At 37.5% G+C, this 72,089-nt stretch overlaps 2 protein-coding genes across 4 annotated transcripts in view; one reads left to right on the forward strand and one right to left on the reverse strand.

Moving 5' to 3' along the window:
* Positions 1–11,658: 11,658 nt before the first annotated feature.
* Positions 11,659–41,257, reverse strand: MTX3 (metaxin 3). Of its 3 annotated transcripts, XM_058169397.1 has the most exons (9): positions 41,104–41,256; positions 38,846–38,915; positions 37,840–37,916; positions 32,385–32,477; positions 25,501–25,683; positions 23,162–23,238; positions 20,939–21,096; positions 20,609–20,697; positions 11,659–13,846 (listed from the first exon to the last, which is right to left on the reverse strand). In XM_058169397.1, the coding sequence occupies exons 1-9, from the start codon at positions 41,182–41,184 to the stop codon at positions 13,733–13,735; spliced, it is 942 nt and encodes a 313-aa protein (XP_058025380.1). In that variant the 5' UTR covers positions 41,185–41,256; the 3' UTR covers positions 11,659–13,732. The 3 variants fall into 3 exon arrangements, with proteins under 3 accessions (XP_058025380.1, XP_058025382.1, XP_058025381.1); XM_058169399.1 differs by lacking the exon at positions 20,609–20,697 and having other exon boundaries at positions 41,104–41,257; XM_058169398.1 differs by lacking the exons at positions 37,840–37,916; positions 38,846–38,915 and having other exon boundaries at positions 41,104–41,208.
* Positions 41,258–50,495: 9,238 nt separating this feature from the next.
* The window catches only part of THBS4 (thrombospondin 4), a 41,000-nt gene continuing 19,406 nt past the window's right edge, over positions 50,496–72,089 (forward strand). Inside the window, exons 1-9 of the mRNA XM_058169386.1 lie at positions 50,496–50,671; positions 52,801–53,004; positions 64,328–64,575; positions 65,910–66,015; positions 67,854–67,936; positions 68,970–69,021; positions 69,400–69,572; positions 70,454–70,591; positions 71,818–71,895. Of these exons, the coding sequence (XP_058025369.1) occupies positions 50,581–50,671; positions 52,801–53,004; positions 64,328–64,575; positions 65,910–66,015; positions 67,854–67,936; positions 68,970–69,021; positions 69,400–69,572; positions 70,454–70,591; positions 71,818–71,895 (1,173 nt within the window). The 5' untranslated portion in view covers positions 50,496–50,580. The remainder of the gene's footprint in view (positions 50,672–52,800; positions 53,005–64,327; positions 64,576–65,909; positions 66,016–67,853; positions 67,937–68,969; positions 69,022–69,399; positions 69,573–70,453; positions 70,592–71,817; positions 71,896–72,089) is intronic.

Raw genomic sequence — 72,089 nt, forward strand, 5'->3', positions numbered from 1 at the left:
TCCTGACTGGTTCAAGGTTGACTCAGCCTTCATTCCTCTGAGGTTGATAAAATGAGGACCCAGATTATTGGGTGCAATATGCTGGCTCTGTAAACCTCTTAGAGAAGACTGCAAAGCACTATAAAGTGGTATATAAGTATTATTGCTATTGCTATAGCTACTCCTATATTTTATCAAGAAAACCACATGTATATGCTATCGATATAATTTACTTGGACTTCAGTAAAGCATTTGATAAAGTAGACCATAACCTACTACTGGATAAAGTAGAAAAATGTGGGTTAGACAGCGTCACCACCAGATGGATTCGTAACTGGCTGACCAACCACACTCAATGTGTAGTCCTCAATGGAACTATCCATATGGAGGGAAGTATGCAGTGGAGTACCCCAAGGCTCTGTTTTAGGCCCAGTACTCTTCAACATCTTCATCAATGACTTGGATGAGGGGATAGATGGGGAACTCATCAAATTTGCAGATGACACCAAGCTGGCAGGAATAGCCAACACTCCAGAATATAGGCTCAAGATACAGAAGGATCTTGACAGACTTGAACATTGGGTGCTATCTAACAAAATGAAATTCAACAGTGAAAAAAGTAAGGTTCTACATTTAGGCAAAAAAACAACAACAAAATGCACAGGTACCGTATATATGGTACCTTGCTCAATAGTAGTAACTGTGAGAGGGATCTTGGAGTTCTAGTGGACAACCATTTAGATATGAGCCAGCAGTGTGCAGCAGCTGCCAAAAAAGCCAACACAGTTCTGGGCTGCATAAACAGAGGGATAGAATCAAGATCACGTGAAGTGTTAATACTACTTTATAATGCCTTGGTAAGACCATACTTGGAATACTGCATTCAGTTTTGGTCGCCACGATGTAAAAAAGATATCGAGACTCTAGAAAAAGTGCAGAGAAGAGCAACAAAGATGATTAGGGGACTGGAGACTAAAACATATGAAGAACGGTTGCAGGAACTGGGTATGTCTAGTTTAATGAAAAGAAGGATTAGGGGAGACATGATAGTAGTTTTCCAATATCTCAGGGGTTGCCACAAAGAAGAGGGAATCAAACTATTCTCCGAAGCACCTGAGGGTAGAACAAGAAGCAATGGGTGGAAACTTATCAAGGAGAGAAGCAACTTAGAACTAAAAAGAAATTTCTTGACAATTAGAACAATCAATAAGTGGAACAACTTGCCTCCAGAAGTTGTGAATGCTCCAACACTGGAAATTTTTAAGAAAATGTTGGATAGCCATTTGTCTGAAATGTTGTAGGGTTTCCTGCCTGGGCAGGGGGTTGGACTAGAAGACCTCCAACGTCCCTTCCAACTCTGTTATTATGTTATGTTATGTTATATATACAAAATAAAGTTACTGATAATTGAAGTGTGGATTTCTGCATCTTAGAATCAACTGTCAAAGCAAAGGAACTAGCAATCAAGAAATATGCCACAAAGCGGCACTTGGTAGGGTAGCAATGAAAGCTTTGGAAAAGAAATAAAATGTGATATGTCTATATTTACTAGGATCCGTATTGTGCATATTTTAATTGATTTTCCTGCACAATGAAGAATAAAATTATACTAAACGATATCTGTGATTCAGGGGTGGGTTCTGCTTACCTTTACTACCGGTTCACAATGGGAGTGCGCATGCATGCGCAGATTGTCAAATATGACATCAAGGCAGGTGGGCAGAGCCTCCCGCCACTTTTACTACCAGTCCTCAAGAACCGGACCGAACTGGGAGCAACTCACCACTGCTGTGATTCCTTCCAACTCCACAAGTCTATAAATCTGTGAATTTGCTACTACTGGTATCAGAATGGTTTGTAACAGGAAACTACATTCAGTCTAAAAGCTCCAGTATGAAACATCCATATCCAAGCTTCAGTTCAGTTAATTCCTCTAGTAAAGCATTGAGTGCCTTTATAGATAAACGGGCAAAAATCTAGTTGCACAGTTACTATACTATGCATATGTGACACACAAATACTTACACATAGACAACAACGACACCTGACTCTATATTCAACCTACAAACTCCTTTTTGGGAATCATCTGATCTGGTGACCTCATAGATTAAACATCCAACATTTGGATTTCTCTGCTTTTTTACTCTCCCATTTCTTTTAGCGTTTTACCAGATGACGTGTTTTTAAAGAACTCATAATCTTGTACATCCTTTTATGTTCCTTCTGCTGGTCTAATGAAACAGTTATGCATTATTATTGCGGTTATTTGCAGTTATGCCGTTATTTTTTATTTCATGGATCAATACACCTTCTAACTGCTTGCAGTTATCTGTCTGTCTAATCTTCATTTTTAAGTCTAGAAATCTAGGAGGAGCTAGCCTTACTGAGATAAATGTTCCTGTTTTTAATGAATCAATTCTTGGAAACTGAGGAAACACGTATCATTACCATGTTTTCTTCTTAGCCTATATCTTACTCAATCAAAATGTTGGCCATAAACACATACAAGTATACACACACACACACACACACACACACACACACACACAATTATCTGGTTAAGATAGACTAACAATCCTTGTGAAACTGGCTATTTTGTAGTATGCTCCCAATTTTAAGCAACATTAAAGCTTCCTATCCAAAAACTAACCCAAAGTGCAGCTAGTTTTACTTCTTGACAGGACATTAAGGCAAATGGAGTATGTGAGTGTGTGTGTTGGGTATAAATATGAAAAGAAAACATGGAAAAATGACATATTTTTATTTTGTGGCAGTTATCTGAAAGTTATTTTGTAAAATGGGTGGCCTTTATAGCTGGCAGGGACTTTACTTACACTGTTCTAGATATAACTAGAGGTGGAACGGTTGCTTTCGTGGTGTGGAGACAATAACTGGGTCCTTAACACAAATAAGACCAAGGAGCTTATAGTAGACTATAGAAGGAATAGATCAGACATCCAGCCGTTGCTTATCAATGGAGACCAAGTGGAGCAAGTGGCCAGTTTTAAGTTTCTGGGTGTTATCATAAAAGAGGACCTGACCTGGGCCGCTCACATTGCAGTACTGGTCAAAAGGGCCCAGCAGAGATTATACTATCTGAGACTTCTCAGGAAACAACAACTAAATGAAAAACTGCTGGTGGCCTTCTACCGCTGCACCATAGAGAGTATTTTAACTTACTGCATCTGTGTATGGTTAGCAAATTGCACAGTGGCAAATAGGACAGCACTCCAGAAGGCCAACGTCATTGCCCAGATCATTGGTTGCCCTCTCCCCTCTATGGAAAAGCTTTATAGCTCCTGTTGCCTTAAGAAAGTTCAAAGTTAGTCAAATTATTATAAAAACCTTCTGTCTTAAAATCTTTATTGTATCTAGTATGTATTTGCAAGTAAGAAAACCGTTTAACAGGTACTGATGAAAACGTAATTAAAAAATTATATGGATATTTATTAGAGGTTAAATTGGAAGAAGAACAAGTTAAAGAAACAATGATTGATTGGGAGAAAAATTTTGGACATGGGATTGACTTAAAAAATGGCAAAAACTGTGGTTGAAAAACTATAAAATGACAATGTTAACAGCATATAAAGAGAATTTGTATAAGATGTTTTACAGGTGGCATCTACCCCCAACGAGAATAGCCAGAATGTTCAAGAATAAATCCGAAAAATGTTGGAAATGTCATCAGATATTGGGCTGATATTACTATATGTGGTGGATGTGCGTAGAAGCTAAAAGATACTGGACTAAAACCCATACATGGTTGGAAAAAATGATAAAAAAGCATATAGATTTTAAACCAGAGGTTTTCTTATTGGGGATTATACTTGAAACATATAATAGAGAATTGAGATATTTGATTGTGAATGTAGTAACAGCAGCTAGAATTGTGTTTGCTAAAAATTGGAAAAATGAGAAAATACCAACACAGGATGAAGTTATTAAGAAAATAATGGAATGTGCTGAAATGAGCAAATTGACATTTTAAATTAGAGAACAGGAAGATAAACAATATTATAAGATATGGGACTTATTTTATCAATGGTTAGACAAAAATATGGTAATGAAGTTTGGTAGAGGTTTTTATAATACAAGAATTGTAGAAATATACAAAATATAACATAAAGATATATTATTATGGGATTGATTCAGGATGATGAAATGAATGATGCAATATAAGTTAACCTAAATTTTAGAACATTTTGTATGAAGTGAGGGAAGAAACAGCCATCGTTAAGTAAATGATCAATGAGGATAAAAATATTTGGATATATACTAGATTGATAAAATGTGAAATTAGGTAAACAACAAACTGAATATGGTGAAAATGCAGAAAAGATTTGTAACCAACCGACACACTGTTTGTATTTGTAATTGAAGATGGTGTTATGTTTTTATGTATGCTTGTTTAAAAATTCAAAAAAATTCAAAAAAAGAAACAGAAAGTTCAAAACATTCTTAAAGATCCATCTCATCCGGGGCACTCTTCTTTGGAACTATTACCATCTGGCAGACAGTACAGGATAATAAAAACAAGGACAAATAGGCTGAAAAAAAGCTTCTATTCCAGGGCAATAACCATACGGAATTCTATGGTATAGTGTAATATCGGGTTTTCAATTTCAGTTATACAGAAAGTAAAGGATATACGCTTGTGTTTTTATTTTTATAGTTATCATGTACACTGAAGACGGAATTTAGTTTTGTTGTACCATGTGCAATGACAATAAACTAAACTAAACTAAACTACAATTTTTTTGAAATCATACATCTCATATAAATTGTCCAATGCTTTATGAAATCCAATGGTCAGAATGGAATGGGATGCGGCTCCCAAAAGATCAAGCTGGTATCTTTAAAATGTATTGGACTCCTAACTGTCATCCTTACCAGTTACTATGGTTCTTATTACAATTAGATAATGGGGATTATCATCAAAATCATCTGGAATGATCCAGATGGGTGGGAGCTATCAAGCCTAGCTAAATCATCTCCTCTTTACTCCCATGTCCAACACTCCCCTTCTGCCAAAAGCTATCCTATTCCATATGCTGAATAGTACTAATTATGTACAGAATTCCTAGGATTTCCGGCGAGCTATTTCACACTCTTTTCCATGAGGCAGTTAATTTCTGTATCACAAAATACATACGTTAGTGAGTCTGGACAAGACATCGTTATGTTGGCAATTTTTTTTCTTGCAATAGTCAGGGCTGTCTCTGCTGAGGCGGCAGTGGTCTAACTTCTGCGCCTTTTTCTGCTATAGTAATGGAAGTGCAAACTGGGCTGTCTTGCCATTAAAAAAAAGAAGAGAAAATAAGGATTATGTCTTTTGCACACGATCACTGGCTTCATCCCATAAGCAGCATTTTTTCCATCTCTGCAGTGCTCCACAATTTAATCAGTGAAAATACCTACTCCTTTGTCTTCCCTCACTGCATTTTTGTGGGGAGGAAAAACATTGTGTGGGGGCATGGCAAAGTCGAAGTGGTGAAAACACAATGAAGGAATGCTGGCATGGCAATTTCAATACAGGAAACAACCTTTCAGGAACCAAAAGTGGACAAGACAGGAGTTCTTGCCAATTGAGAAACATCTGCCTGCACTTTCAGAGGCAATGCAGCACATTTATCTTTCTTGTGTTTTCTCTGGAGCAGCAACTGAATTAATTAACTTAACAATATATGAAGACCACAAAGAGAACAAAGTTATATGGTATTTTTTGAACAAATCTAAGGAACATATTTTTGAGGATCATAAGGCAGATATCTAGATATAGCCACTGTTGTAGCTGTTTCTCTTCTAATGTAAAGACTGCAACAGCCACTATGTAGGACAAACAAGCGGAAGACTAGCAGAGTGCATCCATGAACACCAACTAACAGTCAAAAGACATGATAAAAACTTAATTGCATAACACATGGATAGACTTAACCATAGTTTTAACTGGGAAACTGATCATCCTAAAAGGTAAAGGTTTCCCTCGCACATATGTGCTAGTCGTTGCTGACTCTAGAGGGCAGTGCTCATCTCCGTTTCAAAGCCGAAGAGCCAGTGCTGTCTGAAGTCGTCTCCGTGGTCATGTGGCCAGCATGACTCAACACCAAAGGCGCACAGAACGCTGTTACCTTCCCACCAAAGGTGGTCCCTATTTTTTCTACTTGCATTTTTACGTGCTTTCGAAACTCCTAGGTTGGCAGAAGCTGGGACATGTAACAGGAGCTCACCCCGTTACACGGCAGCACTAGGGATTCTAACCGCTGAGCTGCCGACCTTTCGATCGACAAGCTCAATGTCCTAGCCCCTGAGCCACCGTGTCCTAGATTTATCCTAGATAAAGTCAAATTCAAAAAACACTAGATACCCAGAATTTCTAAAAATCTGGCACTTTGACAAATTGGCCATCAATAGGTAGATGTAAACAGCATCTACATACCATTCAAAAGAGACACCAATGACCAAAAAAAGGAATTAAAAAGCCAAAACAACTAGATGGACAGAGATTAACACCAAGATTAACAGCAGATCAACAATCAAGAAATAAACAATACCCCAATCAAGGAACCACCAAACAAGCTAACAGTAAACAGGCTAATCAAAGAACCACCAAGATCATCCCTAACAACACTGACAGGGCAAGACATTAGAATATAAAATCAGAGCAAACTCCACTCCCAACAGCACTGATGATATTATGGCATTTGGGTAATGAAATGTCTGCAAGAAAATAACCAAGCTCAGAGAGCACTATGTTTCTGTTCTGTTCTAATTATTTATTACTGTCTGTAGCTAGAGTTGCTTTAATACTGAGGCAAATAACATGCAGATTCAATAAATAAATGGTAATTTCAAACATATAGACCTTACAATGCGAAAAAGCTTTCCATAGGTTCTTTACTACATTGAAGTGTTGATAGTTTATCTTTATCTCCATTGTTTTTCTTCTGTGACCCAATATCTCCAAATATATTGTATTTTTCAGTGTATAAGATGCACCTTTTTACCCCCAAAAAGAGGAGGAAAATCTGGGTACGTCTTATACATCGAATGTAGCCCCACCCACCCACCAGTCCCCACCATTTGGACATTTTCAATCTCTGCGTGTCACATTTTCGGGCAGTTCCAGGCGGAGGAGATCTGGGTTGGGGCACAGCCTGAGGAACAAGCTTCTTCGGGGCAGTCCGGGGGCGGGAGAATCTGCCCGGTGGCTTCGGCGAACAAGGCGGGCCCCACAGTTCGCAGCTGCTTCTCCCTCTGGCCGCCCAGTGGGCGGCTCAGGTCAGACAATGGCCCCAATGACTTCACTCCCCAGCAATGTGAAGAGCCGCCGCCACCGCCTAAGCCCTCTCAGAACCTGGGAGCCCCTAAAGCAAAATATCCCTCCTTTCCAGCACCGCTGCTCGTTGGCCCGATGCAATTCGCAGAGCTGCATTTCAGGCGGCGGCCGGTTTCCCTCCAATGTGCTTTGGTGAACCAGCGAGGAAAGCATTTTCGGGTGGCAGCACCAGCCGCAGTTTTTGGATTCAGGGAGGAAAGCGCTTTGCATAGCGTAGCAGGGAATGGGGGTGAGGGGTTGATCGATCATTTGAAGGGGAGGGGGAAGCTGCACCAAGATAAAATCTCCACCGTCAAGGAGGTCTTGGAGGACGTGGCTGATTACTTCTACACCACAAGAGAAGTGGGGGAGGACCCAGGCTGACAGGTGTGGGGGGGTCGCCTTCCTGGAGGCCGCCGGCTTTGGCTCTTTCCTCAGTGAAAGCCCTCTGCAAGGACAGCATGGTGGAGAGGTGCCGGGTGCTGTGGCTGAAGAGCCAGCTTAGCGAGTACTACAAAGCCATCTGCAACCTCCTCAAAACAGCTTGATGGTGGAGATCTTATCTAGGGCTGCCTGGGGAGGCGGGCAGAGGGCCAAAGCATCAGCCTCCCCAGCTCCTCCGCCTCTCCTCCTCCAACACCGACGTGTGCAGTTAAGAGCGTGCATCTTCCCCCTCCCCTTCAAATGACCTGAAAATGCTTTCCTCCCTGGTTCCCTGAAGCACTTTTCTTTGCATAGCATAGCAGGGAATGGGGCCGGGATTAGGGTTGCAAAGGAAAGTGCTTTGGGTGCAGCTTCCCCCTCCCCTACAAACGACTGATCAATCCCCCCACCGCCACCCCATTCCCTGCTACGCTATGCAAAGTGCTTTCCTCCCCAAAAAGTGTGGCTCGTCCTGCCACCTGAAAATGGTTTCCTCGCTGGTTCACCAAAGCACATTGGAGGGAAACCGGCCGCCACCTGAAACACGGCTCTGTGAATTGCATTGGGCCAACGGGGCAGCGGTGCTGGAAAGGAAGGATATTTTGCTTTAGGGGCTCCCAGGTACGGAGACGCTTAGGCGGTGGCAGCGGCTTTTCACATTGCTGGGGAGTGAAGTCATTGTCTGCCCTGAGCTGCCTGCTGGGCGGCCAGAGGAGGAAGCAGCTGCGAACCGTGGGGCCCGCCTTGTTCGCCGAAGCCGCCGGGCAGATTCCCCCACCCCCAGACCGTACCGAAGAGGCTCGTTCCTCAGGCTGTGCCCCGACCCTCCCCGCACAGCATGCGAGAGGTCTCTTCGGGGAAAGCGAGTAGTCCCTGTGGATCACAGGAGCACCCGATAAGTTTTCTGGAAAAGAACTTCTTAGTAATTGACGCCTTCTTTCCCAGCCGAATCTCTGAGGCACCTCTTGCTTGCAGGAGGACGAGGAGGGCAGCGTAAAGCAGCGCCACCCTATGCTGGTAGGCAGAGGTAGAATTCTTTTTTTCCTCCCCAAAATTAAGGTGCGTTTTATACTCCGGTGCGTCTTATACACCGAAAAATACGGTAGTTGCCAAAATTTTGGTAAGTTCATTTCATGTTTTTTTGAGGTGAGAAACAGAAAAAACGTAATAGAAAGGACAAAAGTTCTAGATATACCTACTCTAAACCCTAGGTGATGTTCTGTACTGTCTTTTTAAAGCAAGTAATCACGACACAAATCCCCAAACTCAGAAAAAAAGGAATCTAATTTCTGCTTCATGTGTGACATGACACATACATTTTGATCCCTGCCTCACCCATTAAGATTTTACTACTCCAGAAAGAGCTGACGACTCATACCTCCAAACTAGTGGTGTATCTTTGCTGTAAGGAACAAGGGATAAAGTGTATTTCTTCCCAAATAATTATCATTCACTACTTGACTTCTGCATTCACTTGGAAATTTATATTAAAGTATCCATAGCATAGTCACATCCAAATTACTTGTTAAGGGACTTGTCTGATTTTTTTAAAAAACAAAATTATGATTTTTTGATTTGAAAACTGTAGAGAAACTTGCTTCCTGGAGCAAAAACAGTATTCAACTTCATCAATTATGGAAAATAAAATACTTATAAGCATATTTGCATAAATATTTAACAGGCACTCAAATCCTTGCTGTCTTCATAACAGGACAACCTATCCCTTTGCTCCTCTAAATAAGTTGCTTTGGAATTGTCACTAGAAGCAACACTTATACCTTTCCTTCTGCACTATAGTCCGGGCGTAGCTTTCTTCCTTGAAATTATTCTATGACCCAAAGATACCATTTCGGATTCTATACAACAGATCTGATCGTTTCTGGTCTTTATTTATTGAATATCATACAACAATGCTTGATTATTTTGCATCTCACAAAACAAAAGAAGAGCAAGAGCCAGCAAATAATAACTGATCAAAATTTTAGTATCCAAAATACTGTTTTATGCAATAATTTGATATTAGTCATTTTGGGAACTAATGCTTGTCAAGTCGCCCATTCTCTAAGCTCAGCAAACATGTGTTGTGTAACAAGAGGCCCAGATACAGTTTTCAGTACTGTATGTACAGTATCAGCTGACTAGCTAATGTTTCCTGCCATCCATGTTTCCACTTGAATGAAGCCAGGACATAAATACTTTATTTTCTCCAGCTGTTGTAGCGCAAGACAACTTGGACTGGAAAAATGGAAGAGGAATAGCATAACATTAATAGGTAGGTAACCATAGCAATATAAAACATGTCTGGCATCAAAAATATGATTTATAGGAAAACTGTAGATTCTGATAACCGTTTTGTGTTGTTTTTTACAAATAGTGTAATAATAATAATAAAAAGCTCTGATTTCTAGAGTTTGCCAAAGGGCATGACAATTTTTTTTTAACATGGAAATTCAATTTAGTACAAAAATAGTAAACATTGCCCAAAAGACCCTTTTTTTGTATGCCTCAGGGATTTTTTTTTCAAGAGAGCAGTTTTTCCTGTGGCAAGAGAGCAGTTGTAAAAACTGCAATTTATTTTCACAAATGTTCAGCATTTAAACCAAAAACCTGACCATAAAGCTGATTGTAGCTTCTGTTAGGATAGAATTCTAACTCTATAAGAATTAAGTACCGCCAAAACGCACGGAATTTATTTTTAAGCAGATGTACAGGCTTATCCTGTTAATGATATCATTAATCTTTGACTTCCCCAAAACTGCTTTCTAGACTCATCACTCAGTAGCAAATAAGATATGGAAGAATTATAATACAAAGTGAAAATTGCTTACAGAGCCATACTGAATGTTAGGGTTATCAGTCATGATTTTACAATCTGATTCCAAAATACATCCTATAGAATTATCTTTAAGAATGAAGAACAGATAAAAGGCAAGCTACAGTAAATACATTGGTTCACATATCCTATTAAATTATAGTTGGTATAATCATTTTATAAGCCACAATTCTACTTTTTCCATATAAACTACAATAACTAGGTTCATATATCATCTAAGCTATGTTATTTGAGCTTGATCGAGTGTACTATCTGAATTGAACAATTCTATTTAAAAGACCAGAGAGAAAGCTCGATAAACTACATTGTCAAAATGTAGTTATAGTTAGTCATCATCACCACCACCACTACCATCATACTTCTAGACCATATTAATCTCTGAAGAAAATGTACCAGTTTATTTGATTCCATGGCTTGCTTGCTTTATTATGACAATAGAGTAACAACAAAAAAGTTATAATACAAAACATCCAACATAAAAAAATTCATGGCAGAAATAAAAAATAATTGAACTTTTCTCAGATCCAACTTCTAAAATGAATTGGTACAGCACATTTGGCTACTTTTCTAGAAATTTAGAATATTGATAATTTAATAAAAAATGCACAGCGACCTGTTGAGATCAACTAGTAGCATTCACTTGCTCTTTTTTCCTAGATGAACAGTTCCCACAGCCTTGAAGGTGGCCTCTATTTTGTAAACCTGAATCTGTGTGAATATAGCAAGGGTACATAACTTGAGACCCCAGGGCCACATGCAACCTCCAAATGTTATATAAAGAAAACATTATTAAATTCCTTCTGATGAGCAATCATAGGAAATCTATTATTTTTAGCAAAAGAAGCAAAATCAAATTTAGTAGAGTGACAGACATGTCAAAGGGCTTAAAGTTAGAAACTGTACATTTCTATTTCTTTAGGTGGATTTTGAAATTTTCCATGGTAAACTTGATTGCTTTTGTCAAATTGTATTATGAACACTGGGTGAGGGGGGAGAGAAGCCCTACCTTGTTTGAAAACGCTTGTCAAGAAAAAAAGTTAACACTTCCTTTCACAGGTATTTTTTGCATAGGCATCTGCAGACTCAGACAACAAATGAAACACCTACAGAAGTAACATGAAATTTTAATTTTATTGTTAGACATCCCAAAATATTGTTATAAATACAAGATACATGAAGAGATTGCTACATTCTTTATTTTACAAAGTAATATTCTGTAAGTATATTTATATACAAAATTTACAAACTTATTCAGACAACCATGTCTCTACATTCACAGAATACTCTAAGTAATTTAGAGAAAAATTGATTTGTTTGATTTGGCAAAATAAAGTCAAACAAAAAGAAAGCTGTTTGTTTACATATGAAAAATATGGAATTAAGATACCCACAAAAATCAGTTGATTAAAGGAAGATGCCATTTTGATTAAGTCCTTTTCTAAAAAAATATTATGTTGATTTAATTCAGAATTAAATTTTGAGTCAATGAAAGCCATTGCCTAGCTCACATCCCAAATTTATGCAACCTTCCATATTTTATTTCATCAGCGTTTTACAGATTTCCATGGTAGTGTACCCTGTTATTTTGTGGCACTAGCTAGGTAACAAACAGAAGCCCAGGGAGCTACTTCAAGCAGGTACAAAAAGGCTCAGAGTTCCTCTCTGTAAAATGTGCCTTCAAAACTCCATACTATTTAAATATCTCAAGACTTAAATATTTCAATATCCCCTTTCTTCTTATACAACTTACTTTATTCCTTCCTTTTGCAAGCCAATCCCTAACCATCTGACTTTTAAACAACCCACCCCTCCTATTAGCAACTGTCCAGTTTTGATTTGGACTATTAGTGTTGTTATATCAATTGTGGCAAAATTACTGCTAAGCAGAAATGTTTCTCAGTACCATTATGGACAGATATTACAAAATGAGCTCGGCTTAGAGGCTTTCAGGAAATGCCAATCTCTATCCCTATAATGAATGCCAATACGCTGCTATGGCATTATATTTTTGTCTGCTGCTGTTTTTATTATATTGTCATGTGTGCCTTAGACCTTTAGAGCCTATAAAATAAATAAATAAACTGTAACAAGAAAATGTCAAGGACAGACCACTACATAGGACAGTTCTGAGTAGAGTGTTATCTCCCATTCTTGGTTCAAGTACTTGGGGAAACCCATGCTCATCAGGAACTCCGTCTGCAAAGATCAACATACTGCACATGCTCAGTATCCTGTAAATTCATTAACTGAAACATTCTAACCCAGAGAAAAGGCTAGGTCATTCAGTTGGTGTTGATGTATTGCATTAAGGCAAAAATCAATTGCATCTCTAGCACAAAACAGGTTAAATAGAAGTAATACCAATTGCTATGGTTGAAATCAGAAATCAAGTCTGAAAGACATTCTCTTCACTTCATCTTGTTTTTCCCTATTCCAGAGAACCTGAAATGGCTGGAGAAACATGAAAAATGTATCAATAAGTAAGAGAGAACAAAGTAAGAAAAAAAAGGACTCATAAAAATGGCTACAATGTGTATGCAATATGTTTTCAGGCAGTTAATCAGGCTTGTCCAGGCCTGTTCTTTGTAAAACTAGATTTCAATAAACATTTAAATATGAAACAAGATGTCAATGGCAGCAAGACCAGTTTTTTAAAAAAAATCTATATTCTTTTAAAAATAGCATACATTGCATATATTCATCATTGCTTGCAAAAAATGTTCCAAAATGGCAAATACCATTCACTATTCACTGTTCTGTGTTAACAGGCTGATACTTTAATTTCAGTATTTGAGCTATTGTAGAAAACTACAAAAATGCTAAAAGTGGGGTATTCTGATATACAACAAGTTGAGGTTCAACATGATTGTAGTCAAAACTGAAAACTTAGTGAATTCCAAAAAAGTGAAATCCTAGCTTTTGGTCAAAAGACATATTGACCTAAAAAGGCAAGCATTATGCAGTATTAAAGGTGACATTAAACAGCATATTTTACAATTACCTAGTGATCTTTCGGTGTAGTATTTTTAACATGACCATAGAATAAATCGGTTAAATGAATGGACCTGCACCCATGTCAAGTTATCCTTTGCCATAGATTCATAAAGACATAGATTTAGTGCAAAAATTGATTATAGATGAACAGTTTGTCAGAACACATGTATAAATATGAAATTAAAAAACTATAAGGGCGACAATCGATTCAGTGAATTATTTCCTTCCTCGGCTGTAGAAAGTTTGACAGTTGTCAGCTTACGAGGAGGATGCTGAGGGCTCTTGCGAAGATTATCATCCATCTGCAAAAGCAAGATAAAGGCCAGTTTGGATATTTGAATAAAATTACTCTTAACACTGTTTACATTGTAACATCCAATCATTTATTTTATAAGTTAATTATATACAAAATTGTGCAATTTTCTTGACTTCAAAAACAACCTAACTAATGAATTCAATGAATTACCTTATTAATGCCATGCATAGTTTTTTTAATACTTCAACCGCTTAACTTTGACTAGTAAATATATTATTTCTTGTTTATCCATTAAAAGAAATGGAGATGTGGTCCTTTAAAGATTATCTATGTATGAAATGCACTTTAAAGTATTTCCTATCCAATTTTCTGTAATTCATCACTCTTTTTCACCATGTTCTGATTTTGTGGGCCTGATTCATTCAGCTGAACTGACTAAACATTGTTGTATGCTTTATTTTATGTCATGAATGACAACACGTTTTCCAACTTATCTGCACAAATTTATTTTCTCCTCTCACAGGGAGTTAAGTGTAAAACCATGCAGCTTCCCATCAGATAAGAAACCAGTTTAGAAGTAAGTGGAAAAATGAGAGATACTATTCTTGACCATTCAGAGTTAATACTACTTTTTATTTAAGATCAAACAATGGAGAATGAAAAGTACTACTAATAAAGTTAAAATATCTGCCAATAACAAAATAGGAAATGAGCTTGTTAAATATTTATTTAACAAGAAAATTAGAGTCAGACAGCAATTTTGAGCATTGCCCAATAGTTTAAAAAGTTTTTTTCCTCCACTGATTCTGACAAACCACTGAATATCTACTGTTATATAAAGCACACAGTTCTGGCTTCTGCCAAACAGGAAGCTACAAATCTTCTGTCTAAAGTTATGCCTAAAAAGAAATTGTGTCTGCAAAGAGAAACAAATACTCAAAAGTTGATTGCTCTAATCTAGTTGCCAACTTCCTCCTGCCCAAACCAAACTATAGATGATTAACAGGTGGAGGGGTACTAACATCAAATGGCTAGATAATTTAATTTATCTTAATCTTAATTTACCAAAGTAATAGTACTTTTTGCTCTCTGTTGCTCAATATCTATCTCAGTTTGTTCTATCTATTGATTGGAATAAATAACCAGAATGAAACCAAGACTGAGCAAGCATCTCTAGTGTCTCCCTCTATTAACACTTTAATTTACATTATGATCTGACAACTTGTTAGGAAATAACTGCTTCTAATCATTTTGACTGATAGTAATTGTATTTATGGAACCACTCTTTTATCTCATGGAATATTAATGAGTGATTTACTTATCATTCTTTTATTATTTACTTAAATAGTTGAGAACACATAGTTAGCTGTTATATTTGAATTATACTTTTCTATTGAATCCCAGGGGTAGTTTAGGGCTGTTAATTTCAAGCGGATGTTATTAAGACACAGTTTCGTGTTCACAATGCTGCTGAAGCTTAAACACTTCATCAAATGCTCATTAATTTATATATCCATTCAGTGGTCAAACATTTGTGGAGATATATTGCTAATTTTCTAGCATTAAATTATATAGAATTATATGGGATGATCTAAATGCCCAAAAAGAAATTTAATCCTGATCACTGTGTACATTTTTCTTATGCACCTAGAACACTCGGTTGAGTTCTTTCCAGGTACTGCATTTTCTTCTTGATCTTTTCCTTTATTGGTACTGCATTTATTTATTTATTTATTTAATCACATTTTTATACCGCCCTATCTCCCGAGGGACTCAGGGCGGTTTACAGCCTGATAAAAACCACAAATATAAATACAAGATAAAACACCAATTAAAAAACTTATTAAATAAGACCGAATATTAAAATTACAATAAAAATAATAAAACCCCATTAAAACCAAATTTAAAATTTAAAATTCTAGTCCAGTCCGGCACAAATAAATAGATGTGTCTTAAGCTCGCGGCGAAAGGTTCGAAGGTCAGGAAGTTGGCGGAGTCCTGGGGGAAGTTCGTTCCAGAGGGTGGGAGCCCCCACAGAAAAGGCCTTTCCCCTGGGTGTCGCCAGTCGGCACTGCCGTGCTGACGGTACCCTAAGGAGTCCCTCCCTGTGAGAGCGCATGGGTCGGTGGGAGGCAATCGGTGGCAGCAGATGGTCCCGTAGGTAACCCGGCCCTATGCCATAGAGCGCTTTGAAGATAGTTACCAAAACCTTGAAGCGCACCCGAAATGCCACAGGTAGCCAGTGCAGTCTGCGCAGGAGAGGTGTCACATGGGAGCCACGAGGGGCTCCCTCTATCACCCGCGCAGCCACATTCTGGACTAACTGGAGCCTCCAGGTGCTCTTCAGGGGGAGCCCCATGTAGAGAGCATTGCAGTAATCCAGACGAGATGTCACGAAGGCATGAGTGACCGTGCATAGGGCATCCCGGTCTAGGAAGGGGCGCAACTGGCGAACCAGGCGAACCTGGTAAAAAGCTCTCCTGGAAACGGCCGTCAAATGGTCTTCGAAAGACAGCCGTCCATCCAGGAGAATGCCCAAGTTGCGCACCCTTTCCATTGGGGCCAATGACTCGCCCCCAACAGTCAGCCGCAGCTGCAGCTGACTGTACCGGGGTGCCGGCATCCACAGCCACTCTGTCTTGGAGGGATTGAACTTGAGTCTGTTTCTCCCCATCCAGACCCGTACGGCCTCCAGACACCGGGACAGCACTTCGATAGCTTCGTTGGGGTGGTCCGGTGTGGAGAAGTACAGCTGAGTATCATCAGCGTACAGTTAGTACCTCACACCGAAACCACTGATGATCTCACCCAGCGGCTTCATATAGATGTTGAACAGGAGGGGCGAGCGAATCGACCCCTGTGGCACCCCACAAGTGAGGCGCCTCGGGGCCGACCTCTGCCCTCCCGTCAACACCGTCTGCGACCGATCAGAGAGATAGGAGGAGAACCACCGATAAACGGTGCCTCCCACTCCCAATCCCTCCAACTGGTGCAGCAAGATACCATGGTCGATGGTATCAAAAGCCGCTGAGAGGTCTAATAGGACCAAGGCAGAGGAATAACCCCTATCCCTGGCCCTCCAGAGATCATCAACCAACGCGACCAAAGCTGTCTCAGTGCTGTATCCGGGCCGAAAGCCGGACTGGAACGGGTCTAGATAGACAGTTTCATCCAGGTACCGGGATAATTGACATGCCACCACACTCTCTACAACCTTCGCCACAAAGCGAAGGTTGGAGACCGGACGATAGTTACCTAATACAGCTGGGTCCAGAAAGGGCATTGATAAATTTGATGATGTACAAAGGAATGCAACCAATATGATAAGGGGCCTAAAAGGAAAAATGTAGGAGGAATAATTATAAGATTTCTATGTTTTGCCTGGGGAAGCTATAGGCAAATGTGATAATTATCTTTAGATCTCTGAAAGGCTCTCAAGTAGAAGTTGGGGGAAAATGTTCAGTTGTTTAGAAAAAAGGACAAAAAATAACAAATTTAAATTATAAGAAAGTAGATTTCAGGTGGACACCATCATGGTGAAAAGAAAAGCATCTTGGTTTAATTGACTGAGGCTTAGCCATCTAATCTGTGCTTCTAGTTAAGCTAAAGCTGAAATCTGTCAGTCACGTGACAGGCAGATGGATGCAATAATCAGCTTTCAGCTGAGAGTTTCAAATTGAAACCTTTTATATCTACAAACTATTTATTCAACCTTGTTTGCTTAGCACTCTCTACAGCAGAGCTGTCAAACTCCTAGCCTACGGACCGGATGCGTCACAAGCTGGCCACGCCCACACCTGGTTTAGCAAAGGGGAATAAAGTCCCGATATGTCATGTGATGCGGCCGTGAGTTTGACATCCCTGCTCTAGAGCCTTATCTTTGGCTCATTTCAACACTTTATCCCAGGAGTACTAGATGGGAAGTAGGATCTGTTCATCGAAATACGTTGTCCTTGTGGTTGGAATGAACTTGAAACCCTATTATTACTGTAATAATAATTATATTCTGATCACACATTTTTAATTATGCACATATAAGTAATCCTCATGTTACTTACTACCAGTTGTTCAATTTATGATGGCAGTGAATGAGGACTTACAATGGGTACTTGGAAGTCTGGCCATCACAGCATCCTCACAGGCATGTGACCAAGATTTCCAACGTTCCATGCCAGCTTCCCTCAAGCAAAGTCAATGAGGAAGCCAACAGGAAGTCAGAAGAACCTTGCTTAATGGCCCATGTGATACTTGTTTAACAGCAGTAATCTGGACCACCAGAACTGCTGTCGCTAAGCGATGTGGTCACATGATGCCACACTTCACAACTGTATTGTTTAGCAATAACAATTCCAGTACCAACTGCAATCATAAACTGAGGACCAACTATATAACTGAAGGCAGCAAACACACCTAATAATCTTGCCTCCTATTCTCTATATAACAACATCTCTATGACTCTGGGTTGGGCTGAGAGAAAGTGACTCCTATTCGCTGTACAACAATATCTCTATGACCTGGGCTGATCTGAGAGAAAGTGACGAACCCAAAGTTACTCAGCTGGCTTTTATTCCTAAGGGAGTGCTAGAATTCTTATTCTCCTGGTTTCCAGGTCAGCACCTTAATTACTGTATCAAACTGGCTCTCTATTGAGTATTTTTTCACTACACTATACTAAATTATGTGCAGACATATCTTGACCATGCCTTAATAAATCTGCAATCTTGTATGAGGGAGAGGTAATCATTTTCTATCAGCAGGTTGGAGATATACCATCACCAATATGATGGCTAAGTTATTATTTTCAATTATTTCTATAAATAGTCATATAATCTTGGAGTGATGACATTATAAAGTCTTTTATATTATTTATTAAATTTATATACTGCCCATCTTACTATCAAGTGACTTGGCAATAATTATTGTATTTCTCTTGTATGTTTTATATTGTTTTATTATAATTTATTCAATTTCTTCCTTCACTGATTTTAAGTCTTAATTTTATAAGTTTTATATGACAGTAATATTGACTTTGCTATATCTGTCATTGCTTCTGAAAGCTTTTTAAAACCTTGCTGGTCAGTGAGTTCAGTTAAAAAAAACTGGCTTCTCTGGAGTGAAGGTATTACTGCAGCTTGGTCTTGGTAGGCCTCAAGCAATCTGCCATAGCTCCAGAGCCTGGGAAGCCTATGTTTAGTCACTATGTCATAAACATGGCAGTTAGTCTGGTTGATTCATGGCTTGATTAGCTGTCACTCTCCATCTTTGGTATGAAACAAAATCATTAAGCAGCTCACAGGGGACAAAGCTTGTATATTAGCACCATAATTTTATTTTTTCATATCAATACATTGATTTTGGCTAGAAAGACAAGGACCTTTATGCACTTAAATTATGTTGGATATTTTTATTCTGAGCCATTCAGAGTTGCTAGGTAATGACTAAATACAATAAATGTGTATAAATTCATAAAAGCTATATTTAAAATGATATTGTTGAGGAGGGTTCCAGACAGTTTGTGAATCCAAATTTAATTACTGATTAAAATTTGTCCTAGTTGAGCTAGTTCTTTTAGTATTTACTGTTAATTTGTAGTTGAGTTGGATGATGATCTCTTTAGGGAATCTATTTTCATGCTTTTTGCCAGAATTTCTACTATCTATTGTTTATGAAAAGGCTAATGGATCCTTTGTAGAACATCAAAATAATTTAAACATATTCAAAGGTTTCAAATGTTGGGGACTGAATCACAGCCTTTATAATTTTACTACTCCCAAATAATGAAAAGCATTTTCTAGGGTATGTTCTAATGCCTGGCCACCTGCTTTGTTAGATTTAATAATATTCCTTTTGATCATATTTGTTCTTCTGACTCTGGAATTGCTTAAATTATTGCCTACATTTTCCATATTGCATTTATATATAGAAATATACATAAGGCTTTTTTTTTTTTTTTTTAGAATAGAATAGAATTTTATTGGCCAAGTGTGATTGGACACACAAGGAATTTGTCTTGGTGCATATGCTCTCATAGCTTCCTTAATTCTCAGATGACTTTTTTCTTTCCTTTCTCAAATAAGCATTAGTTATTGTTAGGTATAGATTTTAAGTTCTAATTAAATAAAAGCCAACCAAATATTATAATGAATCTTCCTGCTGCTTTAAGTGGCTTATATAGCTTATATATTAAAGAATTTTATGGTGGTATTATGTGAATTGTCCATACTGTACCAAATGATATATTTACTTACTATGGAAGAAAATACAATCAACTCAAGTATTGCCTACTCTCTCTTTTTTAAATCAAGTGCAAATGCTGAATTTTTAAACATACATAATCTACCAATAAAGGAGAATATCTGTACATAAACTAATACTTAATATTAGCAAACAGTTATTTCAAAACCTAAATTATTGATACACAATAATTTAGGGTGCAGTTTCCGATGGCAGTTTCATATATTTGTGCAACAGAACTGCCTCAGTAAGGCAGAGAAATGGGCTAAAGCTAAAGAATGAAACTTCATTAAAAGAAAAAGCAACATAAAGATGATAAATGCAGAACCATTCTTCTCTTTTTTCCCTCCTCCTGCAGCCTATCATCTCATATGGTTTTTTGCAGTGAAAAACTGAATAACATAAAAGCAGCTGAAACCAACTGCAGTATGAAGCATCCCAAAACTTGGGATGGATTCTGCTCTCCTTGGGTGCTCTTTTCTATTTCTGGCTGTCATTCTCTTTCTAGCTGATTAAAGCCAAAAGTACTATCTGGCCCCTATCTATCAGTTAGAAAATCAGAATGAACAAGAACCTTTTCAATCAAATTAGATTCCTTGTTCACAAGCTGTGTAAGTTTCTGGAGATTCGCATCAACTGTATCTTGTCCCTCCAGAGAGGTCCCTAAGTAGGCAAGACACACAGAAGATAAAATTAGAAGCAACCAAGAATCTCTACAAACATTTCAAGAATTTTCACAGAGAAAGCATCATATAATGTATGCTAAAAGAGTCCTAAAACTTTACAAATTTATAAGGCAGATTTCAAGATTTCTGGTGAAGAATTTATTTCTAGTATAGCTTTAGTGCAAACAAACATTTGTAGATTTCAAGATGTATATGTGTAGAGACAAGTATACATTTACCTGAGAAGTTTCGTCTAAAGTAGCAACTCAGAATATCATCACAGAAATGACATAAGTTAGGAAGCTGCTTCAGATGCTCTTGTAACTGGACTTTAAGGAATGGTGCTTTATAAAGAGGTGCAAGAAAACCAAACACGAAGGCATCAAGAGTTGTAGGTCTAGATATAATAAACACATGACATTATTATCTCAAATCCCTTTAAAAACTTTCAGAAATGTTTGAACATTTTGAATTCATAAAAATGTAACGTATTTGACTATAGAAATAGTCAAGAAATTGTGTCATTTTTTCATGGTAGTTTAATAATCTAATAAGACTGTATTTTATGAAAATGACTAATTTGTCTTCATTATTTATTATTTATTTAGCATGTGGCATCCACAGAGATCATGCAATCACTGATATACAACACTAATAAACCACATGCATACAAACACAAATGTAAGTTTGAATAAAGCATCATCAAATACATGCACGTGAAGTGTGTGGACAATACGTAGATGAAATAAAATATTGAATTAGGGTAAAAACATGATAAACTCGCTTTAATATGACCCCATAAAATCGCAATAGGATAGATGCTATATGTTATTCCAAATTCGTTTCCTAGACTTAAACTTGGTACAAGATAGTGAATCTAATATTTTATGGTTTGGTAGATCTCTAGGAGTCCATGGATTATTTATCTTATTCCACTCTCCAAATGTCTGTTGTCACCTGACATAAGGAGGAGGCAATGTTAGAAAGAACATGGAACCAGGACACTGATGTAGATGTGAGGGTTCCGAATGTTATTCTTATTGTATCATTAAGATAAACTTCAATCTTGTTGGTATGACAACTTCTTCCCCATACACGTGTACAGTATTCAATGACAGAATAAATTAATGATTGTACCATTGGATGCACTGTTAATTCTTGCGCTCCCCATCCTGCAAGTTTCCTAATCAAGTTTTCAATTTTTTCCAGTTACTTCAAGATGTTTTCTAAATATGAAGGATCAGTCAAGATTTGTCTTCATCAAATGGGCTTAAACCAGTTAATTACAACATTCAACTAAGCAATTGCAATTAGCTGCAGGCTGTACATGTAAAGCAGCAGTTTTTCTGAAGTGTAAAGCCTATTATTAGTAATGTCAGCTGTCAATGCCAGAAGATGGTCTTCATATAAAGGAATTGATAAATGAATAGCTTAAAGCCAGATGTTGATGTTTGGAATATAATCTACATTTCATCAGCAGACATCAAATTAAGTCTAACTCTTATATAAACATATGAAAGTGGCTTCAGGATAAATCTTTTATCATGTGATCCCAGAAAATCTAGATTGGAATTTAGACAAGGTACATAAATCTCTTCCATGGCCATATTAATGATTCAGATATGTGAATGTGTTTTTTCTCCACATGAATGTAATTATGAAAAATACGATTTTACATCATTAAAGAAAACAGCATCCTGAATGTTATACAAAAATCAACATCGCTTCAGCATGCAATGCACTGAAAATGGAAACACACACAAGGTGAGGCCCTTTTGCAGAGCAGGATCTGAGAGCTATACCCTTGAAAATAACTGGGCATTATTGTCTTAGTTTTAGCAATTTAAAGCTTTCATCAAAAGCACTATAAAATAGTGCCCTAGCAGGAAAGCTGCATTATTATGCAGAGAAATAACTTCTGATATCTACAATTTAATTTTTTACAAAAAATTCCGTAAACCGGGGAGGGTTCTAGAAATTTAATTTAGTTTTAAATTGGTAATCAATGAGGCAATTGCCTGCTTGAAAGAGGGAAGAAATGGCCAAATAAGCCATAAGTAATCTGTTGATGATTACTGCATGAGGACATGCAGTAAACATGGAGTGTAGTAACTATGTATATGGATGGCTCTTGATGATTAACTTGGCTTTTTAAAATAATTGTTAAGCCTGTTTTAGAATGTATGTTGTAACTTTCTTGCTTTTTTGACTCAAAATTGTGGAAAATTATGCTACTGATATTCAATGTACAAGTATGTCATTTTATATAGAATCTGAAGGAAGCTGTTCTTGAATTCTTTTTAAAATTCTTTTTAATTAGTCATCTAGTTTATGGTGATCAGTAGTTGAACAAATGTTAATACTAAAAACTGGCAAGTCAAACAAAGTCTTAATATACTTTTAAATACAAAATGTAGTAGCATTAAAATGCCTTGCAAACACCATAAACATTCTATACTCACTTATTTCCAAAGAAAAATGGAGATGAGCCTAGTCTATTTGACAAAAGATTAAGACACTCTTTTGCATCTCTGTAGATCTAAAATGGAGAAAAGTTCATCTGCACAAAACGTTTCCAGTACTTATTTCAAATCAATGCAGAGTCTTCATAATAAAGTATTAACTTTTACATTATCTATCCTATATCACAATGTTAAAAAATGTGCCATTACAGATATAGCCACTTGTAGCCAAACACAATGTTGCTAAAATGACATGCACATGATGATGTCATCTAGCAAATGCTATTAGCACACTCTTGTGCAGGGGTGTCAAACTGGTGGCCCATGGGCTGGATGTGTCACGTGCAGGCCACATCCACCCCGGTTCTGCGAATGGGAAAAACGTCGAGAAATGTCATGTGACGGCAACATGATGTTGCGAGTTTGACACTCGTGCTCTTGTGTCTGAATGTTTAACAAAACTAAATAAGTTGCATTATTTGCATAACACCATCTCTTATATGCTGTCATTTGCTCCCTCATGCAACAGTTACAGAATATCTTTATTAATCTTAAAACAATTCTGAGATATTGACTCAAAATATCACAGCTCTACTTACTCCATTATATATTATCCTATTTCTATGTTTTTACAGGATTTTACAGGAGCCCTGGCAGTACAGTGATTATAATGCAGTATTGTAGGCAAACTCTTCCCATACCCTGGAGTTCAATCCTGATGGGGCTCAAGGTTGACTCAGACTTCCATCTTTCCAAGGTCAGTAAAATGAGGAACCAGATTGTTGGGGACAATATGCTGACATTGTAAACTGACCAGAGAGTGCTGTAAAGCACTATGGGGTGGTATACAAATAAAAGTGCAATTGCTATTTTTCTCTGTGGCTGATTCATTTTATTATCATATTATTCCTACATATCAAGAGTAGGGAACCTATATTTTGAGACAGTAAATATACTACAAACTGAAGTGAATGCGATACCACAGTCTTATCATAATTAACAAAATTAAGAGTCCTTCAAAAACTAATGAAAAAAGTTAGCTCCATGTTGCATTTTTGTTCCACCTACAATGTTCCTTGAGTTCCCCAAAAATGTTGTGCAACCCTCAGCCACCAAAAAGTTGCTCTTCCTTGACAACCTAATTTATCTACCATAATTTTCAAGGAAGCTACCCCTGAACTTTGTAATGCTTCAGTTAATACAAAATGCAGCAAAATGCATATCTTGAATGTACTTTTCCATTGAAACAAATTATCAAATGTATTAGCAGATTTCAAAGCAGTGATGCTAAAATTAGAGTGTTATTTTATAAATGTGCCTTAAGGAAGTTTCTGGGGAGAAATTGTCCATACTGCCTCTTAAACTTTCCATCCATAAAAAATTTTTAAAAATCCAAGATGTTGCTTTAGGACCCACAGATGTACTGGGGTTTGCGTATAACTCATGGGCTGCCCATCTCTACTATTAGCAGTGTATATTGTATGAATTATAGCATACTATAATAGCAACACCATTGCTTTGTGAATCATGTTGATGGGCTATAGGAGTATAGAATAGAAAAACAAAATCCCAAAGAAAACTAAATTCAGGCCATCTCTTTTCTAAAGGAACACTCTAATTCATATTAGATTCTAATAAATGGAACGTATCAAAGGAAATATTGCTCATAGGTTTCAAAAAAAGCAGTAGGAATTTTAGCAACACAGATAAAACCAGTCTGTAGATACTTTTTGAGCACTACTTTTGTGGTGAGAATTCTCTCATGCTGATTGCAAAGGTTGCAAAGAAAGTTATGTAAAAGCTCTGGAAAATGTTTCTGTATGGTAAACAATTGTTTTCACTTATTGTTTTAATTTCTGTTTTGAAAAAAAGCTTGAGCAGGGCTTTAGATTTAATTCCAAAATAATGCTTTGGAATATACAAAGGTATAAACAAAGTACTTGTCTGGAACACCTTCAAAGTTACATTTTTTCTTAGTTTGTATAGCACCATATTAGATCAATCTTTTTTTAATGTTAGTAATAAAGTGCTGGGAGGAGGGATTTGGTTTAGAAAGCAAATGGATCTTTCTATAATGCTCTGGAAAAAATGAAGGTGTTCTCTCACAAAATTAGGGTCCTTCTCAAAAGAATATATTATCTGTAAACACAAGAAAAGATTGTATATTCTGCCTTGATAGAATGGTAAATATTCTGTAAATAATATCAAACAAAACAAGACACCACTATATTCCAAAGATTAAACATCTACCATCTTATAAAGTAGAATAGTAAACAATACTGCATTTATCATGCAGTGATATTACATCTGCATCAATTTTAATTGACTAAAAAATTTACCTGAACTTCTATTTCAGTGATGCTATAGAGCGGAGGCCCTCCCTTTGTCAGCAAGATCCTATTAAGAGCGTCCCTGGACATCTTTCTAGGTAGGTACCAACTCAATGGAAATGGAATCCTTGAAGCAAACCATGGTTTTGTCACATTATAGTAATTATCAGCTTCAATCCAAAAAGTATACAGCTGTACCATGAAGATAAAGAATGTTAATATTCAGGAACGAAGACACATTCTATAAAGACTACAATATCCTTTAAATTCTTAGTAATTACTAAGAATTCTTAGTAATTCTTAAATGCAGATATATATATATATTTACTAAAGCTTTTATCTCTAAATTTGAAATCTAAGAGTTTATACATACATACATACATACATACATACATACATACATACATACATATATATATTATTTCTGAGGTTTTTGTGGGTGTTTGTATGTAGGTCTTTGGTTATTTGGGTTTTCTCCCGCGTAAAATTGGAAGTGTCTTGGCGACGTTTTGACGAAGTCTCATTTGTCATCTTCAGGCTGGTGTTTTCAGCTTCATGCTTCTAGGAGCAATGTGTGATCGCAGCTGTTTCTTCCTTTTAACTGCTAGTGGGGCTTGAACTGATCGGTTGGGAGCTTGCTGTGTTCTGATTGGGTGGAGGTGTGTTCTGATTGGTTGGGGGTTTGGCTGTGCCCTGACTGGATGGTGGGGTTGGCTGTGCTCTGATTGGCTGGGTGTGTGTTCTGCTTGGGTGGGGGTTTGGTTGTGCTCAGATTAGTCTGAGTTGCAGGGGGATTTGGTGAGATGCATTGCTGTTGTTTGGATTCTCGTTTGTGGTCATGTTACATTTTCATGGTGGGTGTCAGTCTGCTGCATGTATGGATTGGAGGGGTTTGAAAGGGCTAATGATGCAGCTGCGGTCTGGCTTCTGGTTCGTGGTCATGCTTCATCATCGGTGTGGGTTTGAATCTGCTTTCCACGTGGATTTGTGGTGGTAATATGCTGTGTGGCCCTCGTGGGTGTGGGTCTGGCGTCATTCCTCATGTTAGGGACTCGTTTGTCAATAAGGGCGGGTTTCCAAACCTCCCGCCTACCAGCCATTTGGAAACCCGCCCTTATCGACAAACGAGTCCCTAACATGAGGAATGACACCAGACCCACACCCACGAGGGCCACACAGCATGTCACCACCACACATCCACCTGGAAAGCAGACTCAAACCCACAGTTTTCCTTTTGAAATATTTTAATAAAATCTCCATTCAGTGTGGACTTAGGCTGAACTATTGTTTTTAAGAAGTAGGCCATACAAGTATAATTTACAAAGATGATTAAGCTTCCTGTTTAGTTGACTAAATTAATCTCATTTTCAATTATAACTTTAAATGCTGATTTTAAACAGACACTTCCTTAAGTGTTTCATAACTAATTCTTACAAACACCAATCCCAAATTAAGTTCCATTAATTTCAGTGATAGAAATATGAGAAGATTATTAAGTTATACAATCAAATTCGATTTAAAACTAACAGAACATGAAAGCAAAATCTGCTGCTTGTGATTGGAGACTGGATTGACAAAGTTGGAAATATTGAGGAAAATGTTACAATGCATGGCTCAGGGTGGATTTGATTTAAATCAATTCAATTTAAATCACAATTTAAATCATGATTTAAATCACTAGTAAAAAGGCTTGATTTAAATCAACTCGATTTAATCATAATTTTTAAAAAACAACTGTCCCGCAGCAGCTCCTCCTCTGACCCGCTCTTGACTCACTGACAGTCCAAATATTGCAGAATATACAGCCTCATGCTACATAACATGTTGAATAAACTAAATTATTAATGTATCTTAAATAGAAAACTACCTTTAGATAGATTTTTACTCCAAAAGAATGTTATTAAAATAAATTTTATAAAAATCAAAAACATCCGATTTAAAATTTAAAAATCTGATTTTTAATTTTTTTTTTAAAAAAAATCATTAATTCACCCTGGCATGGTTTAAGAGTCGAAAATGAAGGAGGACATCAACATATCAATTTCTGTCAATCTATTATTTCTTTATAGCTAACACTATCTTCAAACAACCATGGAAGCGCCACATGGAGTAGACCAGGAGTAGTCAACCTTTTTATACCTACTACCCACTTTTGTATCCCTGTTAGTAATAAAATTTTCTAACCACCCACCAGTTCCACAGTATGTGCCGTGTATCATCGTTTGAGCATGCCTCTCACGCATCGTGGATTGGGTTTGGGGGGGTAGACGGCTACCAGCTCTGCTTGTCTGTTACAGCTGGGTGGTGTGGGGGGAGGGGGGAGCGCGAGCTATTCTGGGATGAGGCTCTTTTGTTTGCGGTCGCACTATAGCGCCATTTAGTTTCACTTAGTAACGTGAACTAAACTTATGCGTGGGCGATACAAATAGTATATTTTCAGAAACTTAAATTGTCATGGGGAATTTTATGAAAACCTAATGAAAATGTTTTTAAATAATGCTATGAAAATTTTTTAAAAAGTCAATTAAATTAAAAAAAAGGAAAGTGCTTCAGTATCGGAAAAAAACCCTACCGCCCACCATGAAAGCTGGAACGCCCACTAGTGGGCGGTAGGGACCAGGTTGACTACCACTGGAGTAGACAGAAATCAAATTGAGTACAATTGCTAAAATAGGTTAGAAGAGTTCGCTTATGGTATTAAACAGAAAGCAAGGTGCCAACTGTGTAAGAGATTAGAAACTACAATATGCAGGTTCTAAGTTGGGCTAAAAAAGAACAAGAAAAATAGGCAGTTTCCACAATATGAACATATATCTACCATTTTCAGAGAACATCAGGAATTGCTTTGAAGTTCTGAAGTCATTGACACAGAACCAGAGGAACTGGCTAAGGAGGAACGTGAAAAGAGACTGCCGAAGAGGAAGAAACCAGGGGTGAAATACTCCCAGTTCGGACCGGCTCGCGCGATCCAGTAGCGATGGCGGCTGCTGGTTCAGAGGAACGGTAGCAAAAATCCCTGGCCCCGCCCCCCCATCTCTGCTGAGCCGCACCATCAACAGAGGGTTTTTTTTATTTTTAAAAGCAGGTTTTTCTTCAGCTGAAAACATGCCTTTAAAAGTAAAAAAAAAAGCCTTTGAGGATCCCGCCCCTCAGCTGAGATCGGCAGAGCCTTTAAACTTTAAAAAAAAATTTTTTTAAAGGCTTCTCTGGCAATCTCACCTGAGTTCCTCATCAGCAGAACCTTAAAAAACATGTTTTCTACAAGTAAGAGTAGAGATTCTAAGGCACTTACCTGATTACTGATCCAACACATGGCTTTTTTCCCAGCCCGAAAGCAGTTTCACTTTCAGCACCAGACAGAATCAATTGCTTAGCTAATCTATTTCCTCAGTGAGCAACTAATGCAGGCTGGCTTTGCTGGCTGAGGAACTCTGGGAATTGAAGTCCACAAACCTTAGTTACTAAGGTTGGAAACCCCTGATTTAAAAATATAAATAAAATAAAATAAAATAATAAAATAAAATATTTGTGCAGCTTTCTGAGATTTGGTGTGTTTCTGTAGTGTTTCACTCTAACTACACAAACACACAAAATCTCAGAAAGCTGTATGTGGTATTTTGTGTGTGTGTGTGTATGTGTGTGTGTGTGGTGTTGTGTGTGTGTGTGTGTGTAAAGTGTGAAAGTTGGTTTTTGAGCTTTTTGTGGCTGTGTGAAGTATGAAGGGCAGCTGCTTTTACGTTGTGTGTGAGTCAGTTGTGTTGTGTTGTGCATGTGTAAAGTGTGAAAGTTGGTTTTGGTACCTCTTATTGTTTTTTATACTTTGTTTATTATTTTTATTATTTATTGTTATTGGCCATGCCCACCCAGCCATCTGACCACCAAGCCACGCCCACCAATTAAGCCATGCCCACAGAACTGGTAGGGAAGAATTTTAGATTTCACCCCTGGAAGAAACAGAAGAACACAAACTGGATGTCAGGAAAAAAAATATCAAAATTGCCAAGAAGAGAAGAAAAGCCAAAGCCAAGAAAGGTAAAAATCTCAGGAAGAAACTTAAGAGTTTCAGAGAGCTTTTAGAAGACACATGAAGCACTATTACAACATCTGTAAAGACACTGAAGATAGAAGCAGACATTTAAAAAGAACAGTCTTGTGAAAAATCTCTGAAGAACGTTTCAACCTCAAATTCGTATGCTAAAGTATGCCAATGGATAGATAGTAACTGATTTGAAGGAGATAAAAGATTAAAGGAACACACTGAAATATTACACAGTAGAAATGTCAACATCCAAGATACCTTAAAACATATTCACTATTTACACAAGTCTTAGTATTAGAAGATGAAATTATAGTAGATCAGCACCCTGGTCATTATCAAGTCAGAAGGCTATAGGAACTGATGGAATATCCACAGAAATATGGCAAACAATAAAAGAAGAATCATTAAAAAGTTTATACCAGTGGATCCTGAGGGAAGAACAAGAAGCAATGGGTGGAAACTGATCAAAGAAAGAAGCAACCCAGAACTAAGGAGAAATTTCCTGACAGTTAGAACAATTAATCAGTGGAACAACTTGCCTGCAGAAGTTGTAAATGCTCCAACACTGGAAATTTTTAAGAAAATGTTGGATAACCATCTGACTGAGATGGTGTAGGGTTTCCTGCCTGGGCAGGGGGTTGGACTAGAAGGCCTCAAGGTCCCTTCCAACTCTGTTGTTATATTATATTATATTATATAAAAGTTCTAACCAAGCTATGCCAGCAAATCTGGAAAATGACACAGTGGCCAATAGATTTGAAGAGGTCACTCTACATTCCAATACCAAAAATAAGAAACTTAACAATGCATACACACCTATCATACAATATCCTTAATTACACATCCTAGCAAAATAGTACTTCAGATCATCGAACACAGATTACAGCCCAAATACAAAAACAAACACCAGATGTTCAAGCTGGCTTTACAAAAAAGGCAAGGAACATGAGACATTTTGCTGATGCATGCTGGATAATTGAAAAAGCCACAGAATACCAAAAAATTACTATGTGATCCATTGATTATAGAAATGCCTTTGATTATGTTAATCATGTCAACCTATGGAATGTGCTTAGAAAAATAGTGATTCCAGAATATCTCATTGTCCTAATGTAAAATCTATATACAGGTCAAGAAGTCATAGTATGGACAGCACACAGCAAAACAGATTGGCTCCAGATTGGCAAAGAAGTAAAACAAGGATGTATCCTTTCATTTATTTAACCTATTTGCTGGATACATATTAAGCAAGCTGGGTTGAAAGAGACTAATGTGATTTTAAAACTGGAGAAAGAAACATCAATAACCTGCATTATAATGATTATTCTTGACAGCTGAAAATGAAAAGAATCTGAAAACTCTAATAATAAAAGTCAAAGAGTATAGTGAAAATTAAAATTAAATCAAAAGAAAACCAAATTAATAACATTGGGTATAAAAAGAAGGCTTAGAACTGACAATGAAGATATTGAAGTGATAGCTTCTGCTTTTTACGATCAACCATCCATTGTAAAAGAACAAGTAGTCAAGAAATACACTTGTTATTTCTTGTATTTGGTAGAACGGCTAAAAAGGCCTTTGAAAAGATGCCATGATGTGTTTATACTACAAAAACTGAAATAATGCTAGCAGTAGTATTCCCTATGCCACTTCACGGAAGCAAAAGGTGACCTTTGAAGAAGCAGAATAGGAACAGTACTGTATTGACAATTTTGAACTCTGGCATTGGAGAAGCATCCTGAGAATATACCATGCACTGCCAAGAAAACAAACAAACAGATCACTGAATAAATCAACCCAGAGTAACTTGATGGGACATAATTTCAATGAGAAAATTACAAAATATTAACTTTGGCACATGTAGTAGCTCTCTATGCCTATTTTTAAAAGTATTCTCAACTGATCCTTATCCTAGTGCAAACCTACATAAACATGAAATTTACTGACCATTGCCTAACATTATCCAGGCTTTTCTAAATCACTAGTGAATTCTAATGATTTCTAGTATTGCTTATATATCTGCAGTGCGTGTTGGATAAAAGACTGGCTAAGTACTACTGCTTTGCTGCTCTTATTTTTCAACATGTTACAAAGACAGGAGAAACATCTGCCAATCATGTTCCTTCAGCAGAAATGGAAAGAGTGCAACACTGGGCACTGTTGGATGGCTTTAGGCCAGTGCTGTTGTTTCAACAAACCATTCTGGCATAAGACATTTGTAAAGTGTCAACTCATTCCCATGCTGTTTTCCCTGAGAATTATTCCTGGTCTTTCATTTCACTGACATGTTACTATAGTCTTGAGGAAACCAGGAGGAACAGTAAAAAAAGTATTCACAAAAATATGAATTAAACGTTTTAGTGCCATAATGTAAATCCACCCAACTTCTGACACACCTGCAGGTTCCTTGCATAGCACCAGGTGTCCATCCAATGAAAACACAAAGCTATCTTTAGGCTGAGTTTGACCATAAGCACCCAACCTGATAAGTATATTTACATCAATATAAAAGTGACGAATTGATTAAAATAATTCTCTCAAGCTCAGCAGGAAATGAATAGCAGAATGGTGACAGAAGAGGCTTATTGGGAACCAACAGGGAGAGATGTGGAACATCCAATCAGCCCACTGCTAATCACCTGACTTCATCTCCAATATAAAGGATAGTGAAACGTAACAACCTTGCTAAGTCACAATAAGTAGAAAACATTATTTTAACATTGATACAGCTATGTACAATTTAAATCTGTCAGTCACACTTGTGAACAAGGAGAAGATGAAGGCCATAATTTGAGGATGGAGAGAAAATAACTGTGCCGTGGTTAAATGCAAGTTGAGAGACTAGTTGGCTTACCATAGCAGGATGTAGTTTTTCTTCAAGCAGTGCAATATAAGCCAGTGTGTCAGCTCCATCCTTTGAAGACAATTCATAATCAGCATTGTATTTCTGCCAAAAAAAGGCAGCAGTGTGTTATATGAAACTTTCTAAAAAGAAACTAGATGTAATAACTGAAGTTAGTTACACATTTTATATTTCACTAAACACACGGTATAATAAAAAACTAACATTTCTTTCTTTTTCTACATACTTGAAATGCCTGTTTTAAATGTTCTGAAGATGGAAAATTCTGTTTTCAGTTTTTGCTTTAAAACTGCAACACTTTTTGAGTGTTCGTGATGTCTACAACTGGTTTGTGTTTATTTAAAAAAATTCTTTAAGATAAAAAGATCTAGAGAATGAATTGGCCAATAAAAGGTTTCATCCCTACTGCCACTGGACACAGCTAAATGAGGTGAGATATGATGGAATGTAATCTGGGAGGGAGGGAGTATATTCCAGAGAAGAGACAACTGAGTTCAGATAATTTGTGTGAGAGAAGGAGGATAAAGACGGCCCCTCCCTAATAATTCCCTTGCTTCAGTTTGGCAAGATTTTGTCTATAGGTGTGGAACAATACATAAATCTGCTTGGAAGAATCATTCTATCTTTCTTAGTCTCGGGAGCCTGACATGAGGTGAGGGGGAATCAGTTAAACATGAACCACTCTCTGCTGATAAACTGTTGTGTTGTGTTTGGGTTGGGTTTTTGTTTTTTGTTTTTCTTTGAGGAAGTTAAACTGTATGGGTTGAAACATAATGCTATTGTTCCTATGGAGTCTTTATGTGTTTTATCTTTCAGGCAGGTTACAAAATACCAAGGTGTACAATGTGCACATGCATCCTAAATTATGTTGCTATGCTGCTCTCCTTTCAGACTATTAAATGCTTGAAACAATGTTACATAGTCTGTTGAATTTTAAAGGCAAGTTGTTAGATCCAAACAACTAACAGAATTATCTACTCTCATTCAGTCCTTCCTACTTCTTAAAACATCAGAATGTCTCATTACGGATACATTTGTCATTAATAATCAATTCAGTTCTCTCTGGTGGTGGGCTCCATATTATTGAAATGAATCCAATAAATTACTGGAGCTGAAACAAGCTTGCTTTGAACTACAGTTAAGGAAGCAGGTTAAATTAAATTTTGTCAACTGTTTTACATGTAGTCCTCAACTTACAATAGGTCATTGAACAACTATTCAAAATTACAATAGCCTTGGAAAATATACTTTATGGACTATGAGCACTTTTGGCCATCATAAACACCATGTCAGGCCTGGAAACCATATTAGACTAAAACTTTAAACCTAAAACCTTAAAACCTGCTAGACAGTCTGGTCTGAGACCTCAACCTGCCGCTCCCCCACCACCCTTGATAATCCAAGGTGAAACCCACTATGAAATCAAGAAAATCCTTGACTCTAGACTGTACAGAGGTCAATTACAATATTTAGTCCACTGGAAGGGATATCCATTATCTGAATCTACTTGGGTCAAAAGTTGGAAAGTAAATGCGGACAATTTGATTAAACAATTTCACGACACTTTCCCTGACAAACCTAAATTACCTCTTGGAGAGGGGAGGGGGGGGTAGAAGGGAAGTGTGGACCACTGACACTCTTCTTTATCGACTCTTTGTTTTCTTTCCTAGGATATAGCTTCTTTTCCAAGGGGGGACGCCTGTCAGGCCTGGAAACCATATTAGACTTTAGGGTTCCAGACGCTGCCACATTTTTCCCCTGAGGGGAGGAAGGGGGGCTGAGGGGCATGGTAACATTCTTCAAGCGGTCAAGGTCGGATGGTGTTTACATCTGCAGGAAGAGTGGCAGGAAGATATTCGAATGAACTGGGAGAACGTGGGACCATGTGACCATCAAAGGGGTCAGGGGGGGTGGGACTCTTGGGGTTTGTATAACTGGGAAAAGAATCCGGAAATTCAGTTTTGGAATTTCACTCATCGTGTGCCAGTTTCCTCATGCTAGTAAAGAACTCTGGAAAACAATGGCTTCTGAGTTTTTTTTTATGCAGAAGAGGTTTTTCTGGAACCTTGACACACCATGCTGCCTCACAAAAAAGTATGTATAAATGTTGCTTACATTGATTCAATGGGAACCTTTGAAATATATCTTTTATAAAGTTATACTCTTGGTATATTATATAGTATATACCAGTGATGGCTAACCTTTATACCATCGCGTGCCAGCAGCCATGCATGTGTGAGTGTGTGTGTGTCTCGCACGCACACGTGCCCACATCCATAATGACAGAAGTCAGCAAACGGGCCATTTCCGGCCTCCGGAGGGCCTCAGGGGTGGGGGAGGGAAGGCTGTTTTTGTTGTCCCCAAGCTCCTAGAAAGGTTCTGGAGCCTATGGAAGAGCAAAAACCGAGCCTTCCTGTCCAACTGGAAGTTGGTAAACAGGCCATTTCTGGCCTCTGGAGGGCTTCTGGGGGGGTAGGAAAGGCCGTTTCGCCCTCCCCAAACTCCTAGAAAGACTCTGGAGCCTGGGGAGAGAGAAAAACAGGTCTTCACCACCATCACCCGAGGCCCTCTGGAGGCAGGAAACAGCCTGTTTTCCTACTTCTGGTGGGCCCAGAAGGCCCGAACGGAGCTGAGCTTGTGTGCGCACCGATAGGTTCACCATCACGGATACATACTATAGTATATAACAGGATGAATTATTATTTGCATGAGTCTATAACAACAAAAAGGAAGAAAGCAGTTGATGTCTCGATTCTATTCTATCATAAACATTCAAAACATTTTAAATTGCATTATATCAGAATATTCTGAAGAAATTATGGATTTAGGAGACACAATTCAGTTCTACAGTAAATATGCATGCCAATATCGAGTTTCAGAGTGGCTCCCTAGGAGAACAAAATATAATTCCTTCTGCTGACCAGATGCTACAGTAGAAATCAATCTGTAGCCACTCTTAACTGCTTCACCATTCATGAATTTTACTTTAAGCAGAAGCCTGTGATTTGAGCAAGATAACTTAATTTCCGTCAGTTCTTTTGTAAGCAGTTTCTGTTAGCAGAAGAGTTAAACAAAAAGAGAGGAGGAATTCTATGTGCCAATAAAACATGGTTTTTATTTGCCCTGATGCGATTCAGGAAATGTGTTCTTTTTTAAAGACACTTCTGGAATATCCATGAACTGACTCTGTCAATTTGTACATGTACGTTCCAGGAAGGAGTGCCCTTGAAAAAGAACACATTTTCTGAAATATCTCGAGCCAAGTTAAAAAAAGAGACCCTTTTTTACTAGCACCTGGGATTCCTCCCTCTCATGGTTATTTACTTTACTGCCCGCCTTCTCTTTTAACATTTTGGAATTCTACAATGTCTGATGTAACAGTAACCAGGAAAGAAGGAAGGCATAGTTCAGTATTAGATACTACCTTTACATGCTGAAGGTCTCATGTACCTTCAGAACTGTCAGAAAACTTCTGCTGAAAATCTACCAGTTAGTGTCAATAATACTCGCATAAATATGATTCAGTGATAAGCAGTTTTCTAGGTTTCTAATTTCTGCTTGACTCCTTTAGAAACAGATCATCTAGTCTGAGTCTAGAAGAGAAGACTACAGTATTAGACTTTAAACAGTTTTCAACCTTTCTTTCTACATGGATCATTTTAGATAGTTAGGCAAACAAAATATTTCTGTTAACATTTTATTATATCATGGGGCTTCATTGAGGGCCACATCAGGGTTGTGTTTAACCTCAGGGGGCATGGTCAGGGTGGGCATGGCCAGCTTAACATCATTCATGTTGAGGGCTCCTGCAGTGGCCCGAGTGCTCTGCCAGCGAAAATGGGCTCCCGAGCTCTATTTTTGACTGTAACTGCCTCCTTCAACCCTCTGCCAGCGATAACGGAGCTCCATTTTCACTGGCAGAGGCACCGGTCCTTCACTGTTTCCAAGGCAGCCCCGTGGGCCAAATCCAGCCCCTGAGTCTTGAATTTGACACCCCTGCTCTAAATCAATTTCATCTCTTAATCACTTCACTCTGCCATCAGAGCCCTAGAACTAGTAAATCCCCAAAACCAAAGTCACTCAGTTTTTCCAGGGTTCAGCAGACCCTCACAGTCTAGACCCTCAGTCTCTAGGCACTTGGATAAGAGGTTTATAGCATCACTTAATTTGTCAGAGACAGATATATATGATTGGGTGTATCAGTATACCAATGATACCTCATATCAGGGCAAGGAATAAGCTCTCTCACACAGCTTCATGTAGATGTTGAATTGGAGAGAAGAAAGCACCAAACCCTGCAGCATCCCACACGATGAAGGCTGAGGGCAGGATCTCTCCTCCCAAATCAGCACCAACTGGAATTGACTCTGGAGGAAGTAGGCAAACCAGCTCAACACTTTGTAGCCCACTCCAAATCCTCTAAGTCAATATAGAAGGATACCATGGCCAATAGTGCTGAAGCCTGCAGGGGGCTGAAGTAGAACAAGAATAGATGTAAAACCCCATCCCTCCCTCATCAGAGATCATAGAAAAGCATGACCAATGCCACTGTTGTCCCATACCCAGGCTTGAATGGTGCCTGAAAGGGATCCACACAATCTATTTCTGTTATGCAACTACCTTCTCAAACACCTTCTGCAAAAAAGCTAAGTTAAATACTGGATGAAAATTGTCCAGTATGGTGGGATCCAGCAATGGTTTCTTAAGAAGGGAGTGAATCAGGGCCCCTTAAAAGGTAAAGGAACAATCCCCTCAGTCAATGGAAAATTAAGATTACTTTTTTAATTTAAGCAGGTAGCAATACAAAGAGCTAAGATAGTGATATTGCAATCCTATATCCTACAATCACAAAAGCAAAAGGATTTGTACTATGTAGCTGGTATCAATGCTAACTAATGGATGTGCTATATCGGTGTTGGCGAACCTTTTCGGCACTGAGTGCCAAAATGGGAGTGTGCGCACACGTGGAAGTGCCGGAAACCGGAAGAGCAGTTCCCAGGCGCTTGGTCTTCCAGTTTCTGGGCCACATGGGTGTGTGAAGACCAGCTGGCCAGTGTGCATGTGCGTGCCGGAACCCGGAAGAGTAATGGGCAACAGCTGCGTGCCCGGACATATGGCTCCGTGTACCACTTCTGGCACGCGTGCCATAAGTTCGCCATCACGGTGCTATATTTTCAGTTTCACAAATTCCACTTCTCTATTATATCACTAATAGAGCTATGATTGTAGTAATCTAAACCTGATATAACTATGTCAGAGAAAGTATAAATAGTTTACTGCTGATACTGTCCATTTAGTATAGAAAATTAAATTAACTGGTACCACTTCTGCCAGTGTTCCTGTGACGAAACTATATACAGTACTAACAAATATAAAACAAATCTAGGATATATCATCCTTAATCTTTAAACATACTGAAATAGGTAATAGTAATTATAAAACCTACCTGTTTTCTTAAAAAGTTTAATATTTTTGCTGGCTGAGAAATAACAATATCATCTGATATTAATAATGGTATACTACCTAAAAAAGATTAAATCAGATAAGATCATATAAACAGAAGAACTGCATTGATAACTCAACAGACTCTAAAGTTTAATTATATCAGATAATGACTAGTTCAGTATCTAGAGTCTGAGTAATATCAGACTGTAATCCACCTTGTCATTTAATCTTTATATTCAAGTCATACTTTTGTAATAATGCTTACATGTTGTAGTTGTGATACTATATCAGCATACCAGATGAGTCTGGATGGGTTTTGATTCTGTTACTAGATAGATATTATAGCTCTAAATGTTAACAATCTATTATCCTACCTAATTTCTATTATATAATTCACATATAGCTTGCATTGTGCAATTATGTTTTAAACCATGGGTCCCCAACCCCCAAGTCACAGACTGGTACCAGCCCATGGTCTGTTAGGAAGTGGGCTGCGCAAGTGAAGCTCCATTTGTGCATGCGCAGGATCTAGGATGCGCGCAAAACCACTCCTCCCTCTGGCCTGTGGAAGACAATTTTTCTTCCAAAGCCGGTCCCTGGTGCCAGAAAGGTTGGGGACCACTATTTTAAATAACAGAATTGCATCATAGCAATTTATTCAATATTTTGCTGCACTTGTCTTGCAACATAGTGCAGGTATAAAACAAACTTTATTTGATTCTATCCACTGTTTGCTTTGTATTTCAAGACTAGACTATAAGCCAAGTCAAACCAATTTCTTATTTAAACAGTTCTAAATATATACAATCAGGGTGAGAAATTGGGATAGTTGTGCATTGCTGGTGCCATCGGCATCCCCCATGCCCACCTATCCCTTGTTGCCTCCTCCTCCCACCACCATGGGTCAGACAGGGGCAGTCAAAGGGCCAGATGTGGTGCACAGGCCATAAAATGTCCAGTTCTGACTTTAAATGTCCCATAAAACTTTTAAAATATTAAAGTAATACCTCTTGGTGCGTTCCATGCATTATCTATTACATTGATTTTCAACGGTGCACCTGAAAACCTGGCATAAGTCTGTAATAAAAGTTTTAAAAAAAACACAATTCAATAATGTACCATTCAGAAATTTTAAAAAAGAGAAAATAACTACTCAGCTTGGAAAAACAGCATCTACTTATTTCCTTTAATATTCATGCTTGTGCTATGCTCTTGCCATAGTAAGCATCAAAGCTATAATAACCAGTAGGAAATTATCCATTAATTCTATGAATTTCAGTGGAATATTAATTGGCCACTAGAAGAGAGCTAGATTTAAAGACCTGGTTTTTTTTTTAACCAATATTTAGCAAAGCAAAATAGTTGAATCCTAAAAATTGCTAAATAGTTGAATCCAGTTTAGTCTAGTGGCCAATAAACCAGGAGACAATATGTTCTAGTCCTACTTTAGGCATGAAAGCCAGCTAGATGACTGGTCTAGTCACTCATTCTCTGTCAGCCCACTCACCTCACAGGGTTGATGTTGTGGGGAAAATAGGAGTAGAAAGGAGTATTAGATATGTTCACTGCCTAGAGTTATTAATAAAAATAATGGCAGGATAACAGGATGGGTGGATGGATGAAGAAACAAACAAACAAAATAAAATCTCACTTCCTGAGATTATAAACACATACATTTGGAAATGGAAAATATCCATTTTTAATTTTTCCACATATGAATCTAGTTTATCTTAAGACAAACAATATAGGAATTACAAATGCTGACACAAATTTTAAGTCATTATTAGCCTCAGAATCAGTCCTGAAAGAACACCAGACTTCCAAATGAAACACAACTTTCCTCAATCTAATGCCCTTGAACATACTACTTTTTTGAGTCTTATCAATCTCATTTAGAACGTTCAGTTTTTACAGCATACTAAGAGTTGTAATACAAGTATTTGAAGGGCACAAGTTTGGGAAAGGCAGTTTTAGTCAATAATATTATTCCTGTGGAGCTTCTGTAATGTGACCAGAGACGTATTTGAGGAGACATATTTGAGACATATTTGGGGGGCTGCCACTGAGAAGATGGAGTCATCCTATTTTCCAAAGCATCAGAAGGCAAGACAAGAAGTAATGTATGGAAAGTAATCAGAGAGAACCAACCTAGAACTAAGGAGAAAATTCTGACAACAATTAACCAGTGGAACAGCTTGCCTTCAGAAGTTGTAAGTGCTCCATCACAGGTAGCTTTTAAGAAGAGACAGGACAACCATTTGTCTGAAATGGTATAGGGCCTCCTGTTTGAGCAGGGAGTTGGATTAGAAGACCTCCAAGGTCCCTTTAACTCTGTTATTCTGTTATATTGTTGGGGGCAATATGCTGACTCTGTAAATCGCTTAGAGAGGGCTATAAAGCACTATAAAGTGATATATAAGTCTAAGTGCTATTGCTATAACATATTTTCAGAGACCAGACAGATATCTTCTTCAGTTTAGCACCATCTGTTTGCTCAGAAATCAGACCAATCATTAATCTTATTTTTATAATATATATACCCAGTGCACTTCAGACACATCTGCTAAAAGAATGGGTTTATTGTGGAATAATCCTCAAATAATGAGCATCTAAAGAAAAAACTATGCTGATTCCTTGAAGAAACACAGTGCAAATTCCATGTCTGCATATAAAAAAAGGAAACAATTAAAATATTGTAGTTCAGAAATAAAGTCAGAGGAATTCTGCCTTCTGAAGATGGCATAGATCTAATAACTCAGTAAATATATGCTGCAGGTATCAGATTATACCAGTTTTTCAACTCCATACTTTCCAAATGTGTTGAATTGGAACATCCCTCCTCATTGTCAGGCATGGTGGTTGGATTAAATTAAGACCGGCATTAAAGGTAATTCCTAATTAATTTATCTGGGATATATTGCCCGTCCCTGCGATGCACCAAGCTATAGACCCCGAAAGCTAACGCCGCAATACTTAAATCCGTTTTATTTCCTTCCAGAACTGATGCCCCATTTATGCAGAGTCGTTTCAACTTTCTGGGGAAGCCAGCCCAACAACGGCCCTGAAAGCGCGGAAGTCCCGTTTCCCCAGTTCTACTCCAGGGACGGCGACCGTGCCCGCCGGGCCGGTTCTTGCAGCGGCCAGAACCGGGTAACCCCTCCAGTTTTTGTAGGACATCGCCTTCTCTAATTCTATAGCAGCAGTTTTCGTTTCTCCTCCCCACAAGAGGCTTTCGCTCGCGTGACCAGGCCAGTCCCCCCGTTACCATGACAACGAGGCACTCGGCGTGCACCGAGGGCAACCCCCAGTCGCCGCCCCAGCAGCTCAGCTCCATTGAAGACGCCATGTTGACACCGTTCACCTTTGGCCTCGCAAAGCCCGCCCCGTGAGTCGTCTTCGCCTTGCCGTAGGCTGGGCGCCGAGGCTGCCGCTTGCGCGTATGACCGTTGGTCTCGGGGACGAATGAAGCGCGTGCCCGAGTCAATAGCTTGCGGGCGGGCGGGCGCGCGCGGGTGGGGGGCGGTGGGGACCTCCCAATCAGACTTTCTTAAAAAACGCAGGCGCCTTCCCCAACCTGGTGCTCCTCAGAACTTACTGGGGTGCAAAATAGGGGCGCTCACAAATAGGAACAGTGAGGTCGTGTTTTGAATCTTTTTTGCTGCCGTATCACCTGATTTCTTGGCTCTCCAAAATCAGACAGCGCTGAAATAGGCTGGGCCTTTTTCACTTTCGCTTCTCTCCCCATCCAGCATTTCTTTTTGTGGGGCATGATGGGGTCTTCAAGTTCAACGTACGTGAAAAGTAGTTGGTGGGGAAAGCTGCACTTGGCAGTTCTCTTAGGTCCAAGAGCGAACTATTGGCGCCGTCAAGAGATTGCTATGCAAAAGACTTTAACTTACCTTTCAGGAGCTTCATTTTCGACAAATTCATATTTCACTGGCAAAACAATGTTAGTGAAATAGAGCTCACCCTTGTAGGATGCATAGATTGGCAAGGTACTTCCATCTCGGTTATGTGTAAACACTCCCAGCTTCAATTTTCTGCAGTTAAGGAAAAAGCTTTCTTGATTACAGTTCAACAACGCTCAGCAAAATACTTAAGGTTTTCTAAAACAACAACAACAACATTGAATTAACTTATTCACTAACCACTTACAGCTTCTTCACAAGAAACGGCACTCAATCAGGTATTTCTTAATACTCTAAAAAATGTTGACCTTACAACATACATCACTGAAGCAGAGTCTTATAGTTTTATTGCAAGTGTCATTATTTGGCTTTAAAGAATGTGATTGTTATTAATTTATGCGCCCCAAGAAGGCTAAGAAAACAGATGCTATTAAGTTTATTTTTCCCAGGCATTGAAGTATCACTTCCTCTTTCAGTTTTATCCTCAGATAGGTTAAATGTAGCTTTAAGATGGATGGACTTCCAGTCCCATAATTCCCCAGCCAACCCTCAGAAATACTGGATTAGACTGTGAGATAATGGTTGCTCCACTGAGGGTCTGAAGATGATTAGACTCTGGCTCTTCCCAATGTCCTTCTCCTCCTGTCATCAGAAGTTGGCAATCATTTTTATCAACAGCCACATGAAAAAGTGCTTTGAATTTTGTCCAAACCAGTCCCTTACATTTTGAAGCCATGATGTTCAGAAGCCTGGACCTTGTTTGCCTTCAATCTTTCCCTGGAGGATTAAGTGATGTATGCTGTATTTTTTCAGGTGTCGCATCACATGTCCGAAATATTCTAACTTTCATTTTTTAATGGTTTTGATGATTTACCTTGGCATTCCCAGGAGGCCTATCCCAATGTCAGTGCAGTGCTTAAACATAACTCTTCATCTTACTCATACTCTCTCCCAATTTTATCTGGAATTCTTTACATAGAATGTTCATCACAAAGCATATGGCTTTGTGACTGAAGGAAAATGAACTTGGATTTTCAAAATTTGCTGATCATATCTCAACCTTTAAGCCATTCTTGTTTTAAATGTTTAGTGTTTAAACAGGTTGTTGAAAAAAGCACAATTTGTTTCACATATTATAAACTATAATATTCTGAATTATACAACTAAACCAAAAGTACATTAGGGTGGGGATGATGCATGCACCCTAAATTTTAGAACACCACTCCACAAGTTCTGTACTAAATTAACATGTGAAGTTTTTAAGACTTACTGTTTTAAAAAAGCAGTCCTTCAGAGAAACTATTCTGCAACTTTAAAAGAAGACATTGGGGAAAATATTTGGTATGCTTGGGGACAGAAGAAAAATAACTATTCTAAGGCATACATACAGTATTCTTTGCAAATTGTCCTATTGAGTCAGTGTTACTATTAAAAGTTTTATGAAAAATTTATAGTCTTTGCAGAATGACTTAAAATATTTTGTGGTTTCAATAAACCCTCTGCTCCTAAAGGTATTCTTAAGTTTATACTTTCTCCACCATGGATACAGAAATTCACAACCTCAATAGTGAAGCAAGTAAAGAACACACAATCATTTGGCTGTTTTTCACATTTCTGGTGAATTAAATGTGCACATGTTTAAAAATTACAAGTTAATCTTTGCATGTATTTTGTGGACCATTTTTCAGGGTGTATCTGAGAAACTTCTAGTGAAGCATTCACATAGTAACCATTCTTTAAAGTAAACATATGAATTATACAAAGACATAAATTAGGAAACAAAATACTTTTGGGAAGACTGTTGTACAGCAAAATTTCCATCTGATAGCCCAACCTTATACTATTGCCACAAAATAGGGCACCTAAGACAGAGGGCTAATTTTGTGAATCTTGACTTTATTCCTAATGTCACCTTTCTATATAATTCTTTTTGACTTATCTCCTTGGTATTTCAGATACAAATTCTACCTTTTACAGGGTAAACCAATGTTCCTTTATTTAGGAATACATTCTGTTAAGCTCAGTTGGATGTGTTAGCATGCTTTCATTTATTTACATGTTTATTTTTTTATAATAATAAAATAATACTTTATTTGCATAAGATCTTTGCATAAGATTCTGCTTTCATTTGCTTTAACCTTTGTTCTCCCATCTATTCTCCTTTTTGCTAGACATCCATTAATAATGTCATCACTAATGCCCAAGAAGCTATCAATCTCTATTTTTTCTTTTCAAAAGTCTTTTTAAAAATGTTTTACTTTAACAACAAGTTTGATGTAAGAATTGATCATTAGATGTGTAACTTGCCTTTCCTCCCGGAAATCAAGGCCATATACACAGTGCTCATTGCTCACCACAGTGAATGAGTCAATGGAGCTGACAAACAGCATTTGGTTCAAAGTCATCCATGTTTGAGGATGAACCAGAGGTGAAATTTATTTATTTATTTATTTATTTATTTATTTCGATTTTTATACCGCCCTTCTCCCGAAGGACTCAGGGCGGTGTACAGCCAAGTAAAAAATTCACTATATACACATTAAAAGAGATTAAAAAGGAACATATTATAATGTGGCCGAAAATTTAAAACAATTTAAAATTTTAAAATATAAATAACCCCAATAAAATTTTAATCCAGTCCCGCTTGAATAAATAGGTGCGTTTTCAGCTCACGGCGAAAAGTCCGAAGATCAGGCACTTGACGTAAACCAGGGGGAAGTTCATTCCAAAGCGTAGGAGCTCCAACAGAGAAGGCCCTTCCCCTGGGGGCCGCCAACTGACATTGCTTGGCGGACGGCACCCTGAGAAGGCCCTCTCTGAGCGTACGGGTCGTTGGGAGGCAAAAGGTAACAGCAGGCGGTCCCGTAAGTACCCGGGTCCTAAGCCATGGAGCGCTTTAAAGGTGGTAACCAGAATCTTGAAGCGCACCTGAAAGACCACAGGAAGCCAGTGCAAACTGCGCAGGATTGGTGTTACATGGGAGCAACGAGTTGCTCCCACTATTACCCGCGCAGCTGCATTCTGGACTAGCTGCAGCCTCCGGGTGCACTTCAAGGGCAGCCCCATGTAGAGAGCATTGCAATAGTCCAAGCGGGAAGTGACAAGGGCATGAGTGACCGTGCATAAGGCATCCCGGTCAAGGAAGGGGCGCAACTGGCGCACCAAGCGTACTTGGTGGAAGGCCCTCTTGGAGACGGCCGCCAAATGATCGTCAAACGACAGCCGCCCATCCAAGAGGACACCCAAGTTGCGCACCCTCTCCGTTGGGGCCAATAACTCGCCCCCCACAGCCAGCTGCGGCTGCAGCTGACTGTACCGGGGTGCCGGCATCCACAGCCACTCCGTCTTGGAGGGATTGAGCTTGAGTCTGTTTCTCCCCATCCAGACCCGTACGGCTTCCAGACACCGGGACAGCACTTCGACAGCTTCGTTGTCATTCAGCAGGTTCTGACAGGTTCTGGAGAACTGGTAGCGGAAATTTTGAGCAGTTCGGAGAACTGGTTGCGGAAATTTTGAATAGTTCAGAGAACCGGCAAATACCACCTCTGGCTGGCCCCAGAGTGGGGTGGAATGGAGATTTTGCAGTATCCTTCCCCTGGAGTGGGGTGGAAATGGAGATTTTTGCAGTATCCTTCCCCTGCCATGCCCACCAAGCCATGCCCACAGAACCTGTAGTAAAAAAAAATTGGATTTCACCACTGGGATGAACTTAAATCTAGGTTCTTCTTGATCCTACCACATTAACCAGGTTGCAGATATAGTAGATAACAGACTGACAGAGATATAGAGATATTTAGATATCTATATCTCTCTTTGTCCATCCATCCATTCATTTTATCTCTGCACCAAAGGCTTCACAGTTCAGCCCTGAACTATGTATATACACATTAGTATTACTAGAAGAAATTGAGAGTGATATAAGCTGTAGATCTGGCACTCTAGATAGGAATGGCATAGCACTCTCAACTTCTGTCACTGTTGGCCTAGGTGGCTGGGTTTATTGGAAGTTTACTTTAGCCTCGTCTGGAGATTGCAAGCTCTTCACTTTTGCTAGAGATCAACAGTGAGAGATGTTTTTATTGCCAGAGGCTACATTCAAGATTTTTCTGAGGAGTAAGAAATGTAAGAGTGGGCAGATAATAAATAAATAAGTAGAGATGCAAATGGATTTTCCATCTTTGGAGAAGATTTATTTAATTTAGTATTAAATTTTCCTTATTATAGCTTGCACAAGGATTTTCAGGTTACCATAATGGTAACTCTATAATGACATAGGAATTCAATTAGTTTTGTATTTGGTGTAACTCTTAGATCCTAGGTTACTAATTGGCTAAACAGTTGTGATATCATTTAAAAACAAAAGCCAAAGCAATAATACTATTCTTCAGAACCAACAATTTGGAGCTTATTCATGTGACTATTGAGCACATAATAGAAAAATAGTAGAGTTTATGTATGTTGGCTCCCAGACCATATATTTTGCCATACCTTGGCACATACTGAATATTAAATTTGCTTAGGCACATACTAAGCAAATTTTAACTTATAATTTATTTATTTATTTATTTATTTATTTGAATTTATATCCCGCCCTTCTCCGAAGACAGAAATTGAATCCTGAAGATGGTGGAGGTATACAATTAGCTCACTTACAAACTTTTCCCCACAATTCTCACCTATCCAGGCAGGATCTGAAAAGATGCTAGCACTTGTAATAGTTAATTCCACACTAATTAAACCAGAGTTAGGCAAAAAAATTCTATTAAGTCGGGAGAAGGGCGGTATAGAAATCTAATAAACCTAAACCTAAACCTAAACCATAGTTCCTTAATAATCTGTTTGAAGCCGCAGGTTGGGTGGCCTAAAGTAAGAAGTGAATAGAGGCGAAACCCAAAGCACCGTATTGGATACTCATCTTTTTGCTCTTTTTGACATCCTATTCCCTCCTCCAGTAAAGAGCAAGTAGCTTACCAGAAATCTTAACTTGGCAAATAGGAGGGTGGGTGGGTGGGATTGAAATTAGGCCAAGGACTGCATGAAATTAACTGTAGAGCCCTATATTGCCCACACCTGCCCTGGGCTGAAGCAATAGTCTGATTCAGCAGGAAGCATTTTCACATGCCATGACTTCAACAATACTCCATAAGCATGAAGTCACAATGATCTGTATCTTCTTACATTCCTACAGATTAACTTAAGCTCCTCAAGATATGATCCAGAATAAGCAATTTGAGAATAACATGCCTATTTTTCTCAGAACCATTTTAAAGAAAAGATAAAGATTCTTTTGTTCTGTTCTAGGAATCAGATTTAGGACTTGTCTTAACCAATTACTCATTTCGCATAGCACTGTCATTTTCTTAAATAAAACCAAACACAACCAGATCAATTTTCTTTGTACCTAAGATGCACAGAGACATTTGTGATTATATAAACAGAAGGGAAAGAGGTAAAGGTTGAGTTGAAACTCATACTTTAGCTCACATGTAGCAGCTAAAGATTTAAAACACAATAGACATTTTCTTGTTCCAAGTATCTAATTAAGGCTATTTATCTAGTGCAGAATTTTAAACGTTTTCAGGCTGTGGAACCTATTACTTAAAAAAAACCCCTTTGACTCTTAGTCAAGAAGTAAAGCTCTAGTTCAGTGATTCTCACTCTTAGCAACTTTAAGATGGGTGAACTTCAGTTCCCAGAATTTCCCAGCCAGCATTTAGTGATAGAAAAGTAACTGCTTGAATGATACATTTGGGTGGGCAGGTTTTTTGTCTTTGGTCCCTTGAGGAATCTCCATCAAGTTCTAAGAAGTTGAAAACTCTGGTCTAATGTATAGTCATGAAATCTCTGAAAATTAACTTATTCCCTTTTTAACCTTAAATACAATTTGAAATCTTGTCTATAAAACCAAACCCTGCTACTGATTATCAATACAGTATATTTTAATAGTTCAATGGCAACAATCCCTTTATATGGAACAAAGCAATAATGAGGATTTAAGAATAGCAAAAACCTCTCAGAGGGAGAAGGGTGGTTAAATATGAAATATAAATAAAATAAATAGGATAAGTAGTCCTCGACTTCTGACCATAATCAAGCCCAAAATTTCTGTTGCTAAGTGACATAGTTGTAAGGTGAGTTTTGCCCCATTTTACAACCTTTGTTGCCACAATAGTTAAGTGAATCACTGCAGTTGTTTAAGTCAGTAACATGGTTGTTAAGTGAATATGACTTTCCCATTGACTTTGCATGTCAGAAGGTTGCAAAAGGTGATCACATGACCATGGGACATTGCAACCATCATAAATATGAACCAATTGCCACACATCTGAATTTTGATCACATGACCTGCAACCGGATGCTGCAACCATCATTAGTTTGAAAAAAGGTCATAAGTCATTTTTTTCAGTGCCGTTGTAACTTTGAACAGTCACTAAATGAACTAAATGAATAAGTCAAGGACTACCTATACCTGAAACCAACTGCAACCAGGTATTTGTGGAATGTTCATTGAGGTAGTGGAATGTGTACAAATGTGCATGAATTTAAATATGTTCATCATGTTAATAAGTATTAGCAATCTGTCTTCAGTTTAGGCAGTTTCATAAATTAACAGATTAAAGTGTCAAGAATTTAGCTTTATTAAATAAAATAGTAGACATTAAGGTTGTACACACTTCTAAAACCGGATGAAATAAGTGCTTCAGACATCACATAAGCACAGCATCTATGCCATCAATTAAAGTAATCCAGTTTTTACAGATTTCTCTTCTTTAAGAACTCACTCTATAGTCCATGTATTTCATAAAGTAGGGGCACTAGGTTGTTTTTTTCAGGGTCAAGCAAAACCTTGAAAAATGGTCAAGACAGGTAAATGAATTGGAAATAATGCCATGCTTGTAGTTGTCCAAGGTCTAAAACGCTTTTTTCAAATAATTTTGAAACAGATAATCCTATTAGTAAAAGGAATATCTAAGTTATTAAAAATGATATCTAAGTGCAAATTTACACAAGTGTGGATTTTCATATTTCAAGGTGTTAAAACAAGCTCTTTATAATTCATCTATGGATTGAGACATTTGTTTTGTTTCCTTTCCATCATTATTATATGACAGCATAAATAAACATTTATAAATAGATATAAAATACTAATAACCTACTACGTACAATATTACATTTTGGATTCCTTTTAAGCTAGGGTTATTGTCTTCTTCTTTTCTTTAAATCTCAGGGTACCCTGGATTTTCTGGTGGTCTCCTATCCAAATCCTAAATTGGCTTATTTTAGTAATTGGCTAAATTGGCTTTATTTTTAGTAATTGGCTGATTTGAGATCAGCCAAAGGGGCAAAGGAAACTCCCAGAAACTCTCAAAAAAACCCAAAACACTGTGCTCAGTAGCCCCAAAATTTAGAATGATAGCTCGGTGAAAATTCAGAAAAAAATGGGTGATGGGAATAGAATTATATTCCTTGTAGGAAATGATTAGCTGGAATTCTGAACAGGCAAAGACTGGATAGCCTATAGCATTTTCTAGCAGGTAGCACTTGCTTACCTATACATTAACTCAATTAGAAACCTTTCCTAAAACATAGATACTGTTGCCCTGATAATGTGGCTAATAATCCCACTAAATGAGGAAATAGATTCTCAGAACTATGGGCCACACATATTTAATTAATTTTGAATTTCAAAAAGCTTTTACAAAGCCATAATTGTTGGATAGCTTTTGAAACCTGCTGCTTATCCTATGGCATCCTGCTGTAAGTTTTACTATGAAACATTAAAAAGGAAATGATTCCTGAACAAAAATTAAGCCTATTAACATTTTATGAAAACTACATGGATGCTTTCTAAAAGTGCTGGATGTTTATGTCAAGTGGCAAAAGACAATGATGGATCTCTAATTGCATTTTCAGAGAGAAATAATAGACCTGACCTCAACACACACAGACACATCACTCAGAGGTGCAGAGCTGATTATTTAATCATAAAGCTCACACATAAACCTACAAAATAAATTATAAGAAAAACTAATAAACCTAATGCCAAATCCTTTGCATATTTAACCCTAACCCTGGGAATTACTCCAAAATATGTGCAATCCTACGTTTGCATAGGATTGCACTATAAAGAATTAAAATTCCATTTCACAGTCAAATCGGATTGTTCAAAATCTGCATTAAACATCCTCATAAATTACTAATTATATAAAAAAAACATAGCACTGCTTTTTGTGTACTTATGTTGTTTATGAAATCTATCCATGCATCCTGTTCCCATCTTCCAGATGCACATGCCTTTCAGAAATGGGAATCAAAGCCCATGGCATGTGGAGAACACCAAGTTGGGACAACAGCCCATTGGTCTTCATGTTTTAATTGAGATTTTAAATCGGCAACAATATCAAGGTAAAGTTATCCTCACTGCTCTGGGCAGCTTTGTAATACTCTATACACATGCTAAAATTAGGGGCAGTTTTTATCCCTCATTTGACTCGCACATATTGATGATCCAGAGGCTGAGTTTCCAGATCCCGCCTGGAGATTCCTCCAGTAGTAGTTGGCGGCGGAAGCGCACGATTTGGCCACTGCAGTCCAGTCTCGGTCCCTTTCGATCGCCCATTTTTTGCTAAATCGATTTTCCAGCTCTTCCTGAAGTGGGGGGGGGAACGGACGGCGAGAGGGGGAGGGAGGGGCCTGGCATCAGGTAGCTTCCCCTTTTCTTAAGGGGGAACCGGCCGCTTCGCCTCCCCATTCCGCGCACGTGTACAGGCAGAGAACAGCGGAGCCTGGAAGAGAGCAAAAGCAACTGAACCGGCAAGCGGGCTGTGGGCGGGATGAGGAGTCAGCGGACAGGTCCTTTCCTTCTCCTGCTGCAAACTCTGCTGCACTTTTCTCCCGCTTTTCGCGCACAGCCCGTCCCTCAAGGTACGTCGGTCCCTCGTGAAGACTTGAGGGACTGGGGGATAGGCGGGGTTGGGGACAAACTTTTCGATTTTTGCCCCTCGTTGCTGCAGCTGCATTTTGGAAGAGAAAAGGATGAGCCAGAGTAAGGTCAGGCAGTTATGTCCAGGTTGGGTTCCCGAGTTCCTGCTTAGCAGGCAGTTTGATGGGCAAATACATGACAACTACAGGATCCTCCATAAAAACAAAAAGCATCTAAATAATTTTCCTTCCTTTCTCTCTGTTCTACGGAAATGTGGAAGAATTCTACATTTCTAATTTAGAGATCGCCAGTGCCAAAGATGCTGTTTTAAAGTAGTACACCTTGGGAAAGGGGGATTTAAATTGTGTTGTTACAGAAATCTGTTTTTCGATTTTGATACTCCCTCTCTCAACTTTTCTTTTACATGATTTTTTTTAAAAAGAAAATTCTTTTTAAATAAAAATAGTAAATAATCATTTTCATAGGTTTGTGGATCGGTGTCCCTTGGGCATGGATTGCCACACTTTGCCATAGTTAGCTACTTTGAGATAGACATACAGACCTTGTTCAGTCTCTGCATTTTCCTCTCTCTTTTGTTAATAGCCAACAACATTAACAACATTAGATTTTAAAGATCTCTAGCTTGTGCCAAGGATCTCTCATTTGAATGCTATTAGTATAAATGTGATTTTTCTGCTTCCAAGTAGTATGTTTAGGTTACTGCTAAGAAAAAGAATTTAAAATTTTGTTACTAGACAGTCCTGTGAAAGAGCACATCCTATGTTAAAGCTGACAATGGGACTTAATCCCATGTAAGTATGATGTGTAAAGCAGTGTTAGAAAAATAATTATTCGTTAACTAAGGAATACACTTGCTAATCATAATGTGATCTTGCTCTGGGCATATGTAAAGAATTTTGTTTATCCTAAATTGATTTGTTTATTCAAAATCATATCTTGCCATGTGTTATTAAAAAAGCAAAACAGAAAGAAAATAATAAGATCTCACTTAGCTAGAACTACAAAACAATAAAAATCAAATAGAATAAAGAGATAAAAAGTAAAAATAAAAAGAGGGACAAAATCCAGTAGAGTTCAACAAAATCAATTTCATATTTCTAAAAGGCCACTCAAGAAAGTAGGTATTTCCAGTGCTAAAAATTATATAGAATCTTGAGTCTGCTGGAAAACTTCTCACTTCTTCCAGACACCACCTAAAAAGAGGAAACATATTGGAAAAAAAAATGAATGGCAAAAACGGATAGAGATTTGTTTATGCTCTAAAGTACTATAACATAACTTGAAATCTAATATGTTTCCTGTTAGTGGGCAAGACTGTGATCAAATACTTTATGGGTCTATTCAGTCTGCTACTGATGAAGTTGAAGGGTAATTCCAAGTCCTCATTTCTTCCCCTAGTTCTTCATTTTTAACTGGGTTAAAAACAAAAGGTACTTTTTTGAGGACTGCATTCTGTAAAGATAAACATATAGTCACCAAGTGGAAGAAGACTTATAAAGTCAGCTTAGGGTAAAATCTGATGATTCCCACTGAGGGATAATAACCAGAGTCCTCTTACTGATGAGGATTTTTGAAAGATATATTGAATAGTTAAAATGTTCTCATGTTGCTTAATAAAAGCCAGTGGAAATTATTTTTGAAAGAAGAACAGTTTGAAATAAATTTAGGCATGATCCATTGAGATTTTCTATGTGCATTAAATCAAAAGTACAAATCTTTTTCCAAATGTTGTAACCCAATTATGTTTAGTGGGAGAGGAGAAAATAATGAAATATATAAATTTAGTATTAAATATATATCTAGAAGGTAGTCATCTTTAACTATTTTATTTGCATTTAAATGTAATCTAATCAAATTTAATTTTTTCTAGATTTTCTAGATTTCTAGATTTCCAAAAACAAATGTTTTGTTGAGTTGCCAGGATGCTGTTTAAATATAAAATGTGGCATTGAGGTCTTAAAAGTTTTAATTGTGAATCATGAGTGGCCATGTGCAATAGGTTGAGATGACACTACAATTGCATGTAAGCCCTTTTTTCATGAGTTACATGGAGGTTATTTTTTGAAATTGTAATCGCCAACTATTTAACTTCCTTCTTCTGTCTTTATAGTACTGGATCTCCTCTCAATTCCAAACCAGAAACTAGTAAAGACCTACTTACAGCAAGCATTGGCTGACCCTACTGTCAATGAAATATATGTGCTCTCAACATTCAGACTACAACCAAAAAGTACAGCCCTTATATTTGGGTTATACTCTTCCAATGTAAACAAAAAATATTTTGAATTCATAGTAATGGGGCGAGTAAATAAAGGTAAGTTGTACACACTGAAAACATTTTATATACTTTATATCTGCTAACTGATTTGAGATCCATTCTACAAATGTAGGATATAGCTTAGCAAGTTTTCTGGCAAGAAGACTCATAGGGTTCTGGGTGGCTTTTGTAGAATCAGTTAATGCAATTGGATATAGATGTTCTGTGGAGAGCGCTACATGCAAGGTTTTCTAATCTTTTCAATCTTCTCCTTACTTTGACTCTGGGACCCTGCTCATTTAAACAGTGATTGAGACATTGTAATTAGGCCAATATCAATTCTGAGATTTTTTTTTGTTCTTCATTATTGATATGTCAGCATCTCAGACCTGGGGAAAAAGGGAGGAAAACCAAGTGTTTCATTCCCAGAGTAGACTGAGAAAAATAAAAGAAAATAATTTTGTTATCTGATGTCTGGTTCATTTTGTTAGCTCCTTAGAGCTTTTCTTAATATTTTTCAAATGTGATGACGTTCTTCTTAAATAGTGATATCAATAGTGGTTACTACAATGCTGCTAAAGAAATTTTAACAGGGCTAAGATTAGGAAACAAGGCGTCTGAACACAATTCTTTTGATTTTGTTGAATTGTTCCCTATGGTATTTGTTGCTTTTTACTTGCAAGGAAATGTGAGTATTAGCTAATGGCAAAATCTTGTTTCTATATTTACACAATCTTAATCACTGTTCATTCCTTCTCTTTGCCAACAAGATATCCCAAATAAGTAGCTAAATGAGTCCCCCTCAATTTAATTTTTTATTTATTAAAAAATTAAAAAATAAATAATGCTGCCCATCTCACTATCCAGAGTGACACTGAACACTTTGCAATGCAATAAAAATGGAAACATAAAAACAATTATATAGAAACAGTTAAAATTAAATAATTAAAAAGACTAAAACCCTTTTCTTCTTTTCCCTTGAAAAATCCTGTTTCAAATTACTGAAGAATTTGATGGATAGCGCACATGCTGAATTCTGCACATGAAAGAAAAGAAAATGATATAGTTGATCCCTGAATTTAGCTCTGACTGAAAAAGTTAAATATTCCAAGTGCAGATGATTTCTACAATCAGAATATAGAGCAAGGGGGTGCTTGGTTAAACTGAATTTTAGAGCTACGGCCCAGATCTGAAAAATAAGTAGACCTCTACTGGATCAAACAAGGCCTATCTCCACCTAGCAGTTTTTTTGTCAATCTGAATCTCCCAGGTTGCTTGCAAGCAGGAGATGGAGACATACCCGTTCTATCCCACTGTTTCCTATAACTGGCATTTGAAGACACACCAAATGCCATGGTGAGCTGCTGCCAGTTTGGACCAGTTTGGGTGAACTGGTAGTTTTGAAGATCAGCTGGCCCCACTCACCTGCACCTGCCCTATCCTGTCCTATATTTCCTTCTTTCTGGCTCAGCTGATTCGCGCGGCACTTATGATTTCTACGCCTCTGCTGTTCTACTTACTGGGGCTGCCTTAGAAGTAAGCAGGTAAGTTTCAAATAGCTGTATTTTGAACGCTGCGTGCAAGCGCGTTAGGTGTGTGCGCGCACCCACCAAACCAGTTGTTAAACCTGTTGCAGCCCACCACTGACCAGATATAACACCAAATCAAGATTAATAACCTTAAATAGACTCAATCTCCTTCCTTTTTAAAGCCATCCAAGTCACTACATCCTATGATAACTAATTCCACAGGTTAATTGTGTGCCTTGTGAATGAGTAATTTCTTGTATGAATCTATATTGCAATATGTTGTTCATGCTGAATGGACAACATGAACAAGTGAAAACTTTTATCCAGAGGAAAAGTGAATGAGGAATGTGCATCAATTTTCTAATTAATATTGTAACCAAGCCGACTACTCCATTTAACTGCACTTAAATCCATCCCACAACATTTAATAGATTTGTTAATTTTTAAAGAATGATTGTTGAGATGTACGTTCAGTGCTCTTTTATGTGTCCACATATTCAGAAGTAAGCCTCATTCAAGAAAACATGCCTTGATCAGATTTATGAATATGTAAATTTTAATCTTCACTGAGGATTAGATGCAATTAACTTAATATGTTAATCCTATCCTATTCCTTTGAATACAAACTAGTAAAAAATGCAAGTATGAAACACCATTTCTAAAAAGGCCCTTAGCAATAGCACTTAGACTTATATACTGCTTCATAGAGCTTTACAGCCCTCTCTAAGCAGTTCACAGAGTCAGCATATTGCCCACAACAATCTGGGTCCTCATTTTACCCACCTAGGAAGGATGGAAGACTAAGTCAACCTTGAGCCTGGTGAGCCAAACTGCTGGCAGCCCGTGATCAGCAGAAATAGTCTGCAGTACTGCACTCTAACCACTGCGCCATTGCACCTCCTTTCTCTTAACAGGAGATAAAGCCTTCAACTAGAATGATGCTTGCTTTGATGAGTTGGATATATATCATATAAGACTAAAGAATAGATTTTTTTTTTGCATGAGGTTTGTAACCAGCCCCTGCAATTTTAGCATATTAGAAAGTAGTAAATTTAAAGGAGGAAAAAAAAATCTTGAGATTAAGAGCTTTGTGTGTTGAAGGGTTATATGTAGATGCTTTGGTATGAAACAAAATTATAGGCATGTCTGTGATGGAATAAAGAATTGGTGTGTGAATTGTATGGATTATTAGTGTGGTGTTTCTTCAAAATAATAACATATGACTCAAAAACTGGAATTTTAGAGTGGTATGGAAGGTACAGTTTAAATGTTTCGAATTAGTCTTGTTCTGACTTTTGCTTTTAAAAAATGTGATAAGAAAATGTTTAATCTATTTTAGCCAAATTAAATTAAGCAAACAAAATATATAAAATAAATTTCATGACAGCCATTTGGATCTATTGTATTCAATGGTGATAATGAAAAAAACAACTGCTTCAGAAAAAATGAAAAGTTGTTGATGCTCAGGTGACCTACTCATTGTTTGAAAGATATGAGAACACACCTATAGCATGATATTCATTTCCATTGGGAAGGACAACATAGTAGCTATGGACTAAAGCAGGCCTCCCCAAACCCCTGGGCCTGTTCGGAACCTGGCTGCACAACTAAAGGTTACCAGTGAGCAAGCAAAACCAAAATCACCCCAAGTCTGTAGAAACGTCGTCTTTCACAAAACCGGTCCCTGATGCCAAAAAGGTTGGGGACCACTGGACTAAAGGCATTAAAGTAAAAAGGCCAGATAAGACATCATTTGGCTATATAGCCTTCATAACTGTCTTTTTACAATTGCATGTAGACTTGTTTCATTTAGGGACCAGGCTACTTTTGGAACTTAAAAATCCTTTTCCACCTCAGTTGCTGGGATTTAGTTATAGAACAACATTGTTAAATTTGCAACTTTCTGGTTAAAAATGCTGACAGCAGCAAGAATATTTTATGCACAAAAATAGAAAGAGACTTTAATTCCCACACTGGATGAATGACTGAAAAAACTGATGGAATTAGCAGAAATGGCTAAATTGATTGCCTTCATCAAAGAAAAGAATACAACTAACTTTGTTCCCAATTGGAAACTGCTTCTGGACGTTGTGCTTGAAGTGGAAAAAATGAAAAGTTGTTGATGCTCAGGTGACCTACTCATTGTTTGAAAGATATGAGAACACACCTATAGCATGATATTCATTTCCATTGGGAAGGACAACATAGTAGCTATGGACTAAAGCAGGCCTCCTCAAACCCCTGGGCCTGTTCGGAACCTGGCTGCACAACTAAAGGTTACCAGTGAGCAAGCAAAACCAAAATCACCCCAAGTCTGTAGAAACGTCGTCTTTCACAAAACCGGTCCCTGATGCCAAAAAGGTTGGGGACCACTGGACTAAAGACATTAAAGTAAAAAGGCCAGATTAGACATCATTTGGCTATATAGCCTTCATAACTGTCTTTTTACAATTGCATGTAGACTTGTTTCATTTAGGGACCAGGCTACTTTTGGAACTTAAAAATCCTTTTCCACCTCAGTTGCTGGGATTTAGTTATAGAACAACATTGTTAAATTTGCAACTTTCTTGTTAAAAATGCTGACAGCAGCAAGAATATTTTATGCACAAAAATAGAAAGAGACTTTAATTCCCACAATGGATGATTGGCTGGAAAAACTGATGGAATTAGCAGAGATGGCTAAATTGATTGCCTTCATCAAAGAAAAGAATACAACTAACTTTGTTCCCAATTGGAAACTGCTTCTGGACGTTGTGCTTGAAGTGGAAAAAAATGAAAATCTTGGGTTTTGCTGATTAGATAAGTTTTTTATTATAGGAATGGCTAATATACCGTATATTACTATGTAACAACAAATCGTTGAGGCTGCATATTAATATAAAAGTCAATACTTGTCTTTCTTTTTCCCCTTTCCCTCTATCCTTTTCCTTTTCCCTTTTATCCTCCCCTATTTTGTCACTCTCTTCATTTTTCTCTGTAGTTTATCTTGATAAACTAATAATAACTTAGAATAACATTTTTAGTTCTGGCTGGATTTTTCGGTGGTATCCTTTCAGTTTTCCTCATAAGGATGTGATTGGAGGAACACATTTCCAACCCCCCTCTGTCTTTTTCTATTGTGTCTAAGGCTTTCCAATGAAATGTTTTCTGTACTCCCTTTTTTTTTCTTCCAGCAATTGCTTTGGCAGTATAATTTGCTTTCTAAGCTTATTTTCCTCCAGCCTTGAAACTGACTCTTGCTTCTCTCTATATTTCCTGAAAGCATTTCTTGGAGTCCTTTGATCTACAGCTTTCCTGGCTGACTTCCTTGTCTCTTTTTCTATGAGTTTCCCATTCTATTATCTCATTTGAGATTTTTCTTCTTTCTGGTTCTTTTTCTAGTTTGAATGACACTCAATTCATTTTTCTACTTGTATCTTCTGGCCCCTTTCACTCTATTTCCTTAGTTTCTTTCTCTTTTGGTCGCTTCTTTTAGACTTTTTTGTTCCTCTTTCATTTCCTCTCCTGTTTCACATCTTCTAATTTTTTTGTGCCCCTCACCACCCTCAGTATATTTCACACATCATTTATATACATTAACATTTTCCAGTTTCCTAGCTTTGATCAGACACAGATACAATGTGGTCTGGTTTCAAGGAGTGATGAAAATATAACACCTGCTTCTAAAATCTGTAAAAACATTTATAGAATCTCTTGGGAAATCATGGTCTCTTATAACCACAGAACAAAGTAGAACCAAAAACCTGGGAATATTACTGTTTTACTGTAAATTCTCAGACCATGGGATTTAAAAAAGTTTCAGTGAAGATACCTTTTGATCTACCTTTGCTTTTGATCTATCTTAATATTGGAGAAAAGCTTCTTTGATGTACTTCTTTGATCAGAATGAAAGTCCTTCTCAAAGTAGAGTCAATGAACCCCAACACAAAGTCTTGGCCATTTGTGCATAGAGAGAGATGCCAATAAAGGAGAATATTTGTAGCTCAGGGTTGAAATGAGGGGTCCTTGGTGCTCTCTGAGCTTGGTTGTTTTCTTTGTTTCATTACCCAAACCAAGTAACATCATTCCTCAACTGAATTATGGGAAGTGTTTATTCATTATATTTAGAGTGTATAGTAACCATGACTTTGATCGAGGCCCTGTGCATTACACATGTAAAAGAAACAGGGCTTTGATTATGCAGCTGTAGCCATTATCTTGACATTATTTTTTGACATTCCTTCTCCTTCAATATCCTATCAACCATATAAATCTTTCTAGATTGGATTATTGTAATTAACTCTACATGAGACTATCTTGGAAAAGTCTTTTGAATCTTCAGTTGATCTAAAAGTGGTAGTGAAGATGTTAGTGGGTGTTTGCTTATAAAATGGTTTTACAGGTGCTTTGAAATAGATGCACTTGTAACCAATAATTTTTTTAATTATTCTGTCGTCTTGAGTGCAAGATAACTCATATTGCCTACTATCATACCAGTCATACAACCATAACATAGTTAAAGTTCAGGTATCTGATTATGAGAGATGCCTGTTTGATCAAAAAAAGAAACAACTTCTCAGAGGTCAAGGTCAAAGAACTAACGAGGGGAGCATGCTTGAAACTAAATTAGCACTTGCTTTTAATTTAATTTTTATTAGAATAAAAATAGATCAATTTTTACAAAAGTACATAACAAAATATTTAAAAAGAAAACAGTAATAAATAAAAACAATTAGCAATATAATCTGAGAATTAGAACTTTCAGACTATTGATTTAGGGAAAAGATCTAATTAATCATAAAAGGAAGAAGAAATATCAGAGCAGAACATATTTTTATAAATGTATATTTGCTCTTTTTCTATTGGCAAGGAATTTTTATTCCTTTTTGAATTAGTTTTCTTAGATTAATAATTTTTAGGTGATGTCTTTACAATGTTCCAACTGTTATTGATATTTTTATGGAATTTATATAGTTTACAAAGTGCTTTAAACTATATCAAATTATGTAAGTACGACAAAGGTGGTGTAGATAAATAGCTTCAAAATATTGAAAAAGTATTCTTTTTGTATAAATTATCTTGGAATTGTGCTGCTTTAAGCAAATAATTATAGGTTATTAACAGTTTAAAAACATATTCCTGAAATTTCATATTTTGAGATGGTCAAAATATGAATAGTTGTATAATATAGTTCATCAATCTTTTCTACCCTGATACATTTTATTTGCAAATAAAGAAGAAGTGGGAGTATACAAAAAGCTATAGCTGCCAGGGTTGCCTCAAATTGATTGGAAGCATATAAATTTAATAAATAAATAAATAAAATAATAAATAAATACAGGTGGCAGATGCAATCCTTATCTTTCATAATGTTTATGAGACAAAGTAATTATGCAATAACTCTTTGTCTAGAATTTCTTTTGGAATTTGTCAGCCCTTGTATTTTTCTAAAAGTTATTGAAAGTAAAATTTAATATTTGACATATGTTTTAAACAAGCAGTCTATATCTGGATAAAGCAGTCTACATGAATATAGTTACTGTACAACGATAGTTGTAAGATAATTCTTTTATGTTGGCCAGTCTAGAAAATGACCTTTCTTGCTTTCATGTTCTGTATATTTTAAATGAATGTGAATGAAGCAGAACTTGCTTATAATCTGATCTGCTTGATTTTGATACAACATTCTTATTTAAAAAGGTGTTGATTTCTCTCTCTCTCTTTTTTAAAAGCTTTTTTCTGAAAAGAATGTTTCAAGACTGCCAGTGATTTATTTCATTGCTCATTTGACTAATAAAAGGAACAACAATAGTTAGGGGATTGATTACTGTTACAATTGTATTGTGGTTAAAGGCACTGAACATGTCAAATAGAAAGTTGACAGCCCAAATTTGACACGTGAGTGCTGCTTGATGGGGTGAGCTCCTGTTACTTGCTCTGGGTCCTGCCCACCTAGCATTTTGAAAGCATGCAAATGCAAGTAGATAAATAGGTACCACTTCAGTGAGAAGGTAACAGCATTCCATCCACCTCAGCATATATGCATGCTGGTCACATGACCATTGAAGTGTCTTTATACATACTGGCTCCCTTGGCTAAAAAAAATAAAGATGAACATCACCCTCTAGAGTTGGGCATGACTGGACAGGAGAACCCTTTATCTTTACCTATATCTGCATTATGAATTAATGAAGCTGAATATGGCTAATGCCCTTATATTGATACAGAACTCACCCGTACAACCCTAAGATTGGGATAGGGTGCGTTATCTACTATGGTCATTAGGCGTAATATCATGGACTGTATCTTTATTGTTATAGTGAAATCTTTGTTCTTTAGAGGTGTTACATTCAAAATGCAACAGATTTTGAACATTATTAAAAATACATTGATTTAAGTAGGATAGGTTAAATATCTAATTGGTTGAGAAATGCAGTTTGTCTTAAAATTCTTCATTTTCTTCAGATCATAAAAACCGTCTGGGTTAAAACAATAAAAACTTATTTTCTAGAAACGAAGCAAATACTATATTTTTTGGAGTATAAGGCTCACCGGAGTATAAGACGCACCTACCTTTTTGGTGAAAAAGAAATCTGCCTCTGCCTCCCAGCAATTTTGCCTCATTGCCGCAAACAGCCTGCTTTACTTTCATTTTCGTTTTCAGCATAGCTTGATTAGCACAAGAAAAAAAAAATCTGCTCCCAGCAATTTACCTCCTTTCAGTAAGCAGCAATAGGCAACAGCAATCCCTGCAGCCTGAAACAGCTGAGAGTCGGGGACAATCAACTTTTGCTGATTAGGCTATGCTTAAGCTGAAATGGGCTCTTTCTTCTTGCTGCTTGCTGCAAGGAGGTAAATTGCTGGGAGGCAGAAGCCAAAGGGTGGGGGCCAATGGGTGGGCGGGGCTACATTTGGTGTATAAGACGCACCCAAATTTTCACCCCCTTTTAGGTGGGAAAAAGGTATGTCTTATACTCTGAAAAATATGGTACTCACAGAAGTATCTGGGAATTAAAAATCTCCCTTTTGGATAGGCAGCAATATTTCAGATGCTTCCCTATCCGTAGCTTCTCTCTGAGACAAAATGGCTTACCTTTAAAAATTGTTATAAATGATGTGATTTCAGTTAAACACAATACTTTGACTTCAACTGTTTGATGAGATGTCTGGTATCTTACATTTTGTACAAATGACACTGTTTCTCCGAAACAGAACAGGGATTTTTGGGTTCCCCACATTGAAAACAACTTCATTGTCTATTGGCACCAGTAATACAAACTTTTTTTTGTAGCACAAGGGGACAGAAACACAGATGTTTTAAATATAATTATGCCTTTGGTCCTAGACAGCATTTCCCTCCAGCTCTCTCCAAAAACAAGATTCCTCCCCCTCAAATGAGCCTTGATCTTCCATCCAATCTTGCTGCCTTCAGGCTTTCCAGTCTCTTGGTCCTTTGCCAGCTCTGGGCTCTTCTACCTTTTTCTGTTTTTTCTTGCTCACTGATTTTCTTGTAGTTCTGCTCCAGATCTTACATATGCAGGAGACCTGCCAGATTCAAAGGCCAGCATTTTTTCATCTTGCAATGCAGTGAGCGAGAAAACAGTTTCTTCTGTACATTTCTTCCCACCCAGCCTTGTAGCATCATACCCCAAAAGGGCGTAAAAATCTGAAGTCCAAGAAAGCTGAGGACAGTTTTACTCAAAACTTTATCTCTGCTTAAGATAGTCCTGAGGTCACTTCCTTCCTTCCTTCCTTCCTTCCTTCCTTCCTTCCTTCCCTCCCTCCCTCCCTCCCTCCCTCCTTCTTTTCTTTTCTTTCTTATGCTTCCCATCTTGCCATCAAGTGGCTTTTTATTTTGTTTTATTCATTTAAAAAATAAAAATAAAAGAAGTTCAATATATTTATTTTATCTTCTTTGACTGAAAATAATATGATACTTTGAATATTCAGAATTAACCTTAGTTTTGAGGAATAAAGTGCAGGTTAGATGTATTATCTCTCATATCATATCTACTTTGATCCTAAGGAGCTACATGTGGACTAAGATGAAAATGGAAAAATGGATTAATATAGTACTATGTACTTAACATGGACAAGGGACAAGTTTTTATGAATGTTCTTTGCCAGGCAGTAAAATATCTTAAGCAAATCATGCTCTACTTCTATTTCTGTGGAGCTAATTAGGAAATAGAAATTAGATTTGTGACCAAGTCCAAGGCTATCCAGTGACCCTTTGACTTTAAATTCAAGTCCAATAATCTGGCTACAAGGTTACACTACTGTTTCTTTAGCAATAAAGTACTAGTTTCTAAATAAGCTTGTGTTAAGAAAAAAATGGTTTCTTTGGTGCTGCAGAAACTCATTCCACTTTAGCAAATAAAATGTACCATAGTCATCGTTTACTATGGTATGTGAACCAGACCTAGATCAGCTTTTTCTAAATAAGATCCTCTATATTGGATTAGGAGGACATTAGATTGGAAGCAAGCTGCATTCCATGTGATATTTAGGTGATCATCTGGCCATATGGATAATGTACAAAGGAATATACAACTAGGTATCTATCTATCTATCTATCTATCTATCTATCTATCTATCTATCTATCTATCTATCTATCTCTATCTAGCATATTTATGTGGCTATCCATCTTACATGACAACAGATCATTGAAATTATTCTAAAAGCATAAAAAGCATAAAAGATAGTATCAAAATGCTAAGAAAGAGCATCAAACATTCTCAGCATTGATGCCTCATTAGTTCACTGTTCTTTTGTGACTCCCAGGCCTGTTGACACAATTGGGTTTTAAGGAACCTAGGAAAATCAACAAAGATGGGGTCAATCTCACATGGGGGGAGGGAATAATGTTCTATAGGGAGGGTGCCACATCAGAAAAGGCTTATCCCCTGGGTCCTGTCAAATGTAACTCCTTAGTAGACAGAACCCGCAACATAACTCTTTGCTATACCTGAAGAGGCAGTCCTTCAAATAACCCACTGTAGGAGACAGGCTGGCTGAGCCAGGAGGAGGAGTCAAACGGACTTAGTTTAGAATCCCTACATGGGCACAAGAGGATTCCCCCCCCAATTGCCCATGTAGGGATTCCAGACTAAGTCCCCATTTGACTCCTCCCCCAGCCTGGCCAGCCTCTGTCCTACACCCAGGACCATGCTATGAGGGGATTTAAAGATCAGATTCAGTACCTTGAATTGGATGTGGAAGCAAACTGGCAATCTGTGCAATTTATGTACCCCATTCTAGAGGCCTGTGCCACCATATTCTGTACCAGCTGAAGCTTCTGGGTAACCTTAAGGACAGCCGCATGTACAGCACATTACTGTAGTCCACCTGGGAAGTGACCATAATACCATATGATATAAATGTAGATATTTATTTATTTTTATTTTTTATTTATTTTTATTAGATTTTTATACTGCCCTTCTCCCGAAGGACTCAGGGCAGTGTACAGCCAGATAATAAAAACCCACAATATACACATTAAAACAGAAACTTAAAACCAAACATATTACAAAGATGGCCGAAATTTAAAAAATTTAAAACCCTAAAATTTATAAATAACCCCAATTAAAATTTAATAAAACTTTTAAGCCAGTCCCGCTTGAATAAATAAATGCGTTTTTAGCTCACGGCGAAAAGTCCGAAGATCAGGCACTTGACGTAAACCTATAAATACAGTTGTAGTCAGGTAGAGGATTGTATTGCTACAACAGAGGATTTTCACCTAAGAACAGCTGTGTAGACAAAGAGTTGCTATAATTTTATATTCATTTTCTCAAACAGACTAATATTTCTACTATATGCAGTGAATTTTATTGTATTCACATTTTCCAATAATGTTATTTTCTGTTAGTTTCTCTGAGATATTTGAGGAACGATGGGAAATTAAATGCTGTGATCTTCCCCAATGTGCCTTTGGCTGATGGAAAGCGCCATTCAGTCCTCCTTCGGTTAAGTGGCGTGCAACATGGCAACAGTAAAGCTGAATTGTATGTGGACTGTGTGCAGGTGGATTCTGTTCAAATTTTGCCTAAAATATTTTCGGAGCTGCTGCAAAGCTCAGAATCCATAGAATTACGAACACTTCAAAAGAAATCACAGGTGAGTACTGGAGGAGGGGAAAAAATGTGTGATGGAAGGGCTTATGGCCCAGGAGCTAATGTACTCCTGACCCATATTTGCATGCCTGGAATCTTCCAAAATTCGTGACTGAAATCTGGTAGCAAGATGGCAATTTTTAGTAGTATAATTTTCAGAGTTTTTATTGTAATAAAACAAAGATGCGTGAAGCCTTCTCTATCCTAGCATGCTTAGTTTGCTTTAAAAGAAACATTATCAGCTCCCCCAACATTAAATAGGGAACAGAATTTCAGCCCCATCCTTCAGTGAAATCCCTGCATTGCTGCCATATCATTTTCAGTCCATAGTGCCTTTACATCCCAAATGAAGGAGAACAGTTCAGATTCCAAACCCAAACCTTGGCCTATCCTTTGTGCGGTACAGGTAATCCTTGACTTACAACCATTCATTTAGTGACCTTTCAAAGTTACAATAGTACTGATAAAAGTGTCTTATAACTTTTATTTCACACTTTGACTATTGAAGCATCCCCATGGTCACAAGATGAAAATTTGGGCACTTGGCATGTATTTATAACGGTTGCAGTGACCTGGGATCATGTGATCACCTTTTGCGGCCTTCTGACAAGCAAAGCCAGATTCACTTAACAACCATGTTACTCACTTAACAGCTCCAATGATTCACTTAACAACTGTGACAAAGAAAGGTTGTAAGATGGGGCAAAACTTATGCAACAGTTGTCTAGTTTAGCCACAGAAATTTTGGGCTCAATTGTGGTGTAAGTCGAGGAGTACCTGTATTTTGCCCTGCTTCTGTCCCAAGTGGGACAGAAGATGGGATGGGATGGGAAGAGTGTGCAGGCAAGAAGAGGGAATCCATCAGGTCAAGTCCCTTGGCATAATACTTGACGGACGTCTTTGCAAGGTCCAGTCCCTCTCAACTGGAAGAGCTCTGCTGCGTTGCTTGCTTCTTTCCTGTTCCCTTTTCAAAGGAGAAGAACGTATGCACACAGTATGCAGAATAGAACACAGACATATGCTGGCTGCATGAGAGGCAAAAACAACAGGTATATTATTCTCCCATGCTCTATGGAGATTACGTGAAAAAAAATTACCTATTCATGAAGTTACTAAACTTCCTCTGGGGTGGAAGTTTTCCCCTAGTCATGGAATTATTTTAGCTACATATCCATGTAGATCTAATATGTTTCTAAAGGAAAGGTTTGGCTGCTTCATATGTATTCAGTGCCTGTGTTCACTACATGTCAATAGTCAGAAAATCAAGGTATAAATCAAAACAATAAAATAAAGGCAATAGAACCATCCTTCCTTCGCCCCCTATTTTTTATTTTCCAGGAGACTTTAGATGATTTGAAGCTGATTGTGAGGGGATCCTTCTCCCAAGTGGAAACTGTACAAGACTGTTTCCTCCCACAGACAGAGCCACCAGTTCAGTATTCAGGTAAGGTTGATACATTGATTGTAGGTAAATTAAACAATTCTACATGAAACTGTTATTTAAAGCCTTCATACAGCTGTATTTTTATCTGCGACTCCAAGCCATCTGCTTACCATATGCTGAATGCACTTCCAGTACAGCAGGATCACTCAGGCAGTTCTTTAACATTAGATGTTCATGTTCTTAGAAATTTATTTGCTTGGTGGACTTGTTTCCTAATATTTCTTGACTTAGCAAATCTTAACAACCAAAAATAATTTTAACAATTTCATTAGCAAATGAAATCTAAAGGAATATGAACGTGTAAGATTAGTATATTTTGTGTATCAATTGGAATTAATGATAAATAGGTATAGTATAATTATATTTTTTATTTATTTATATCCTATCCAGCAATGACCCTGTGAGGTGGGTTGGACTGAAAGTCAATAACTGGCCCAAAATAACCCAGCCAGCTTTCAAGCCAAAAATGGGATTAAAACTCACAGTCCCCCAGTTTCTAACCTGTGTCTTAATTACTAGTCCGAACAGGTGCTAAATACAGAGTCCATTTAGTACCCATTAGAACGGGTTTGTTTTTTACATGACTGATATCTTCTACATGTTTACTTAGATACAAATCAGATGCCATAATTCTCTATAAATAAAGGTTTCTGGGATAAATTAAAGAATAGAAATAACTATGTAAAGCATGCTTCATAGCTGTATTATGTAAAATATAAAAAACCCAGGTCTTTCATAAATACTGTTTTTGAAAAATATCAGTTTATATACTTAATTGCAAATTTGAAAATAATCACTAAAAATTAGGTAGCAAATAATACAACTCCCACTGTGGCTTGTTTGCTTACTATTCTTGTTCTCTAGATCTTGGAAACGTCACAGCTTTCTGCTCTCCTTTCTTGCTTTCCTTTTATTTCAAGGATTGGCAACATTAGGATGGTCTTGTGGTTAATAGTTGAGTACTACCAAGTGGATGGGGCCATAATGAAACATATGGGTGGGGCCTGGCTGGGGAAATTTAGAGGGCTGTCTTTCTTTTTTGGGTTTTTTCCTCCCACCTTTGGTGGGAAGATAACAGCATTCTGTGCGCCTTTGACGTTTAGTCATGCCAGCCACATGACCACGGAGACTTCTTTGGACAGTGCTGGCTCTTCGGCTTTGAAACGGAGATTACCACTGCTGGATAGGCTCTAGGTCCCCTCTATTAAATGTTGTCATCTTGTGGTAGCAAGGAATATGCCTCCTTTTTTTCAGCCTCAGCCCTGAAATAGTTCCCCTCCCCCCATCCTCTCCAGACACTGACAGGAGTTTTTTGCCAGCAGTTCTGGGAAGCCCATAATACTTGGCTTTGCTCCCAGATCCAGAATTAATGTATTTGTGGGACTCTTGTGCTTGTATTGTTGTGGTTGTTTTTAATTCAGGCTGTTATGTTTTGTTGTAATGTTTTTTTTAAAAAATGTTTTAAACTCTTTTAATTGTGTATTTGAATTTTGAATTTTATAAGCTGCCCACTGTCCTAAACTGGGTGGCCATTGTAATGAATGAATGAATGAATTAAGGGAAACTGCTGCCAGCATTCAGCAATCATGGCCTGAGAGAGTTGGAGTCTTTTGGCCCCCAAGCCACAATATGATGCTCCCCTTGCTTTATTTTTACACATTGTTGGAATGTCTTTCCAATAAAAGAATAGTTCCCTGTAAATTGGAATGCCTAAATAACTTATGGTTAAATGAGAATTTCACTCAAATTCAACTATATGGAACTCCTGCTCATGTTGCTAAGATTTCTGATCCTACTGTTTTCTATTAGTTGTTTAATTGTCATACATGTCTCTACAGGTGACTTTAACAGGCAATTATTAAGTCATATGTTGCAAATGAACCAGGTACTAGTTGAAGTGAAAGATCTCCTCAGACAGCAGGTATTTCTGAATTTTCTGTTACAGCTTCTTTGTTTTGCTCTAAGAAATACCGTATATGTGGTAATATTATTTTAGGAAAGGAACTGATTGTGTTCAAATGCCAAAAAGATAGTTTAACCCTCTTCTTTCATTTTCTAGATTTCTGTTCCCAAAATGGAAAGTGATGTTTCAGATTAGGAAGATGTGTCTAATTTAATTACATTATTTATCAGCAAAGAGCCCATTCATGCAAACACTTTTAGACCTGCCAAAATTATGAACACTAGGACTATTTAGGCTGAGAGCAAGAAAATGATGCAAGAAATGTGTGTCATAGTTAAGGCCATACTCCAAAGGTATTGAACTGTCTGATCCAGTCGTGAAATCCAAAATTTTTTTACTACTGGTTCTGTGGGCATGGCTTGGTGGACATGGCAGGGGAAAGATACTGCAAAATCTCCATTCCCACCCCACTCCTGGGGGAAGGATATTGCAAAATCTCCATTCCCACCCCACTCTGGGGCTAGCCAGCGGTGTTATTTGCCAGTTCTCCAAACTGCTCAAAATTTCTGCTACCGGTTCTCCAGAACCTGTCAGAACCTGCTGGATTTCACCCCTGGTCTGATCACCTGGCTAAGAATTTAGATTCCCACTAGATTTAGATCCTGGAGCAGAATTTTAATTCAACAATCAAGCTGAACTTGCAATAAAGGTGACATTCATGAAACTGATAAGGTGTAAATTTTAAATTAATACTTTGGCTTGAGAGATGTAGGTTTCAAAGCTTAGACTTAAATGTTAGCTATTCTATGTACTTCTAGTAAATTCATCAGAGAGCTAAAATACAAAAGGGTGGCTGTTTACTTGGGACAGACTTGTCATAAGTTCAGCATGGATAAATATGCTAGTATCAATCTCGTACTGAAGATTTGCAAACCTAAGCTATGTTATAGCATTAATTGTATAATGTGCCTTTTATGGACAAAAAGTAATGAAAGTCAGAATAATTTGAGATAGATGGCTCTGTTTAATACATTTTATTTGTCCAACTAAGGTTAAAGAGACAGCATTTCTGAGGAATACTATAGCTGAATGCCAGGCATGTGGTAGGTCCTTTTGATCTCCTGGGTTTAAGTAGAATTTTTATAAACTTTACAATTAAATCACAAGAAACTTGTTGTTATGCTTAGCTGCTAAGTATGTAGTTAGATGGCATGAGATGATTGATTTTTATGGGGCTTCCTTAAATAATAGTGGAATTATGCACATAGCCTTAAGTGATTACTACAGCAATTAATTTAATAGCCTCACCCTAAGCACGCTAACTCAGTAATTGTGTTATGCATGCTGCTGTTCACATAATAATTGCAGAAATGAATTACTCTGATTCAGTAGGAGAAATGACCTGCTTGCTTACTGAGGGATATTCTCATTGGTTCTCTCAAGATTTACTTGATTTAAAATGCTATACATTATCATCACAGGATTGGGAATCGGAAGTTTCCCCACTCCTTCCCCAGATCCCCCGAAACCCAAATGTGAAGCCGATACTTGTTTCCCGGGGGTACACTGCACAGACACAACAGATGGGTACCAGTGTGGTCCGTGTCCTGAAGGCTTCACTGGAGATGGAATTATTTGCACAGATATTGATGAGGTGAGTGATTCTTTGAGTGCTTTTCAGGACTAGCCTGAGGTATAATATTTTTCTATCCAAGACACTACCAGAAGTTAACTTAGAAGAGAATCAGGTTTTCTAGCACACCCAAAGGCAGCAGGTGAGTTTAAAAATTGCAGGCATCCGGACATAAATAGCTTTGTTCTGTGAGGGAGAAAAACAGAGGAAAATTACTACATCTGCCTCTTTGCATTTGTTCCCTATGATACAGATAATCCTCAATTTACCACTGTAATTGAATCCACAATTTAAGTCATGATGATGGTTAAGTGAGTCACCATGTGACAGCGCCTGAATTTTTTGTCTTTTATGTGGTGATTTTTAAGCAAATTTGTTGGTTGTAAAGTGAATGCTATGGTCATGAAACAAACACAGTGGTTATTAAATGAACTCATTGTTTGCTATGGGATTTTTTTTTACTTCTGGTAGCCAGAAGTAAATGCCACCTTCTGGCAAAAACATAATAAATCACAATAATATGACCACAGGGGAGCCTGGCTGTCAGAACCTTGAATCCAGATTGTAATGGGTCCTTTGTAACTTCAAAAAGTCGAGGATTACATATAGGTGTGTCCCTTTACCTAATGGCATGATTGGTCCTGCATAGACAAAAATGTGCAGTATTGAAGATCAATGGAATCGAAGCTGTCTTATTCTCTGGTTAAGGATAATTTCTCAATGTCTAGAGCACCCATATTTCATAAAGAAAAATTGTGGGGCTCCTTTTTAATGCTAATGTTAGAATTAGGGATTCAGAATGTGAGTCAAATAGAGCATCTAACAAATATCTGCATGTTTAACTTGGTTGGCTGGATGCCTTATAATTAGTCTGTAGTAAAAATTGGATCTTTGTCTTTCAGTGCCAATATAAACCATGCTTCCCAGGAGTGCAATGTGTGAACATGGCTCCAGGTTTCAGATGTGAAGCCTGCCCACCAGGATATATTGGGCAGATCATCCAAGGAATGGGAATAAACTTTGCCAAAAATAACAAACAGGTTTGTCATCTCATTGCTATTCTTTGCAACCAATGCAGTCTAGTTCCTGGAAATATTTTGCTTCATATAGCTGAACTAATTTTTCTTCAAGATCCAATTAATAATCTCTATACAAATACCTGCATTATTTCTGTATATACAGCAAAATATGGTTTATAGTATTAATAGGCTACAGTATTTAATTCAATTGATGGCCTATTGATTTTAAGGCCTCCAAGGACTTTGTAACATTTAACAATTATTTTGTCATTGTTTTGTGTCTGGTCCAACATTCATATCCTTAGGTTCTTCCCAGTTAGCTTTGTTGAAATGTAATACTATTATGTCACATTATACCCTTGCCCTTTCTTGAGCGAAGCTTCACAGGTTTTCCCCACTTCCTCTGAGGCATTCCTCAGTCTTTACCTGGGATTCCGTCTAGTTGTAAGATTGCTTAATGCTACAACGGAAATGCTGGGATTTCGGTCATTGCTTAATGATTGTTTCACTCTACAACCGAGATTCCTGTCCCAATTGTGGTTGTAAGTCAAGAATTATCTTTAATTTAATTTTCATCTGCTTCTCACTTCAAAGGCTTGCATTCATGACCATTCAGCATTTATGACCAGAAAAGGCTATGAGTACTGCAAAAAGGAGATTTGAGATCTGCTAGTGTCTCTGAGGTTTCAAGTTGCTCCTTCTTTTTTCTAGACCTGCAACTTTCTCCGATGTTCTGTGATCAGATTATAACAAAATGGAAACATTGTGATTTAAACTTTCCTTCTTTTTTTGTATTCTGGGTTTTGCTTTGTTTATTGTCTTGCCTCGTGAAGAATTCTAAAAATCTCAAAAGTTCACTCATTATCTTGGGAGCTTACATTGATGTATTTGATTGGGTTTTTAAAAATGATCTTATAATTTTTTAAAATTAAAAAAATAAATGCCTATAATTTTTATCTACAAGATAAAGTTAGTTTAATAGTTAAATTTCCTGTCTTGTATCTCCCCATCCAATATATCCATTCTTTGAAATATGTATTCAGTTATATTGCCTCAATACACATGCTGCAGTAGAATGATTTGGCATTTTCTTCTACATTAAAACTCAATTATGATTTAATATGATTTAATTCTTTAAAAATATTTCTTTTTCTATATTTTAAAATATATATTCCTTGCTTTAAATATTTTATTCTTAAATAGCGGATTTATTAGAATCAACTTGCTTTTTATTATTATTATATTAGGCTTGTTTGGACATAGATGAATGTCAGCGTATAGCAAATGGAGGTTGTGTTCCAAACTCCCAGTGTATAAACACCATGGTAAGTATTACTTACAATTGTCTGAAATTACTCATTCTTTAGGTTTCAGAAATAACAGTAAAGTTGTCTTGCTGATGATTTTTTTTGCAGTGAATAGAAGAAGGCACAAGCATATTAATTATAGCAATAGCAATAGCAATAGCAATAGCACTTATATACCATTTCAAAGTGTTTTACAGCACTCTCTAAGAGTT

This window comes from Ahaetulla prasina, chromosome 2 (genome assembly GCF_028640845.1).
Source record: "Ahaetulla prasina isolate Xishuangbanna chromosome 2, ASM2864084v1, whole genome shotgun sequence".
NCBI classification, from domain to species: Eukaryota; Metazoa; Chordata; class Lepidosauria; order Squamata; family Colubridae; genus Ahaetulla; species Ahaetulla prasina.

Coding starts and splice junctions, on each gene's coding strand:
- MTX3 (XM_058169397.1), bottom strand. CDS start 41,184: ATGGCGTCTTCAATGGAGCTGAGCTGCTGGGGCGGCGACTGGGGGTTG. Junction 23,239..25,500: donor TCACTGAAATAGAAGTTCAG/GTAAATTTTTTA, acceptor TCTCCATTTTAG/ATCTACAGAGATGCAAAAGA. Junction 20,698..20,938: donor CTTTAGACGAAACTTCTCAG/GTAAATGTATAC, acceptor TTGCCTACTTAG/GGACCTCTCTGGAGGGACAA.